Raw genomic sequence first — 56,593 nt, 5'->3', positions numbered from 1 at the left:
ACAACTTCTGTGCACTTTATCAGGTACCGAATCTGCCTTTATTTACGCAAGCGCGTACACTATGGCGGCACACCTGGTAGAGCACACATGTTACTATGCAGGAAGACCCAGGTTCAAGCACATGGTCCCCACCTGGAGAAGGGAAGTCTCATGAGAGATGGAACACTACTTCAGGTGTGTCTCCTTCTTTCCTTGTCTCTTTCCCTCTCTAGCTTTCTCTCTGTCCACCCTTATCAAAAAAGAATGGCAGGGCAGGAGAGATACATAATGGTTATGCACGGAGAGTCTCAGTACTGAGACTCCACAATCCCAAGTTCATGCCTCTGCATCACCATAAGCCATTCTGAGAAATCTTTAGTAAAAAAAAAAAAAAAAAAACATGGTAGCTAGGAATGGCAGAGTCATGCAGGCACCAAGCCCCAGTGGTAATTCTGGTGGCAAAAAATTATAATTGAGGGAGGCAGGTGGTGGCACACCTGGTTGAGCGTACATGTTACGCTGTGCAAAGACCTGGGTTCAAGCTACCAATCCCCACCTACAGGAGTGAAAGCTTCACGAGTGGTGAAGCAAGGCTGTAGTTGTCTCTCTCCCCCATTTCTCTCAATTTTTGGCTGTTTTCTATCCAATAAATAAAGATAATTTTTTTAAAAAATTTAAAAAACAATTATACTAATAGCAAAAGAAATCAAGAAAAAAGAAACCACACCCATAGCTATATTCATAAAATTTTCAGCCATAATTATCTAAAAATGTGTCAGGATACAGCTACTGCAAGAATTACTAGTCATCATTTAATTAGAAATTTATAGTCTTTCATGAGTCATACTTAAAACATTTCCTTTCTAAAGTCAAGTAAACTTGAAGTCAGACATTACCTGATGAAGTTCCTCAGTCATTGTTGCTATTTTTTTTTGTTGTTGTTGTTGTTTTCGTTATCTTTGAATGTCATCATCTTTGAGATGAGGGCAGTACCAGAGTGGGCACAGATTTACTGCAGAGATGACCACAGTCCATTCTCCTTCCATCTGTAGCATGTACATGGTAAAGGATTCCAAGCGGGAGCCCTAAGTGGCACTGACGTAGAAGCTCCTGTCGTAATAGTGTACCTGCTTTGCCACATTAGAGGACACTTTGGCGCAGGGCTGTTTTTCCCTCTCTCTCTCTGAAAAAGTTGATCCAAGTGGTGAGGTGTTGGTGGGAGGCAGGAAAGGAGAAAGGAAGTGAGCAAGGGAGAAGCTGTGTCATCCCTCCGTAAATTTCTACTGCTTGAATACGATGTGTCTTTCGTGAGTAGTTCCCATTGCAGAATCTTCACTGTGCCATGCTTTTTTTTTTTTCTTTTTTAGTTTCTATTTCTAAAAAGGAAACACTGACAAAACCGTAGGACAAGAGAGGGGTACAACTCCACACAGTTCCCACCACCAGAACTCTGTCTCCCCTCCCATCCCCTGATAGCTTTCCTATTCTTTATCCTTCTGGGAGCATGGACCCAGGGTCATTGTGGGATGCAGAAGGTGGAAGGTCTGGCTTCTGTAATTGCTTCCCTGCTGAACATGGGCGTTGACAGGTCGATCCATACTCCCAGCCTGCCTCTCTCTTTCCCTACCGGGAAAGGGCTCTGGGGAAGTGGGGCTCCAGGACACACTGGTGGGGTCGTCTGTCCAGGGAAGTCTGGTCGGCGTCATGCTAGCATCTGGAACCTGATGGTTGAAAAGAGAGTTAACATACAAAGCCAAAAAAAATTATTGAACAATCATGAACTTGGAGGCTGGAATAGTGCAGATGAAGAGTTGGGGGGTGGTCTCCTTTTGTAGATAGCTAGCAAGCATATTTTAGTTATATTCAAAGGGCCTATGGCTATAGTAGTTTTGTTTTTTGTTTTTTGGGTTTTTTTTTTTTTTGCCTGAGCCTGAAATCTGATATGCAGATGGATCCTAATTATTGTCTGGGGAGATGATGTCATGGCTGGGAAAAGGACCAGAAAGCTGGATCAGGGAAGAGAGTAGCTCCCAAATATGGGAAAGGTGTATAAATATTGTTGATTATAAACCCCATTGATTTGATGTGATCTGGGGCCCTGTGCCATGCTTTATACCGTGATTTGCCACTGCCACTGCCACCGCTGCCTCCTCCCCCTCCCAAACTACTGGACTTCAGTTTAGAAAATCTCTGATCGGGACCGGGTGGTGGCCCACCTAGTTGAGAGCACACGTTACAATGCACAGGGACCCAGGTTCAAGCCCCAGGCCCCCACGTACCAGGAGCAAGCTTTTCGAATGGTGAAGCAGCGTTACAGGTGTCTCTCTGTCTCTCTACCACCCCTCCCCTCTCGATTTCTGTCTCTGTCCAATAAATAAATAAAGATAATTTTTTTGCCTCCCAGGTTATTGTTGGGGCTCAGTGCCTGCACCATGAATCCACTGCTCCTAGAGGCCATTTTCCCCTCCTTTTGTTACCCTTATTGTAGCCTTGTTGTGGTTATTATTGTTGATGTTCATTGTTGGATAGGACAGAGAGTATGGAGAAAAAGGGGGAGAGAAAGATAGACACCTGCTGGCCTGCTTCACCGCCTGTGAAGCGACTCCCCTGCAGGTGGGGAGCCAGGGGCTCGAACCGGGGTCCTTATGCCGGTCCTTGCACTTTGCACCATGTGCACATAACCCACTGCGATACCCCCCAACCCCCAAAGATAATTTTAAAAAAGAAAATCTCTGATCATTCACACATAGTTTTGTTTTACCTTCCTGATTTATGTTTAGTGACATTGTCATATAAAGGAGCTGAGTCGTCGCTCGTTGTCATGCTGACTAGGTTCTGAGGAGCTCTGGGATATTTCTTTACTTAGAGGAGTTTTTGATTCCTCTGTGTCGAAATAGCTTATGGTAAGGGGCACTTTCCCCCATCTTAATGGCTGTCTTAGAGGTTAGGTACTGCAAGTAAATGCAACAGTGTTACCAATCTATAGGCTTCACAGAATTGTTCATCTGCCTTACAAGAATCATAGTAGCCTAGAGATAGCTCCCCAGGGAGGGTGCGCGTCTTGCTGTACAAACACTCCAGCTTGAGCACTAGCTCACATGGGAGAAGCATGGCACCAGGGCAAGCTCCACTGCTGTGGTGTCTCTTCCTCTCTGCTTTATTTTTGTTTTTCTGTCTGTCTGAATGAAAAAGTTATCTGAGGACCAGTGAAAATCATACTTAAGCAGTGCCCTGGCTCTGCAAAGATAAAAATAAGCAAACAAAAAAAAATCTGGGGGCCAGGCAGTCGTCCATCTACTTAAGCTCATATGTCATCATGCAGAGACCTGGGTTCAAGGCCCTGCTCCCTGTCTGCGGGCTTCATAAGCAGTGAAGCAGGTCTACAGGTGTCTCTCTCTCTCTCCCTCCCTCCCTCCCTGTCTTCCGCTTCTCTCTCAATTTCTCTGTCCTGTCAAATAAAATGGGGGGGCACTGGAAATAGTGGATTCAAAGTGCTGGCACCAAGCCCCAGCGATAACCCTGGTGGAAAAAAAGAAAAAGAGAAAGTCGTAGTCAATATAGGTAGCATTTTAGCTTTTGTGTGCCAGACACATCACGTATTTTAAAGAATAGGTAAACTAAACATTTGTAACATTCAAATACGGCAAATGTACCTAAGAGCCATCTTGTCAGTATGTTCAGTAAAGTCACCGTTGATTTAGTTTGCGTGGTCTGATAAGGCCTGAGTAAATGTTTCCATATAACTCTGAGGCTCAGTGGTCGGTGTAACTCTTACTCCTGCCCAGACTTTGAAGTCACTTTTCACTTCCATTGCATTTACCTATGGCTATGATTTCATCACACCCCATATGGCTTTGGAAATTGTTTTAATGTCGTGGACGAAATGCACATTGGAAAATAAAATTTGCCATTTGATTTAACTAGAAGTGCTAGAGTTCTTTTCCAGGATGAGATTTATAAACTTTTTTAGGGTGGTCGTTCAGAGCACCAGACTTCCATTCCTCCCACCCCATCCACACACACTACACAGGCAAGGCAGAGGAAGTAACTCTCATTTCTCCTTTCTTACTCCTCATGATTTATCAGGCTTTTCCATTAAAATGAATGCACACACCCCTTTGGCTTTTTCTTGCTATACTTTTGGAATTTCGTGTGACAGTTTTTGATTCTGTGTAGAAGTTATCTTGATATTTGAACCGTATCTTAAACCAAATCCCAGTTAAGGAAAAACCGCATGTGTACTCTTGCCTCTAGGAACCACTTAGAAAGTGTGCCTGAGTGGGTGTGTGAGAGCCGGAAACTGGAAGTGCTGGACATCGCCCATAACCACATCTGCGAACTGCCTGCTCGGTGAGTACCAGGCCGGGGTCTCTGGTTGTTATTTTTAACTTTCAACCCTGCAAAGCGCATTTAATATCTCTCACACCTCATGTGGTATAGTCAGGGTAGAACTTGGTTCGCACAGCAAGGAATGTTGTGGGGCTTGACTCTCAGCCAGTCTTCTCAAGGCCATGCGGGGGTGCCTGGTGGAGCTTTTCAGATAAGCCAAAGAAATGTCCAGAAATTCTGCATATAGCACAGTTGGTTCATCATTGTCCTCTTCATTCTGTCAGAATTGACTGCTTTGGTACATTGACTTGACATGTCTGTCTGCCTTCCTCACAAATAACTTTTGGTTTTCATAGAGAACAACTTTGAAAAGAAAAAAAAAAAACACTATTAGATTATTAAACCTAGAGAGCAGAATATTTTCTAGTGATCTTGCTGTGAAATTGAGAGCAGAATTCCCACTTTTTTTTCCTCTTCTCTCCCATGACATAGACTGTTATGCTTAGTACATGAATTGTACTTTAATGAGACATTGTATGACATGGTCATGTGATGTCTGATGTGATGGCTACAGACACCTGCACGTTGATTTAACCGCACCACAATGTTCTTGGAGGGTTAATGACTAGTTTGGCAGCTGAGGACGTAGTAGTAACGGAGCTGCGGGCACCTGCAGCAGAAGCTGGGGCTCAACATAGGGGAGCCTCCAGGGGTTTGCAGGATGGGTGGAGAGGCCAGAGGGTAGCTCAGCCAGCTGAGCACACACATTACCATGATCAAGGACTGGGTTCAAGCTCCTGCTCCCCCGCCTTATTTCCCTCCTCCCCTCTCAGTTTCTCTCTGTCTTATCAAATAAAAATAGAAAGGAAAAAAAAAAGAGAAAGAGAAAAAATGGCCACCAAGCAGTGGATTCACTGTGCAGGCACCAAGCCCCAGTGATAAACCTGGTGGCAATTAAAAAAAATAATAATAATAAAGAAAGATGGTGGGGGGCCCAGTGGGACAAGTGGGGGGGTAATGGTGTGCGGGTACTGTTTGTCACAGCAGCAGCTTTGTAAATCAGCATTTCCCCGACAAAATTATCTAAGAAAAAAGAAAAGTTGAAAGCTCTCAAAGGGTTAGAGTGAGAGAGGTGAGGAAATGGGTGAGACTGGGAAAGACATAGAGAGAGTTGAGTCTGGAGAAAAGATAACTGGATGCTCAAGAGCATAGCGTTTCCTTCCCTGGGCTGATTTGTATCTTAATAACAATAGCAACAAAAAGGACGGTATTTGCTTTGATTTTTTTTAAAAAAAAATTACACACACACACATTAACCAGCGCACTGCTCAGCTCTGGCTTATAGTGCTTCAATGGATTGTACCTGGGACTTTAGAGCCTTAAATTAAACATTTTAATGTTATGGGAAAAAGATATAATACAGCCATCCCACACTGGCCTGAAGAGCTGCCAGGCAGAGGACTAAAAGGCTCCATATTTCTGCCTGCCTGGTCTGGTGTCCACTAGCTGTACGTGACTAGGGAGCATTTGAAATATGACTACAAATGGAATTTTATAAGCTCTGGCTTATACTGGTGCAGGGGATACAGCCTGGGGGCCTCAGGCATGAGAGTCTGTTTGCCCCAGAAGTGAAGTCTAAATCATGGATGCTTTTACATTTACATTTAAGTAGTCACTGTGGCTAGTAGCTCCCATGACCTACTTAAAGCTTTCTCTGCCATTCTCAGAGAAACTCGGAGAAACAGAGGAACTCGGCTATGTCTAACTAGCATTCAAAAATACCAGTGCACGTGTGGTCGGGATCTGTCACAGTTTGGGAGCACATTTTCATATTAGGAACACAGTCTTTAAAGGGATCTGTTTGCTGGCATACTTGTTGTTGGCAAGCCTGGCCCATGTGTTGGACTCGAGCTGCCCTGTGTGGTCACCAGCAGCCAAGGGAGTGCTGAGCACTTCAGATGGGACTCGTCAAGGTTGACAAGTGTTGAAATGTACAGCACCCAGCTGCAAAGCCGCTCCATAATATGTCTGCATTACACGTTAAAGCAGTATATCCACTATATCAGGTCAAATATGATGCACTCCAAGAAAGCCTATTTGTTTTCACACCTTTTGTGTGACTAGAAACTCTGCAATCATACATCTCACTGGTAGCTATAACTCCTTTGAGCAGCCCTGTCAGAATCGAGCTCTCAGAAATAAAAGCCTGAATTAGGTTTTCAGTCCTTGGAAGCTCAGCCCATTTGACTTTGTTCCTCAGCCTTGCATTATACCTCGAATGTCAATCCACTTAAAACCCCTTCTGCTATTGAGTGTATGTTGACTGAGCATTTGGGTTACCCAGTCAACCCTCACCACTATCAAGAGAAGGACTGTGCTGTTATGTCCTGGGGCAGCCTTGTGAGAAAGACCCTTTTAGAAGACAGCATCAGGAATGAAAATAGACTATTGCCAAAGGGACTTTTTTTGTGGGATTGTGTTTTTGTTGTTGTTGTTACTGTTTTTCTTTTTTGCCATTGTATTTCTTTACATTTTTCTCTTCCTTTTTCACACCCAGTAGCCCCAGTCCAACAAATAAATACACTGCAGCCTAAGGCTTCTGTTTCACTGTATGCTGTAATGGACCTTCCATAGATAATAAGCAAGCAATTAAATTAGTGCCAAATAACTAATATTTTATTCAGCTTCTCTTAAGTTATTTAATTTTGCATTTGCTCTGCAGTAAATACAGATAGAAACAAATGCTTATTCAGACTAAGTCCCAGTTGCCCCATTGTCAAGGAATATAAACAGTGTTTATCTGTGTGTTTTAAAAACACGTGGGACAAAAACAATATGCATTGTCTTCTTGTTTATAATGATATCTGATAGCAAACTTTGTGTATCTCTTTCTGATCTAATATCCAAAACAATGACTCATTAGAAGTTGATTTAATAGTCAGGCTTGTTTATCTAAGGAACATGTCTAGAGGGGTTGACAACATAAATTACTATTTAGAACTAGAAATACATGAAAAGGAAAAGAAGGTACTTGAATATTTAGACAGTATCCAAAGAAATCCCACTCAATCTAGTAATTATTATCTTTTAATATGGTATAGTCATCAGATCTGCTGTTTTATTTGAAAGAATTAAGATAAAGATTTATCACTTTCAGTTACCTACTTAAGGGTCTGGGTGTAATTAAGAGATGACCCGCTCTGCCATCTAAGAATCTGAAAATGGACCCAGGCCAAGTCAGACAGTAAAGTTGGTGTAACAAGTTCTGAATGTCTGGGTTGAAGTGGTGGCTTCCCTGTGTTGAGGGTGACTGCTGGTGGTCTAGAACCATTTCTCTTGTCTCAGTGCTCCCTAGCCCGCCTGTAGAGCCTGCCAGCACTGAGAGGCTGCCAGTGTCCGTGAGCAAGGAATCTAGCTTGACTGGAACAAACAGTGACATGAACAGGTTTAGACTCCAATGGGCAGAGTCAGGATGTGGGAACCAGGAGGTGGGAGAGGAAACCTGCCAGGAGTGTGGTGGTTCTCAGGCTGGAAGCCCTCCTGGTGCAGATCGCTACTTCACTTCACACGGCCCGGGACTCTGTGTAAACCAAGGCCCTCTCGTGCTCTGCACTTGTTGAAATCTGACGTAGGCATAAGTGGATTTGCATTAGATTAGTAAGTGGTCATCATCGTTGTGGTTCTGATAGCGAGCAAACACAACCTGATGGCTGTGTGAGGCAAAGAAAAAAACAGGTGCATTCTCCTCCTTAGGAGAGAGCCTCCAACTCCAGCCTAGGGATAAACGAAGTCATATGACCTTAAGGGAGGAAAGGGAGAAATAATTAAGACTGAAATACCAATGAAGAAAAAGTATCCAGGTGCCAGGCAGGGATACCACACCTGGTTTAGCTCACACACGTTACAGTGCGCAAGATCCTAGGTTCAAGCCCCTGCAGAGGGAAAGCTTCACAAGTGGTGAAACAGGGCTGCAGGTGTCTCTCTCTCTCTCTGTCTCTCTCTGTCTCTCTCTCTCCATCTCTGTCTCCCCCTTCTCTCTCAATTTCTCTCTGTCTCTATCCGATAATAAGTAAAGAAAAATGTTTTCAAAATTTAAGAAAAAGGAAAAAGTATCCAGTCAGCTGGCATTTGTAAAGGTTTAATTGGGTAGGAAAGTTCTATGTGGAGAATTGATGCTGAAGGGGGAAGTCACACCCTCCTCGCTCCAGAGCAGTCCAAGAAAGACGCAAGCTCACAGCCTTTCCCAACCTGCCAAGAACCTAACTCTCTTTAGCGCCTACTTCTATGAAAACTTGTTATTCTCTAAAGCTTCCTTATTAAACATTATTTTTCATTGTTTCTTTCTTTTTTCTTGAATTCTGGACACTTTTTAAAATTTTTTTAATTATTATTTTTCTATATTTATTTATTTCCTTTTGTTGCTCTTGTTATTTTATTGTTGTAGTTATTATTGTTGTGGTTATTGATGTCATTGTTGTTGTATAGGACAGAGAGAAATGGAGAGAGGAGGGGAAGAGGGAAAGCTCTGCAAGCGACCCCCTGCAGGTGGGGAGCCGGGAGCTCGAACCAGGATCCTTATGCTGGTCCTTGCGCTTCGTGCCACCTGCTCTTAACCCGACGCACTACCACCCAACTCCTGTACTTTTTAAATTTTTTATTCATGATTACAAGACCAAGATTATAGGTGTAGTTTCACTCCATACCCACCACCAAACTTTGTGCTCCTCACACCCCCCACCAAGATAAACGCTATAGTTCTCAGCCAAATCCTAGAGATAGTAGGGTGGTTACTAGCCTCCACCCCGCCCTTGGACTATCATGTGTTTCAGTTCTCTAGATTCCACATAGGAGCGAAACCACCCAGCAGCTGTCTTTCACTTCCTTACTTGCTTCACTAAGAGTAGTCACCTCCAGTGGAAGTATGAACACTATTGAAGTGTAAACACATCCAACTTTGAGAGTGTGTTGAAAAAGCGTGCACTCTGACGAAATTTATATTTTCTGCAGGAGAGAATTTTAAGCATTCTCCAACTCCTGTCCATTTTTCCATCTTTACCCCAAACTGGCTCTAAGTAAGTTGCCCTTTGTTTCCTTGTCCCCTTTTATGCAGCTTATTTTGTAACAGTAGCCTGCGGAAACTTCTGGCAGGACACAACCAGCTGACAAGGCTCCCCGAGCGGCTAGAAAGAACCTCTGTGGAGGTCTTGGACGTGCAGCACAACCAGCTCCTGGAGCTTCCCCCCAACCTCCTGATGAAGGCAGACAGGTAAGGCAGCTTGTTTACCTCAGTCCCCTGACCCCCTGACGTGCAAAAGGTGCCCCCCCTCCTTCACCACCATCACTGCCCTCTGGGAGAAGCGGCCTGACCTTGCACACAGACTGACGGTGTGGAGATACAGGTATAAACGCAGCAGGAGGTGTGCACCTGCTCTGAACCTCCGCCCGCTGTTCTAGGCTTCCATGTCTTGTGAGTGGCCAGGCTAGCTTGTCTGAGAGTTCACCTAGTTCCCTTGTATGTGTCTCCAAATCATTTTATTTAGGAAAACCACGGTCTACTGGACAGTGGTTGTTGACACATAGGCCAATTTTCTTTTTTTAACCAATTCTTATCTTTGCTGTAGTTTTTTTTTTTTTCCTTTTATTGAAAGAGGTTTTCTTTTGACTGAACAAAATACTTGGTTTCATTTAAGTCTATAGAAGAGATTTGTTTTTACATGGAGGGAGTGGGGTAGTTAAAACATTCAGTGAAGTCTATTTTCTGTGATTTCTTCAAAGAAATCTTTGAGTAACACGTCGGAACATCATGTTTGTTCCAGAGCCCCTGTGCTTTATACCAAGAACTGCAGGGCCCAGTGGCCTGGATCACTGGCTTCTGTGATGTTTATCTTTAGAGAGCAGGCATAGCTTAGAGATGAGACGCAGGATTACAGCATACTTCACTTTCTAAGAAGGTGCGAAGGTTAGTTCTGTGCTGAGATGAAAATAATGAATCTCTTATCCTTTCAGAAATTTAACATTTTAGCACATGATGATATTTGTGGGTGAAAAAACAGTCTAGGGGCACCAGAGCAATTAGAGGCCTAATCAACAGGCTCTCATGCCTGAGGCTCTATAGCCCCAGGTTCAATTCCTGACATCACCATAAGCCAGAGCCAAACAGTGTTCTAGTCAAAAATGATACTTTTTAGAACAGGCTGGGAACTCTAGCTCCCTTGCCCAGCGTCAGACTGTGTGTCCCGAGTTCCGTGCTTGTCCCTGTTGGGACTCCGCCACATGCTGCACCGCCATTGCCTGCTTACTCATCTGTCCCCGCTCACGGATAATGAGTTTGTGCATCCAGAGACTGTGTCCTAATTACAGCTTTAGCCCCAGCGGCTTCCAGTGTGTCTGGAACGAGCCCGGCATTCAGCAAACACGTGCTTAATGACTGACGGAAGATATGAGACATTTTAAATACCACCTTGACTCTCAGGTTTAATGGTAGTGTTTCTTCTCCTTTTTTGGTTTTCTGTTTTCCTCTCCCTCTCCTTTTCCTTTGTAACAATCCATTTTATTAAGACATAGTGCATGGGTCCATATTGGGATGGGAAGCATTCCTACTACTGCTTCCTTTTTTTCCTTTTCCTTTTGTTTATCCTGCTCACTTTTAAAAGCACTCGTGCTCTGTACTTAATCCAAGTTATGACAGACTCCTACTGGGAGTTAGGAAGGACGGAGCTGTGAGAAGATGGGATTCTTTTATTGTGACCGACTGGTGTTCCCCCCGTTCCAGGGGAAGGGGCTCAATTTCAAGGTCATTTCAAGAGTAACCTTGCTGTCCCAGTAGAGTGCACACCTTAGCATGTGTAAGGACCTGGGTTTGCGTTCAGGGTCACCACGTGGGAGCACCGTGAAAGGGGAAGCTTCATGAGAAGTAGAGCGGTGCTGTGATTTCTCTCCTCCCTACCCCCCTCCCTCTGTCCTCATGTTTGGGGAGCGAGAGAAAGTCCCCATGGCGCTCTGGAAGCACACAGGTATGAAACCCGAGGGCCCGAGATGAGGAAGAGTCTTCCTCTTGCTTCTGTATCACAGCCCTGTGCGCAGGCAGCCCCACACCTGTGCTTCTGCTGCCCTTTTGCTCTGTGACTGGTTCCTCTGCCTGTCAAGGATTCTGGCTTATCTTAGAACTGTGTGTTTTCCTTCACAAAGCTAAGCAGGCAAACTTTGGACAGTTTTATAATGAGGATGCCTTGTTCTCCTGAAGAATCTAAAAAAAAAAAAAGTAGAAGAAGAAATAGGGAGAGAGAAAGAGACATCTGCAGCACTGCTTCACTGCTCATAAACCTTCCCCCCTGCAGAAGGGGACTGGGGACTAGAACCCAGGTCTCTGTGCATGGTAAAGTATGTGTTCAATCAGGTGTACCACAAACTGATCCAATAAAAAATGTTTTAAATATATATATTTTAAAAGACTATAAATACATATCATTGTCATACTCAAAAAAAAAAAAAAGAAAAGAAACAAGCAGATGGAGTTTAGGCCTTTTTTTTGGGTGGGGGGATCACCAGGGGGTGTCACCAGCTGGCTCAGTGCCTTCAGGGAGGAGCCCACTGATCTTAGTAGTTTGGGTCTTACCCTTCCCCCGTCAACTTTTCTTTGCTAGAGAAAGGGAGGGAGAGAGAGAAGCAGAGACATCAGTAGCTCTGTTCATGAAGCTTCCCCCCTGCATATGGGGACCCAGGGCTTCAACCTGGTGTGCCAGCACTCGACCCCTGAGCAGATCCATTTGTGAGTCTGGTCACATCTGTTAAGTTCGTGGCTAGAAGCATAGATGGCTAGGAGTGCAGCTCTCCTGTAGGTGCTAATCACTTCAGAGGATTTGGCTGTAAAAGCAGAGTTCCATACAGGCTTCATTCCCTAGAGGCAACCAGTCAACATTCACTGAGTCTCCTTGCGCTGCCTGGTACGAGGGCACAAGGGCACATCTGCAAACATGCCCCAGAGGGTGCTCAGAGGCTAATTGAGGAAGCTTTTCATATTGAGATGAGGATTTGCATGGGAAAGTATAACTCAGATTGTTTCACAAGTGATACTGTGGCCTCCTAGCTCTGGGATCACTGCTCAACTGTTAAGCATTGCTTGTGTACTTTGTGCAGTTCCCAGATGGAATGAGCTGGAATGTTTCTAGTAACGCAACAGGGGAAATGCAGAACTTGAATCACTGAAAGAAGATAATGAGATCACAGATCACAGAACCCACAAATGAGCGGTGCGCATTTTGGCCAAACTCCCCTAGCTGGAATATGCATTGTGAGGAGCAGCTCCAGGGGTACTATTGCCAGTTTCATGTTTGGTCCTAAAGCTGAGGAAAAGACCCCAGTATTAGACTTTCTGAAATGCAAGTGGTTTGCCCTCTGTTCTAAGTAGAAGTTGTATGCAGAAGCATCAGGAAAACTGTAGGAATCGTCGGACACAGAGCAGATGACTAAAACAAAGGCTCTTTCTTGCTAGTCTTCCTTGAACTCTGGATTTTACCTGCTAAGGCCAGTGTCATGGTGTTACTGTGTGACATTGTCATATATAGCTCCAAATGGCCTATACCAGCCTGCTCTAGTTAGGAAGGTAGTTAGTGAGCCAACAGGAGAAGGGAATCTGCTGTAAAAGAGTGTAGAGTTGCAGCTTTCCCTTCTCCTGGAAACTTCCTACCATTTTGTCAAAATTCTGATCAGCTATTTTAGTCTAAATTTACTCTTCATATTCATCTTCTGAGTTTTGTTTATTTTGACTTTCCCTTGAAAGCTCAGAAGCTATAGACAGAAGTGACACATGATGGGCCTTAAGTTGCTGAGTGGGTGACTGTGACTTTGTATCTGGTGATCAAGGATTTGACTCTCTGGGGGTGGGTGTGCTGACAGGTTCTACCCTGGATCTTACCAGCCCAGAGCGGCCATCTTAGCTCTTCTTCACAGAGATGAGGATTTTCCTTGGTGGAAACGCCCCCTAGAGACTTTCAGATACTCAGTTTTCCTCAGCAGATGGGCAGGGGTGGGGGATAGATGTTCCCAGGGTCACGGGAGGGGATGAATGAGGTCCTCCCATCCTTCTGCTCTTCCTGAATCCTCAGTGGAGTCTGGCTCCCCTACTGCCTGGCAGTTGGACCCTCACAGGGTGTCCAGCACACTGCTCCTGCCAAGGTTCAGTCTAGCTAACCAGCCACACTGACATTCCAAGAGTTCTAGCTCTGCTGTGGGGCCCTAGGGCCTGTTGGTACCCCTGTTTGGAATGGTACTAGGTGTCTTCGGGGTGACACAGAGAGGGGGTGGGTGTACATGCAAACGGAGTACACGATCATTATTCAGTATCTCGAGAGCGTTAGTCACATTGTAGACCATACGTGCTAGTGACTCAGACAGGCCCGGGTAAACACCGAGGGGCCAACAGGAACGGAAGACTGGGAAGAGCGTGATCGGTTGACCATGCCAACCAGTGCCTTTTGGCAAAGACAGCTATTTCTGGCATTTTGAAGTGCTAAGTTACTTATACTGTTGTTATTTATTTATTATTTAAGAGAAGAGAACTATCTTATGAACTGCTGGCATTCCAAAAGCTTTAGTTAAATAGAGCAGCATCCAGACTCCTGGCCCTCTTCTCACTGGCTCACCTTGGTCAGTCATCAGTTTTCTCAAGTCTGCATTTTGAAGGCTGACCCACACCTACTTAGGGAGCAGATGCTGAGAACCATATACCTTCCCTGTTCTCTCTCACACACTCATTTTTTCTTACGGCACTAGAATTTCACGTATGTGTGATTTCACTGCACTCAGATTTACTTTTTCAGTTCTTATTATAGACAGACAGACTGACAAGACAGGACAAAAGAGAGAGGCACCACAACACTACCATCTGTTGCGTTCTCCTGGTGCTACAGTGCTTCTGTGTGGAAGCAGGGTTTGAACCCAGGACATAGTACAATGGAAGCATCACCCTAACCTGGAAGTGGCATCCTGGCCCTGACTTCTGTACCTTCTAGTAAGTGGAGCAGGATGCTGAGAAGGACACAGTGTCACTTCTGTGTCTCCATGCCAGCACAGCATTTCCTTATTCTGTTGATCATAAAACAGCAAACACCTAAACTGAGAGACCGTCTACAAAGTCATTGTTTAATAGTCTTTGAAAGGCCAGCGTCATTTGAGACAAAGAGGACTCTAAGGAGGCAGAAGTGAGATGCATTGTGGGAGCTCAGTAGGCATCTGTGGAGAGATTGATGAAATGGCACGGGGTGGTGTGGAGACTGGCAAGTATCAGTGAGGGCGGCAGGTACTGCTGAAATGTTTTTGTTGCAGTGACACAGACTCTGCTGCATCTGTGCAGGGCAGGAAAGTGAGTTTTGTGTCCGTGGGTGGCGTCATGCAAAATCTGAGAAGCCCCTGCTGCAAAGATTGTCCTTTCAACCTTATGAACATGAAACTGTCAAGAAGACTATGTTGTAAAGACAAGCCAAGTGATTTCCAGTGTTTTGTTAGATACTTCTGGGAACTTTGGGGACCAGAAATCAGGGGAATTGGCTAAAAATAAAAAAGTTGGGGTGGGCTGAGAGTCATAACCTTTTCAGCGTGTAAGTAGAATGCAAGTTCTGGGACTGGATCCAGAACTCCGGAGCAGAGACCCGGCCAACCTGCACACGGGCACTTCTGCCATGCTTGCAGATCCTGGGCTTGGTCAGTCTCTAGGAGTGCTGGTGGTGATTAGATAGCAGATAAACAGAAGTGATTTAAAAAAGAAGAAAGAAAAAGAGGATGAGCCAGAGCAGTTGGACAGAATGTGCTGGGAACACAGCGGTTGCTGGAGGAGCAGAGCATGGGCTTATCTCGATGCTGTTGGCAGTGGCTTGGCAAACAAGTGCTCTGGGAAGGAGAGAGAGAGATAGAGACAGAGACAGACAGAGAGAGAGAGAGAATGTGTGAATGTGTGTGTGTGTGTGGTGTGTGTGTGTTTGTGCGTGTGCGTGTGGCTGTGCGCTTTCTGCTGGGCAGAGGTCTGGAGTACGAGCTCTGTTTTCAGCTCTTTTAAGACATGAGCTGGAAACTGTGTGCACATGTGCTCTTCATACTGCCCAGCTGGTAGGGGGGACTGTCTGGCATCCAGGTTTCGTGAAGAGAGGGGCCCAAGAAAATGTCCTTCCCAACAAAGTTTCCTGTTCACTATCTTTTCCTGCTTTGTTGGGGAGTAAATGGTTTATAATACAGTTGTCACAAAAATGACCTTTCATCTCCTCATAATAGATGTCTACAAGACACTCTCCCCCAGTCGGGGTCCTTTTCTGCCAGCATACACCAGAAACCCAGAGCCCCTCCTTCCCCAGAGTCCTTGGCTTTGGAGAAAACACACCCAGCTCAAGACATCATTACTACTATTATTTAACATCTGGAGTCTGTAGAGATTTATGAGGGGGCAGTGGACGCTTAGATTGATGGGATATGAGTTTCTGACTCTGCATTGCCAAGGAACTGAACTGTCTCAGTTTCAGTTTCTGTCTTCTGTGAAGCAGCAGGAGAATGAGGTATAAGGAAACTGGTAGACTGTGGTCTCACTAGAGCACCACACAAACGGGAACATGGCAGTGACTGGTCCCCAGCAGAAGGCTGCATAGCCAGGAGAATTTAAATACCACTTAACACAGTTGTTAGGAAAGTCTGCAGTGGAGAAGTTTGAGGACGCTTCCATGCCACATTGAGTGAAAACTAAGCAATTTAGCAATTGAGCTTTGGGGGGGAGTTTTGACAGCAGGAGTGGGGCTCTACACACTGTTTGTTGAATACAACCATCGCCCATTCTGGAGAAATGTTGCAGATTCAAGTAGCTGCTCATCCTCGTGGAATGACACCACTCAAGCACTAAACCCAGTTAGTGTGTCTCCTGCTGGAACATTGCCGGGTTGAGGTGAGGAGTGAGTATTTGATTTTTGTTCTTGAGTTTAATTTCCTTGAGACCATTGCAGACAAAAATCCTTTGAGTCCAGCTGATTGCTCTCTGACTGGTAACTAACAAGATGATTCAATCAAGCTTTATTTATTTCAAATGGGATCATTTGGAACCAGCCCATATTGGCTCAGTCTAGTTTCATTTCCTGAAGGGGTAGATTGTGGACTTTTCGCCGGTTAATACCTCACAGAGCACACAGAACTCCTGCAGTGCAGGCAACCCTCAGTGAGCTGAGGGACACTGTTCATGGAAATCACTTTCTCCCCTTTGGAAAGTGGAAAGGATTTCTGAAGTCCCCGTAGACACTTTCTAGATGAGCATTCACATGCTGGGCTTTCCCCCTCTCAAAACAACAGTTCCTCTTTTTCTGACCTCAGAATATGCAAACATTCTTGAATTAATGTCTCCTCAAATTTCTTGTCGTGTGTCTGTAGCTACACATTTCCTAAGGAATTGTATTTTAATGAGATTGCCCGTTTCCCAGCCCATCCGTACTTCACGGTGTCTCAAAGCAATGCATTTTAAAATTCCCTAAATTCTACACTGAAGAAACGCCACCTAGCAAGGTTTTTTTCAAGTTGGGTAATATATAATAAACGGGACCTAAAGAAACAGACTTGTAAAAAATAGATACCTGTGGTGCTGAAATCGGGTTTCCTTCCTTGTTCGAAGCCATTTCAGAAACTGCATGAATGACCTTTATTTTCATTGCTGTGTCACATACAACTGTAATTTCCCATGACTATTTATGGTCTGTACAGCCCTTTTCTAACTTCCTTCCCCCCCCCCCCAAATGTCAACGGAATACGTGTTTCTTTAATGGAAAATGTTCTATTTTGAGGAAGCTGCTTTTCCTTAGATAGTAGTGGAGTTGGAGGGGATGATTTATGGAGGTGCAGGGTTGGGGAGCATTAAAAGTATGGGTTGAGAGCTTGGAGTGATAGTCCCAGTGAAAACTTCTGAATAGAAGTCGTCTTTTTATCCAAGTTTAAAATTGCCTGTACCTGGCATTCTCTAGTTTTCCTTTTAAAGGAAGGTCATATTACCTTTTTCCTAATTTGTGCCAGGTTAGTCTTCAACTGAATGCTGAAAGTTTCAAACCGAGGTGATTTTGAACCGAGAAAATGGCAGTTCCTTCACAGGGTATGGCGGTGGGGGGCGGCGGGGGCGGCGAGGGGCCTTTGCCCGTGGGAACCATAGCAGGTGTGTCTGAGCAAACACCCTCCTTCTGGGGCTGGAGTGCCGTCTCTGACTCAACAGAACCTGCTCTGTCTTTCCCTCCCCACTTGCAGATGGATCACTGGGAACCTGATCACAGTGAGGATTCTCTTCTCCAGATTCCCATTTGGCATTAATCTGTGTTTCACAGTAGTTGTGGGAGAGTTATAGCTGTTTTGACAATGTTAATCTTCATTGTAAAAACACTTTATTTTATCCATTGTTCACTGTTACTTGAGTGGGTGGTAGCACATAGTGTGTTTGCTTATATTATTAAAGTATAATATGAATGCTGAATTATAATGTACAGATAGAGGGCCAAGCCTAGCATTGGCTGAGTTTTCTCAAAGTGCAACCCCTCCTGTCTCCGGCCCCCTTCCCCTTACTTCTAATGACATAGATTTCCTCTGTTTAATTTTTGAACTTTGTATTTGTGGGGTCACATGGTATATACTCTGGTGGTATCTAACTTCTTTCCCTTAGTGTCTGTGAGATCCATCCAATGAAAACAAGTAGTCAGAGGTCTTCCTTTTCACTTCTATGTAACCTGCCGTTATCTTAATACAGAGCATATTATCTCCTATAACCAAGACTCTGTCAGGAAAATGTGCCCTGGACACCATGCTAGAGAGGACTGAGTCACCACGTGGTTTTGTTGCGCCTAATGTGTTATTACTGTAAACACATTTTAATTACTTTCCCTCCTCTTTATGCTTCCACAAATGTTGGTTTTAATCCCTTTGTATTTAACTGTTCTGGACATCACAGATCTGGGGTGGGTTTCCGTATACCAGGTGCCAGTCAGAATATTACTGCTTTGTTGGAGATTTAAAACAAGAGCTTTGGCTCATCGGCAAGAGCTTGTTGCATTTTGTCATTGTAGCCTAAGATTCCTGAATGCGTCTGCAAACAAACTGGAAACCCTTCCTCCAGCCACGCTTTCCGAAGAGACAAACAGCATCCTACAGGAGTTGTATCTGACCAATAACAACCTGACAGATAAGTGTGTGCCCCTGCTAACGGGACATCCCCACCTGAAGATCCTCCACATGGCCTATAACCGACTTCAGAGCTTCCCAGCAAGGTAAAGTGAGACCCCTGCTTTTCTGAACATGAAGCCACAGACGGCAAGGTGGAAGCTAGTGTCTATGTCCAGATAATGCGAATGTTCCTCCTGGATTCTTGTTCACGGCTGTCTTTTCTAGGAACAGCTAGTATTCCCCTATAGACATATGTATTGGCTTTTCTCTTCATATCCAAATGTTCAGTCACTAGGATTTTCCAGTGATTTTTGAAAGAAGATATATTATCTATCAAGTATGTGTTTTTCCCTCTTGGGAACCAGTCAAATTAACTTGAAAAAAAATGCATTAACCTAATATGATGTGTGGGAGTTAAAAGGTAAACTCGGACCTGAAGGTTCTTACCTCTCTACCAGATGTTGTGCTTGTGTTTCCAGGATAAAAGCTGCAGTGACCTTTGCAGCTAGAGACACTGTGTAACATTACAAATAGCTTATGGTCCTCAGAAGCTTCCATTTTTAACTGGGTTTAAGTTTGTGACTTGGGGGAATAGTAGTGTTTGCTCTAGCTGTGAGTGAGTCTGCTCACCAGCCCTGCTATGAAGGGTTCACTCCACTACCATGTCACTGGCGTTGTTCACCTACAAATCAGGACTTGACACACACTCACAAGGAGTCAACACTAACCCCGCTGGTACTCTTGCTAGCGCAGTTCAAAACCAGGTCAAGGCACAGTGCTTGAACCATCAAGGTGAGGAGACAGCCACAGCCTCCTTAAGGGGGAAGGCCCGAAAACACACTGACTTCAAGTGCTGCTGGGGGTGTTTTTATATTATTGTGTTACACCCTTCTCTGTGTTTTCCCTCACTCAATGTTAATAGTCTTTTTCCTCATTTGCTGCTTCTCTCTACTATAATTTTACTGTGGGATGACATTTTGTTTGGGGGGAGAAAATGTGGTAATCACATAACAGCCGTGTACCTGGAATTGTCCTATTTAGTAGTTTTGAATGTGCAGGCCCTTCCCCACTCAGATTCTGAAGGGTCTCTCCCAGTGACCCAAGGCAGATCGTCACCTTAAATGCAGAGAATTGTTTGACATCTTGCTATAACTCTCACCTCCCCAAGGATTATAATGTGGCCATAGCTTCTCTAGAAGAGCTTCTTAAGTGTGAGGGCTGTTTCATTTCCCTTGCCACCTTCAGTTTCAGGCCTCACATGGAGTCTGCAGGGGGCAGACACGGCAGATGGCTGCTGACTTAGAGACCCTGCTCCAGTGACCCCATCACACAGTGGCTGCCTTTCTCAGCTGAAGAGTGGCAACTTCTTTAGTTTTTCCTTTTCTTGAGCTTTGTTTCTTCCTTTTCAGTCATTCTTTAGATCTGTTACCTATGAATTCCCTCACAGTCCTGAAAATGATCACTGAGGCAAGTAATGAGAGCTCACAAATTCTGACACTCACAGGTGGATTCCTTCAGAGCCCCTGTGTAGAATGTGTCAGGCATTTACAATATTGAAGCTCTTACCTGTACATTTACTTCCAGGGTGAACAAGTTACATAGCGTTTCTATCTGAGAAATGACAGAAAGAAAAGAAATAAAGGGTTTCTTACCAAAAAATTTTTGAAGATGTGATGTGACAAATGAAACTGTAGCCTGTAGAGGAGATACCAGTGCCTGTGTGAAAGTCTAAGAGGCACTCACTGGGGTTCCTGTGCTCCCGGAGCCCAGCACCATCTAAGAGAAAAGGGTCAGTGGCATCTAATCACTGGGCTGAATTGTAGAGATGTCCGCCTTTGTAGAAAATGCTGGAAACTCTAGCTCTGCAGCATTCCTTTGCTTGTGAAACTGACCATTAATAATCACAAAGATCAATAGATATTAGATCGAAAAGGAACATTTTAAACCAGTGGTAAGTGACATGGGAGCATGTGATGAAGGCTAAGTCAGGGAGATGCCTTGCTTATAGCTGTCTAGCAGGACCGGAGAGGAATTTCCCTGGGGCTCTGTTTGCCTCAGAGCCTCCTCAGGTCAGGAGATGATCCAGATGACCTTGCAGCATCCTCCTGACCTCAGTACCACCCGCTCTCTTGAGCACTGGTGGAAGAATTTAAGGAGGAGAGTCTCAGGAGAAGCCTGTCTTCCTAAGAGCTGTGACACTACTCTCCTCTCCACCTCCTTGAGTTTTTAATAATACAAAGAAATAACAACTCCATCTTCCAGGATTAGTGCTGACGTCACCCATTTCAGTAGGAATTGCACTGCAGTTCACTACAGTGTGCAGCAAAGTGATTGCTGGGGTAAATTAATTCACACAGATTGAAAAGGAAGAGGAAGAGGCCACACGTTTTTCTTGCCGATTTATAGAGTTGAGCAGTTTTTCATGTAGGAAACTGATATTCACTCAAAAACAATATGGATGATCTTGTTGAAATGACTATTACATATCAATCTTGAAATAATTGTTAAGTCATAGTAAATTCCCCTCAAATATGATTTTATTTTTAGTTGCCTTTTAATCATTGTACGGCCCTCTCCTCCACAGATTTTACATCTCTCTTTCTCTCATCTTAGCAAAATGGCCAAGCTGGAGGAGCTTGAAGAGGTGGATATCAGTGGAAATAAGCTGAAAGCCATCCCAACCACCATCGTGAACTGCAGGCGCATGCACACAGTGATCGCTCACTCCAACTGCATCGAAGTCTTCCCTGAAGTGATGCAGCTCCCAGAAATCAAGGTATGTGCACCAGCGCCACGCCTTCCCAGCTTCCGGTCAGTGGAGACCTGCGTTCTCTCTGGTGAATCAGCTCAGGCTGTTTGCCCCTTTGTTTTGGGTCCCCTCAAAATGAAGACTCTCAGTGCTTGCCCTGCCCTTCCTAGGCCCTGGACTATGCCATTGAGTCAGCAGAGGGAGGTCAGGAGTCGGGCGGTAGCACAGCAGATTAAGCGCAGGTGGCGCAAAGTGAAAGGGCCGGCTTAAGGATCCCAGTTCGAGCCCCCGGCTCCTCACCTGCAGGGGAGTCGCTTCACAGGTGGTGAAACAGGTCTGCAGGTGTCTATCTTTCTCTCCCCCTCTCTGTTTTCCCTCCTCTCTCCACTTCTCTCTGTCCTATCCAACAACGATGGCATCAGTAATAACTACAACAACAAGGGCGACAAAAGGGAAAATTTTTTTTAAAATTAGTAAAACCATTGGACCAAGAGTTGGGAAAACTGTATTCTGTCCCAGTTAGACATGAGGATGTCACGTGGCCACCAGGCTCTGGCATCTGTACAGCAGCCCTTGTCCTACTTATTTCCAGGATGGTTAAGAGGCTCTGAGCCTGGATCAGGAGTGACAGGAGTTAATAACGCACTGCTGCACCTCCTTTCTGCCCCAGCCCCTAATTAATAAGCATCCATCAGCACAGCACCCATCCTAATTCCCTCCATGGCCACAGCGTCACTGCTGTCACCAAACATTCATTTCAGCCTAATGAAACTGGCCAAGCAGAGACTGCCCCCGTCTGATAGGTGAGAAACTGAGGTGCAAGCTTGAAGTGATTTGTGTCAACAAATATAGCCACGACCCATGCAGAAAAAATGGACAACAGCCCCTTTTTCCTGCAGGGTGGGTGAGCCGGCGGCTGGAAGCCAGAACTTAGATGGAAAGCTACCCAGCACCTTTTCATTCATGTGGATGTTTTTGGTTTTGTTTGTGTGCAAAAGTAAGGAGTTCTTCACATACAGTGTAGTTTTTCATTTGTTTCTTAGCCTTTCTGATGATCAGAGTTTTGTTTGTTTTCTAAAATATTTTTAATATTTATCTTTCCCTTTTGTTGCCCTTGTTTTTTTTATTGTTGTAGTTATTATTGTTGTTGTTACTGATGTCATTGTTGTTGGATAGGACAGAGAGAAATGGAGAGAGGAAGGGAAGACAGAGAGGGGGAGAGAAAGACACCTGCAGACCTGCTTCACCGCCTGTGAAGCAACTCCCCTACAGGTGAGGAGCCAGGGGCTCGAACCGGGATCCTCAGGCTGGTCCTTGCACTTTGCGCCACAGGAACTTAACCTACTGCGCTACCACCTGACTCCTCTATCTGTTTGTTTTTTAAAACTTTATTTATGTTCTTAGAGAAACAAGTGAGACCAAAGAACTACTTAGCTCTGGTGCGTGGTGGTTCCAGGAGTTGAACTTACAGTCTTAGGGGCTGCAGGCATGCAAGTCCTGTGCAGGTCTAACAGGCTGAGACCTCTCCCCAGCCTTGATGACAGGTTTTATGCTTAATGAAACACAACTAAGAATTTATAAACTTGGAATCGATTCTTTCTTTATCTGTAAATATTATATTTATTTTTAATGAGAGAGCTGTATAGAGAAAAAGATAGAGAGAGAGAGAGAGGCCAGAGCACTGCTCTACTCTGGCTTATGGTGCTGGGATTGAACCTGGGACCTCAGAGCCTCAGGCATTTATAATCTTTATGCTGTTTCCCCAGCCCTGAATCTATTCTGTCAATCAAAGAGAACTGAGTCATTCTACTTACCCATTCTTCACTTTTCAGATACTTTGGGATATAACCTTTACATATCAGACTTAGACTTCTTGGAGACATTTGAAGATGCTTTAAATAGCTTGCATAGATTTTCCCCGCAGCAGTTTTTAGCATTTATATGATTAAGGTGTGTACAAACCATTTTATAAGTGTGCATTTAAATGTGTGCACTTTCATAGTGAGTGACTGACTGACAGATGGATGAGATAGGAGAAAAGCCCACCCCCCCCCCTACCGCCGTGGCATATGCACTGCCAGAAATTGAGCTGGGACGTCGACCCTGTCTTTCTGCCACCCCACCTCCCAGCTGTGTATTCAGGGAACAGTTTCCTTTGAGTAACTATCATCTCACACATCACCATGGCATTGCAAAGCATTTAGTATAAACTTGAAGAAATACTTCTCTTTCCATTTAGTACCTTGCACAGTGGCTTGGAAGGCAGACAGACTTAAGAGCTGGGTCCCAGCTAAAAGTTTCTAAATTGCTCCATTTCTTCATTCACCAGGAGGGAAAGAATCATGGTTCCTTCACGGCACTGCTGTGAAAAGGAAATGAAATGATACATGTCAAACCTTTGACATAGTTAGAACTCCAGAAAAGTTGACTATAATTAAAGTGCGTCCTTGATGGGGTTCAGCTGGGGTGGCAATTGGCCCGAGCAGCTGTTTTGGCTGGTGATCAGCAGAAGCCAGGAGATGTTTGTGAGTCACGTACTGCCTCTGCCTTGCCTCCAGCACAGAAGCAGTGCTGTCAGCTAAACTTGCCTGGGGCTCTGGGGCTGCGCCATGGCTTCTTTATTTTTTGTCATCACCGGGGCTTCACAGCGTCAGCCAGCTTTTCCAGATCGAAAGACCAGAGCACTGAAGCTTCGCCCAGTGCCACATACTCCCCGTGTGGTATACCAAGGGTTTGAACCTGGGTCTCGGGCATAGGCAAAATAGGCACCCTTCCAAGTGAGCTGTATTACCGGCCCTTGAGAATACTTTTAATTGCCACTTACATACATATAAACGATCTAAAGGAAAATTTCTGGCGAACGTGGTTACTGTGTCCCAAATGATAAATATGTCTGGAAAAAGTGTTCATTGCAAGCTGAACCCTAAAGCAATTTTTAATCTAAAAGAAGTAATTTTAATCTAAAATACAGGCTCCAGCCTGTATTAAAATTTTATTGAGATAATAGCTGAATACCATATTCATATTACCTCTTGAAGATAAAGTACAAATAAAATGTCGTAAATTATTTCCTGAAAAGTATTAAGATCTTTGCAATTATTGAAACTTAGCAGATACCATAAGGGGATAGAATCACAAGGTAGTTAACTAACCAGGTTCTTAAAGTAGTCTCATCTTTTAGGACATTAAAAAAAAAGTGGCTAGTCACTTTTTTCAGTAATGCTTTAAAACCATTTTCTGTGAGTATGTCTCTCTGTGTGTAAATACTTTTTAACTTGCAAAATCACAAATTTAACTATGTGACCCTAAAGCAAAGGTTCTATTCTGTAAATCCTCTAATCTTGCATAGAATTTACATCTGACTCTTTTTTTCTTTTTTCTAACTTAAGCACATCTTGACACTTGTTAATCATCAGGCGTTAGTTTCTGTACTCTGGCAGGAAGGTCATAAAACTTATTGGGGGGGGGGCAGGTGGTAGCACAGCGGGTTAAGCGCACGTGACGCAAAGCACAAGGACCGGCGTTAAGGATCCCGGTTCGAGCCCCCGGCTCCCCACCTGCAAGGGAGTCGATTCACAGGTGGTGAAGCAAGTCTGCAGGTGTCTCCTTTCTGTTCCCCTCTCTGTCTTCCCCTCCTCTCTCCATTTCTCTCTGTCCTATCCAACAACAACGACATCAACATCAACAATAATAACCAAAACAAGGCTACGACAGCAAGGGCAACAAAAGAGGAAAACAATGGCCTCCAGGAGCAGTAGATTCATGGTTCAGGCACCGAGCCCCAGCGATAACCTTGGAGGCAAAAAAAAAAAGTTATTAGGGGGTGCTGGGCAGTGGCACACCTGGTTGAGCACACACTCTTAACAGGCAAGGACCCAGGCTTGAGTCCCCTTTCTCCACCTGTAGGGAGAAGCTTCTCCAGCAGCTAGGCAGGTCTGCAGGTGTCTAACTTTCTCTCTCCCCCTCTCTGTTACCCTGTCCCCTCTCAGTTTCTCTCTGTTCTATCAAACAAATAGAAAAAAAAATTAAAAGAGGAAAAATGGCTGCTGGGAGCTGTGGTTAGTAGTGCCGGCACCAGGCCCCAGAGATAATCTTGGTGGCAATTATAAGAGAAAAAGTTTTAGTTGGAGAAAAGTACCTTTTTCAGTTATTTTGTTTTGGTTTGTTGAGCTTGAATGGGCCTAAAGTCATGGTATTCTGTTCCTTAGTGTTATAGCCTTCACCTCCGATCGCGACTTTCAAGTTAATCTTCTTAACCGCCATACCAGTCCTGGTTCCTGGGGCCATTTTGTTACAGTCCTGAGACAGGGAGACTTCTCTCTGAATACAGATCAGGTCAGTCAGCATGAGACGAAAACAGGACCAGAGTCATCACATCCGCCAGCATGGAGGGCCCAGGCCAGAGTCCACTCCTCAGCCTGTGAGCCCAAGAAGTAGAGGGGACTGTGGGTATCCTGTTCACCCCTATCCGCACCTCCTACCCCAGAAGTGTTGTGACTCATCCTCATAGCTGTTGTCACAGTCTTTTTTTTTCCTAGAGTTCTGCTCAGTTCTGGCTTATAGTGGTGCTGGGGAATGAACCTGGAACTTCCTAAACCCAAGTTTTGAATTGAGTGATTTACTCTGATTACTTCAGAATTATGATTTAAGCAGATAAAATTAATGTTTGACATTTGCTGTGGTGACAGAAACCTGTTATTCAAACACTGTGCCGGCAACTTCTTTGTCCAGTTGTCTGTGTTCCTGTGACACCTTGATTCTGATGACTGGATGAATAACATTCTTTTAAAAATGTTTTACGTCTCCTTAGAAGATTGTTTTTGTGCTTATGCTATGCAGTAGTAACTTCTTGGATTGAGTCAACTCATCTCTTAGGGGTGTGTGTGTGTGTTATTTTCCCTGGGAAATGGAGTCTGAAATATTTTTAATACACTACACTCTTGAGAACAATAACCAGGAAGTAGAGTGTCCCCTGGAATCAAGCCCTGTTAGTTGTTGTTCTTAAAGACAGACGGGAGGTCCTGGAGGTGGCTCCCAGTAGAATGCGTGCCTTGAATATGTGAGGCCCTAAGTTCAATCCCTGCCATCACACAGAGGCCAAGAAAGACAACCAAATGTGAAAAGTATAGAACATTGAGTGTTGCCTTGATCTTTTATGTCTGACTGACTGGCTGTCTGCCTCATAAAAATAAAGTGAGATGAGAAAGAAGCAACTCAGTCATAGAGAGATACAAAGACTGGGGAAGTGTCTTCAACAAGATGAGTGAAAGATGGGGTTCATTCTGTGGGGTGTCAGATGACGGACGTGTTGGCAGAGCTAAGACCAGTGGGTGTCATTTGGGTGGAGTAGACTTTGTGCATCCAGGCGTCTGCTGCATTCATGCCCTCGAAGCAGTCATCAGGTGCCCTGAGAATCTGAGCACGTCATCATCATTAGGACACTTACTAACACTGGGGCAGTCTGGTGGTCACTTTTCTTTGGGACAGGGCTCCATTTATATAAGGACTGAGGATAAAAGAAGGAGCATAAATAGAAAATGGCCACTACGGCTCACAAGTAACAGACCTGCTCAGGAACATAGGACAGCATAGCCTCTGTCCTTCAGATCGGTGGTAGGAGCCAGTGCAGACAGTTAGTTTGATTTTTTTAACTCTGATTGAAGAAATTATTTCTGCATGCCCATTGCACTAAAATACTGCCTTCATCTTATGGAATGGCGTGTGTGTGTGTGTGTGTGTGGTGTGTGTGTGTGTACGTGCAGGTGAAGGACTGGATCTCAGTGGCTCACTCCTGTGACCAGCTGCCCTTTATAGAGATCCCTGGGGAGGGAGTACTGTGGCCAGGAGTCCTCAAACAAGTAGGCTGATGTGGTCACCACCACCTTTCTTTTTAACTCTAGGCTCTTTACTCTAGACTGAGTGTAAGCTACGTGTGTATCTTCGTTCCCATCCTTGCAGCTTTGATTGCTGAAGGGCTTCATTTGCATTTACTCACCACAAAAACTGTCCTCCAAGCGCCAGGCAAACCACTTGCTTGTTCATCCTTCCCTTGAGCACCTTCTCTGTGCAGTGTGCTATGCCCAGGAGGTAGCAGAGGAAGCAGCCCTGCTCTAGGAGGGAGTGCACCAGTGGAGGGAAGCATATGCAGATACTGTGATGAGGGGCAGATCACTGACACCAGGGGACTGTAGGGGAGGGTGCTGAGGGCCAGGTAAAAGGAAGGAAAGCTTGAAGAGTGTCAGCCACGGAGAAGAGCCTGTGCAGAAGCACAGACACACTGGAGCATCTCGCGCTCAGCAGCCAGTGTGGACTTTGACATAAGGGACTGGAGCATTTGAGGAAGCAAGTAGCGAAAGTGACAGATTGAAGAGCAGCCACAGCCGGCATGAAGGCCACAACTGGGCTATGATGGCATGAAAGCCACAGCTGGGCTATGACGGCATGAAGGCCACAGCTGGCCTGTGACGGCATGAAGGCCACAGCTGGCCTGTGACGGCATGAAGGCCACAGCTGGCCTGTGACTTTGGGGTGGGAGGCAGATCAGAGGGAAGGGAGACGGAAAGTTTGAGTGCAGTCTGCTCCTGCTGGGGCAGTGTGTTGCAAGTGGGAACCAGGGGGACATAGAAACCTGGAAAGGCAGTGGCTGTGGTGAGTTAGGGACTCAGGGCCCCGTGGCCTGTATGCAGCTAGTACTCAAGCCTCAGCTCTGAGATCTTTATGAAGACATACTCCAAGTGACTTCTTCTGTGATTTTATTAACTAAAAGAATGACATCTTGACATCTGCAGAATTCTGAGGCTTGGCTCTCAGGTGTAATATGTTAAAGCTGTTACCTCTGTCAGGACTATCGTAGGACATCTTCAGTTTTTCAGCAAGTCATTTGTTTCCGACAACTCTTGACACTCTAGGTTACCCACCCCTGTCATCCATAGACATGGGCTTTCGTCACTACCCAGTAAGTTGTACTGAGACCACTGTTGTCTTAATCTGTGCTCATCACAGTGACCGTGATGACAGAAATACCCACGGAATAATATAAACTCTTTAGCAAACTCTTCCTAACAAGGGTAACAGAGTAGCAGCCATACTCGGCTTTGCTACCTGTGGCAACATGGTCTGGTGGCTGGTCAGACTGATCCTCCTGCAAAGAGCAGGAGCGTGGAGCCCCGTAAACATCTCTTGTCTCCATTTGTTCTTTCAGTGTGTGGACCTCAGCTGTAATGAGCTCAGTGAAGTCACTCTGCCAGAGAACCTGCCTTCCAAGCTGCAAGAACTGGACCTGACGGGAAACCCCCGCCTCACTCTGGACCACAAAACCCTGGAGCTACTGAAGTAAGTATTTGAGTATTGGGAATCCCCAGAGCCTGAACCCCAGCCCCATTCCCTGGTCTCAGGACTCAGGATTTTGTGAAAATATCAAACAGAATATGAGGCATAATTGCATACATACTTACTAGCTCTTTCTACACACATTAGTGACTTGAGAGTCCACAGTTCACCCAAAGGAAGGGCACGTGGTATTGCTAAGAGTTGGATCCTCGTGTCTATTCAGAGAGTTTTTGAGAATTCAGATAGAAAGAAATCAAGAATAATGAAAACAAAGAGGAGAAAGAAATATAAAAGATGCAGAGGACAGCAGGCAAGCAGGGTGTAAGATACATGGAATACATTATACTCCTCATAAACATTATACAGTCATTAAAGTAGAGGCCTAGAATGGTATCAGAAGCTCAGAAGCTCTCAGTGGTGGTGCGCTGGGAACTGAGAAGAAAGCTGACAAAGACATTCATGCAGCCTGACTTCACTTTTTGCACACTAACTCTGTGTGCATTGAGTGTGTGTACACGTGCACACATCAGAAACGCTCGAGAGGATGTCAAGTGATGCTGAAATGGGTCCTCTCTGGCTAACAGAATTCTGAGCGATCTTTATCCTCAGGCTCAGGATTTTTTATGAGTGCTTTTGGATTTCCAGGGTATCTTACAATAACAGTCTTGGACAGTGACACACACACACACACACACATACACAGACACACACACACACACACACAATTCACTGAAGCATCAGTATCAACAGGCCCTCAGTCCTTTCTGAGAGTTTAATGCAAACCAAAATTTGAAAAGCACTTAGAGTGATTGCTGGACAGAACTAGCCAGTTAGTGGCATTTGTTGACAATTTCTGTCCTTAATGGGGACGCTGATTTCATTGTGTCCATGAGGTGGCTGGTGTAAGTCAGGCACAGCCGCAAGGGACCCAGGCTCTCCCCGCTGTTGTGGTGATGCCAGGGCCCAGTCCTCTGCCCACCCAGAGTGCAGCTTCTCTCCAAGGTGAGGGGTGGCCTGCATGCTCACTGAGATTGGTTTTGATATTTAAGTATATAAATATGTGTTTATATGTAAATAGTTTCTATACATTAAATTTTAAATGTCTATTCCAGAAACTACCAAAAATAAATCTAAAAGGCAGGTGGCAAAGATGAAACATTGCCAGAAATAAAGACTAGGAGTAGTGATATTCTGAAAAGAAAACGCTGCTGTAGGTCAAGCAGAAGGAATTTGATGTTGACATTTAGCACATGAAGTGCAGGTTGTCACGGGAAAAGTCACGTTCATCCTTGTCCGTCCGGCAAGGAGATGGTAGATGAAATAATTGAGTGCCGGAGGGCTGTAAATTAGTGTGACTTTTCCTAAAAACTCTTGACTCTGTCGTTTTCAAAAATACTCATCTACTAAGATCAAGGTTTTTGATGGCTCCGTATATTCTGGAAGATAATCAGAAATACAGTGTCCATTTAAACACAGAAGTAGTCCTCAAGGTGTCCCTAGTCACATTTGGGATGAGTACAGAATGACTGGGGAAGCTGTTCATGTTGTAATACAGAAAAAGAAGTGAAGGGGCATATCCAGCACAGCAATTCCTAGCAGGCATCTGTCTGTGAGACGCTCGGCCGTGAGTGAGTGTGTGTCACTGCAGTGACTGCTCTGGGTGCTCTCAGATCTCCTGTGTTTTTTTAATCAGTAACCTGCAATGGTATCCCAATGCTCTTCAGTGCTGATGTGACTTCCTGGCTGTTATCTAGAAGGCAGGTCATACAAGTGTCCATCTCTGTTGCTTCTGAGCTGCGACGGAGGTGAGGGCCCCCCAGCTGAGGTCCTCACTCAGCCTGCACTGAAGTCAATGTGCGGGTCACTTGGACTGCTGCTCTGCCTGCCTCACTGCACCCTGGGATGCCAGGACAGATAGACAGCGACTTCTTCAGTAGAGGCTGTGGGGACTGGCGGGTTTCTGATTTTAATAATCAGCCTAGGAAATTGTCAGGTTCCTCAGGGGAATGAGCCAGCCCAGCTCCCACATCATTGCCTGGTCTGTTGGCTACCAGAGCTTAGACAGAGAGCGGGGAATGTCGGGCCAGCAGCAGCAGGGGTGAGATCGCTGAGGGGTCTTCCCAGTGTACCGTGGCAGCGGACGATACAACAAACCTCAGGGTACCATGGTGGAAGACGGAACACTTTATTGTCACACTTACAAGTTTATAAAGGGGCAGCTGTGCAAGGGAAGTGGCCAAGCTGGCCAATGAGGCCAATATCTCTTTATAAGGGAAGAGAGAACAAGGCAATGAGGGGGTGTGGAGGGTGATGCAGGAACGGGGAAATAGAAATTTAAAGAAGGCGAAGCCCTCCAGAGGGAGGAGGGTGGGGTGATGTGGCGAAGCTGATAGGAAGGTTGGAATTCCCCTGAGTATTCTGGCCACACCTCGCTCGATCACAAGGCTGGCATGCCAAAGGGAGTCTGATAGACAAGCTTCCGGGGGGGTCAACCATCCGTGTTCAAACATGCATCAGACCCACAGGAAATGGCATGTTTTTTTAAAGGCTTGGTTCTAAAAGCAAGAGGAAGAAAGCAGTATGGCTGCTTTTAGAATTGAGCCTCAGTTCTTCTCCATAACTGTGACAACTAGCAGAGATGAGGGAGGGTGCGTTGCTGATATCTTAACACAGAGAAAATGTGGTACCAGGCACAGAGCGAATAGTGATGGACCCTCTTGCTCTGATGCCCCCTTAAGTGGGTAGGATTGGAAACTGAACCTGAGGACACCTAGTCAGTCCCTTGCTGTAAAGTGAAGCATTAATTTAATTTCAGACTTTCTCTTGGTATCATCTATGACTTAAATGTTTTTCAGCCTCTTAGGACAAAGGAATAGGGGTATTTCCTGGGAGTTGAGATTAAAGTTTTCCTTAACAAGTATTTTTTAATTCCAGGAAATCACTAGCTTTTTGTAGAATCAAGTAAATCCTACTAGATATTTCCTTCTTAGAGGTGAATGGTTCTTAGGAAGGGTATTCAATATTACTTAGCAATGGAGTTAGTGAGTGCAGTCAAATATGCATTCTCTTGAGTTCATGGCAAAAATGTTTGTGTTAAGAAATGATACAGAGTCGGGCGGTAGCGCAGCAGGTTAAAGCACACATGGTGCAAAGCGCAAGGACCAGCGTAAGGATCCCGGTTCAAGCCCCCAGCTCCCCAACTGTAGGGGAGTCACTTCACAAGCAGTGAAGCAGGTCTGCAGGTGTCTGTCTTTCTCTCCCCCTCTCTATCTTCCCCTCCTCTCTCCATTTCTCTCTGTCCTATCCAACAATGACGACAACAATAAAACAGCAAGGGCAACAAAAGGGAATAAATAAATAAATAAAAAATTTTTTAAAAGAGAAATGATGCATACTTCCCCCTCCCCTCTTTTCTGTAAGTAATGGGAGAGGGGACAATTTAAGTCAATTTACAGATAAGTGGGAGTCTACCATGTGATAGCCGACCTTTTTAAAACCCAGCTTCACATGTGTGTGACTTCCTATTGGGGAGGTTCTGAGATCTTCCAAATAGACTGCGTTTAATAAGCTCATTTGGGAGTGTATCTTTTATCTGTTTTCTCTTCTGTCTTAAGTTCCCTTGACTACTTATGTAGGAGCTTGAAATAAGAATTGGTTTCTCAACTTAAATTTACATAGTATGGAATTTATTTAAAGTCCCCATTTTCTGTATAACTGAACGTGTTAGCCTTAGCATACAGGGTGTGCACATGAGGAAAGAAGTAGAAGCCCTGAGGGCTGACAAGTCCTCCATTATATTGTGACATATCAGAAGGGTTGACTTGGGCAGACTCTAGATCAAGGATGAGTGTGGTGAATGGCCTCATGTCAATTAAACACAGTAAGATTGTGGCTCGGGTTTCATCCTTTCAAATCAAGAACATACCCAACTTAGTACTTCAGCTTCTTAGAGCTGTGGGGAGAGCTGCCCTTTCTACCCGGCCTCATGCTGAGCGAGTGGCAGTATCTGAGTGCCCCCAGGAACGCTCAGACTCTGGGCTGTGAGGAGTGACTAGTTCCTGTTGCTGATCGATCCCTTCAGGCCCACTGAACACGAGTGGAAGTGCAGAGCACCTCGCTGGTGCGCCGAGATCCCAGGTCCAAGCAGTAGTTCTCACGTTCGGTTCTAATGCCTTCTATCCCCCTCATCTCTCTCATTAGTAACATCCGCTGTTTCAAGATCGATCAGCCTTCAACAGGAGATGCGTCGGGGGCCCCAGCTGTGTGGAGCCATGGCTACACTGAAGCTTCTGGGGTGAAGAACAAGTGAGTGGCTAAAACTCTGTGCTAGCACCCACTTCCCTCTGGTCCCACTTATTTGATCATGTGTCCACCAAGTGAGGCCACCTCAGGATTTACATCTGAGCATTAAGCGAAGGCCCTGCCTGCCACCTCATAGGCCCCCCCCCCAAGCTGTTGCTAGGATGCAGTGTAGCTGACACATTCTGTCTATGTGAGGCCCCAGAGTTTGGAGAAGCCTCAGTATTGAATTGCATCCCTGCTCTGTAGAAAAGGCCCTTTATCTTTTCTCAGAAGCCTGTTTACCCAGCAGAAGCAGGGTAGAACTAAAGGAGAAGTAGCCTGGATCCTCCATATTTGTGGTCACTTACGTCTCTAGCCAGCCATTGGTTCTCTGGAGCTCTTCACAGTCTAAATGAGCTTGGCAGGGACCTGGCATCCATGCCCCATAATGCCAACTGCTTGTCTTATCACCAGAATTTAGCTGTCTTTCTTTCTCTCCCCCCGCCCCAGTCTCACCAAGCTCCCCTGTCTTGACTGCAAATGTTGAGTTTAGTAAGGGTTACATTCATGCTTGTGTTTTCTGAAGAGATGCTAACCGTTACTACTAGAAAAGTATTTTATAAATTCAAGCTGCCATCATTCAATTAACCAAGGCACTAGAACCCAAAGTCTTGAGGACAGAGGAAGAACAGTAAGTGGAGGTGGATTCCATAATAGTTATAAATATTCAGCCCGGGGCACACATCAGAGTCAGTAAGGTGAGGAACTTTAACTAGACTCATGAAATCAGAATAGCTTTAAAGTTCACCCTTGCATGAATAGATCGAGGTTTATTCACTCATTAGCTAAAGGATCAAGTTATTTAGATGGTTTCTGGCTTTTGGTAAATACAACTAAAAATGCTCTAAAATCATAGACACATTCCTAATGTGAACACATGGCTTTATTTTTCCTTGTTGGGTTATACGCTATGTGAAATTTTTATAAGAACTTCCCAACGGGTTCTTGTATACTGCACGCTAATTTTCTGGAGGTGAGGGGGGCACCGGCCGGGTGAGTGGCATCCTGGAATTGTCAGAAGTTTAACAGTGTCTGTGACCTCCACCCAAGTTAGTGCCCACAGCACCCCCGACTCCCTCAGACAGGACAGAACTATCTCCTGGGGACAAAGTCACCTTGTTGAGAACCACCACACCCCTAAAGTAGTTTTAAATTAGACACATCAGCATGTCATTTCCGGTTATGTCGAACCAGATTTCCATCTGGTACTGTTTCTTTCTACCTCAAGTACTGCTTTTTACAGTTCTTACAGGGCCAGTTTGGGTTGGCAAATTCCTTATTTGTTTATCTGAAAATGTCCCTATTCTACCTTAACTTTTGAAAGCGATGTCACTAATTTAGAAACTCCAATTGGCAATATTTTCCTGTGAGAGCATTCCAGGTGTCGCTCCACTGACTCTGCCCTTTTTCAGATAAGAATTCGGTTGCCACTGGTCACTTTGTCCCTCCGTGGGTGACGCTGTCCCCACACACTCCTGCCTTCCATTCCCACTCTCAGTAGTGGGACTCTGATGCGCTTCCCAGAAGTGTTGGCCACCTTTCTTGGGCTTACAGTTCACTGAGCAGCTTGCTTATAGTTTATGGATTTCAATCAGTCTGAAATATCCTCAGCCATTCATTCTTCCACAGTTTCTTCCAGCCTCTTTTCCCTTTTGAAGACTTTCAGTCAGTCCCGGTACATTGGACTGCTTGAACCGCTCCCGTCACTCACCAACATCCTGGCCCATTGCTTTTCCCAACAGCCCCCTTTTCCCCACGTGTTTCGCCCGGGGAGTTTCTGGAACACAATCATACTGTTTGGGAATGACTGGCATCCAGTGTTGAGATTCAGAATGAGAGACTGCAAACTTCCCGAACCCACTCCCCAGCCCCCACCTGGTAACTCTTCTTCCCCCAGTATCTGCCTTGTTAGCCTTCAGTCCACAACTCTTGACCTTGGGGGAAGCGCAAGTTCCATTTTTGCCTAATGTGAAAGTTCTTTAACCTTTTTGTGGGACCCTGGAGATGACTCAGTGGTGGAGGAGATAACCTGCAGGCTTGAGCTCCCACACGGGAGCCCCATAGGCAGCACTGAAGGGGCCTCCACGGGGGGGGGGGGGGGGGGGGTAGAACTGTGCTTTATTGTCTCTCACTGCCCCCCCCCCAGAAAAAAAACCTAGAATGAAAGTTGGGCTGGAGGGGCTGGGCAGTGGTGTACCTGACTGAGTGCACATGTTACCAGCACAAGGGCCAGAGCTCAAGCCCCTGCCCCCACTCAGGGGAGAAGCCTCCCAAGTGGTAAAGCAAGGCCGCAGGTGTCTCTCTCTGACTCTTTCTCGGTCCCCCCTCCCCTTGTCAACTTCTCTCTGTTCTGTCAAGTCAAATAAATAAAAAACATGGGCTTGAAAGCAGGTCGGCAGTATTACTGAAGTGCGAGGCCCTGGGTTTATTTCTGGGCCCCACGTGAGAAAGTCTCGTGAGTGCGCATGGGCATGCAGATTCACAGTATACTGTGTCTCCTGGTGCTTACTCACTGTCCTGTCCCCACCTGAGAACCCCAGGGAGAGAGGCCCGATGGGACAGGAAGCACAAGGGGAAGGGGCTTGACCTGCAGGTGCTCTTGCTTCGCAGGCTGTGCGTCGCAGCCCTGTCAGTCAACAACTTCTGTGATAGCCGGGAGGCCCTGTACGGGGTGTTTGACGGCGACCGAAACGTGGAGGTGCCCTACCTGCTCCAGTGCACCATGAGTGACATCTTGGCGGAAGAGCTGCAGAAAACAAAAAATGAAGAGGAGTACATGGTCAACACGTTCATCGTGATGCAGAGGTGAGCCCAGTGGCCCAGCCTAAAGCCACTCTCTGCTCTGGGTCCCCATCTCTCGTCTCCAGCAGGGGGGCTCAGGATGCACCCTGGCTGCGCCTGGGGTGCAGGGCGCCCTCTGTAGGGCGCCAGGGCAGTGAGGGAAGCTAGCTTCTTAGAGCCAGAGGCCTGTCGCGATTCCAGATTGCCACCCATTTATTTGCAGCACCCCAAAACACATGCACCTCCACCTCCTCCTGAGGTTTTCTGGCTGTGAACTTGTCTTGGAAATGGGTTGCTTCTGTCTCAGTGGTTCACCCTTATGAGACACGATCACAGATTGCCTGAGGGAGAGCAAACCTTTGTGAACTAGAGGAAGTTGGGCTCCATGGACCTGGGAGAAATTGGGGTGGGGGGGGGGGTTGTTGCAAGTCCTGGGGCAGTCCCTCACCCCAAGAACTGCTTTCTCCCGTCACACTGATGGTAATATTATTCTGTCAGTATTTACTGAAAATACCTGCCCAGGGCGGCAGTGGAGCAGGTGTGGGCCAGGCTGTGACGGGCACACCCCCCAGGAGCTCATCTCGCTCTGCTCTGTCTGTCAGTGGCCTGTAGGGGAAGTGTCTCTGTGGCTGTAGGAGAAGGGATATGTTTCCGTCACCCTCAGCTGTGAGGTTCCTCCTGGAGGTCAGGAGAGGCAGGTCTGTCTGGGTCCCTCTGTGGGCACACACCGCCAGATCTCTGAGGGGAGCCCTCACATGGGAATCCTCCAGAGCCATAAATCTGACCCAGCCCAGTAGGCAGTGTTGCTATTTTTATTTTGTGACAAACCGGAAACTGAGGCACAGAGAAATGAAGGCAGTCACTCTAAGAGCAGCGGAGCAGGTGCAGCCAGAATCTGAGCCCGGGCAGTGAGGCTCCAGAGAATGTTCTCACAGCTGGGCACTTCCTCCTGCTGCTCAGCTTTTATCCCCATCCTGTCCTAGGGAGCATGAAAGCAAGTGCTTCACACACACACACCCCACACGCACACACACCCCACACGCACACACCTCCCAAGCACCCAGGGGGTCTGTGGTTACTGAATCAAGCACCACATGGAAATGACAAGCCTCAGGCTCTGAAACTAGGTGGGCGTTGCTGAGTGCCTCTGGAAGGAGATAAGCAGAGCAGTCTCGACAGGTCCTGCACCCAGACCTGGGGCTGGATGTCTAGCAGTCGGAGTTCAGAGTGCAGGTAGCAGCCAGGGTGCTGTGTGGGGTTGAGGGGCTGTGAGGTGGGCCGTCTTCTGGTCCAGGAGGAGCTGTGTGCTTTGGGTGTGAAGACCCTAGAGTAGACAGCCCTGCCCTTTTGCTGGCGTGACCTCCAGCCTAACCCAGCCAGCTGGCCAGCACCGACAGTACCCAGGGCCTGCCCGGAGAGATGGCAGCATCCTTACCTCCCTTCTCGTCCACTGCTCAGGACACAGCGACTACAGCCACCTGGCGCCTCACACTTGCTGGAGTCGGAAGCTCTTGGGGCGTTAAGTCCATGTAGAATCAGGGTCATGAGTTACAGGGAATATCACCCTTGCTCGGGAGCCTCCTGCAAGTGATCTAGAAGAGACCGTGCTGGCCCAGAGGCTGGGCCCTGAGAGCTCTTCCAGCAGGTGTGCTCAGGAGGGCTGAGGCACCGGTGTCCACACCCACCATTGTCCAGTGTCCCCTTGACTTTCCCCTCCTGGGAGCCGAGGAGATTCAAGGGAGCAGGTGGGGCTCATGCAGGTGGCGGGGGCCCGGGAGTCACAGGCCAGCCACTACAAGAGCGGCTTCACTAGCCCCCGGCTTCAGCGTTTAGTGGCACTCACGCCCAATTGTAGGCAGACGGGTATCCAACTCCCAGGAGTTCCTCTGGGAGCTTCTGCCGGTGCCTCAGTTTCCCTGTGCAGTCAGCAGGCTGGACATGTGACGGTGTGTGTGTGTGTTCCCCTCTCTCTGGTCCCAGGAAACTGGGAACAGCCGGGCAGAAGCTTGGAGGTGCTGCCGTCCTCTGTCACATCAAGCATGACCCTGTGGACCCGGGAGGCTCCTTCACATTGACCTCCGCCAACGTGGGCAAGTGCCAGACAGTTCTGTGTCGGAATGGGAAGCCGCTGCAGCTGTCCAAGTCATATGTCATGAACTGTGAGGAAGAGCTGAAGAGGATTAAACAGCACAAAGCCATTGTCACCGAGGTGAGGGGGGAAACCAGCCACCACTATCTCCCTTCAGGGAAACTTCTGGAAACTGAGACCTTCAGTGTCAAAACTAAAATTCCAGTGGACTAGGCATTAGCTCAGCTGGTTGAGAACAATTCCTCACAGATAAGGCCCTGGGGCTCCAATCCTGGCAGCACTCGCTGGACTCCATAGATGGTGGGGGGTTGCTGAGGGGTCTCTCTCTCTCTCTCAGGTCTCCTTTCCCCTCCCTGCCAGTTCTTTTTCTGTCTCATCCCTCCAAAGTGACAGGGAGAGAGAAGGGTCAGCGAGATAGCACAATGGTTAGACAAAAGACTTCCCCACCTGAGTCCCTGAGGTGTCCCAGGTTCAATACCCGGCTCCACCATGAGGCAGGGCTGCAGTGCTCTCTGGTCAGAAATTAACAGGATGTTGGCCCCTGGGAGACTGGTCAGCATGTGGTGCAGGTGGAGAGGCCCTGGGATCCTTCCTCAGGGCCAGCTTTGTCTCCCCTGATGTTTAAACCTTCTCAAGTTTAAAGCAGTGTGAGGGGTCACCCAGCATAGGTGCACCTTAGCATATTCAGGGCTATGGGTTCAAGGCCCAGCATCAGCCAGAGGGGTGCCATGGATAGCTGGCTGGTGCTGCGGTGCTGTGGTGTCTCTCTTCCATTCCCTTCCCTTCTTTTCTCTCTCTCCCTCTAAGTGATAGCCAGGCATGGGCCATCCCTGGCAGTATTTGCTACACCAGGGCCTGCGCTCATGCCCTGGCTGGCCACACTCACAGGGTCTCTGCTATCTTCACTTTAGCCTCTCTGCCTCTTGGGATCAGTGTTCTTTGAGGGGGCAACAAGGCTTGGGGTCTTGCCCTGCCCATCCTAGAAGGTGTGTGTGTGTGTGTGTGTGTGTGTGTGTGTGTGTGTTTTTGGGGGGTGAGGGGCAGCAGGCACGGGGTTGACTCAGCTCCGGGGGAGGACGGCAGTGCCACCCTCACCCCGCTGGGGCAGGAGGCCGGAGCAACTCGCTGTGGCCACGCTCACATGTCTGGGGCCTCCCCGCCCCCCCAGGACGGCAAGGTGAACGGGGTGACGGAGTCCACTCGCATCCTGGGCTACACCTTCCTGCACCCCAGCGTGGTACCGCGGCCGCACGTGCAGACGGTGCCCCTGACGCCCCAGGACGAGTTCTTCATCCTGGGCAACAAGGGCCTGTGGGACAGCCTGTCGCCGGAGGAGGCCGTGGCAGCCGTTCGCCCTGTGCCCGATGCCCTGGCCGCCGCCAAGAAGCTGTGCACCCTGGCACAGAGCTACGGCTGCCACGACAGCGTGAGCGCCGTGGTGGTGCAGCTCAGCGTCACTGAGGACAGCTTCTGCTGCTGCGAGCTGGGCGCGGGCGGGCAGGTGCCGCCCAGCCCCGGGCTCTTCCCGCCCGCCGGCAGCATGGCCATCAAGGACCGCGCCCCCGACGGGCTGGGTGTGCCGTCCTCCAGCAGCGGCCTGGCCTCCGAGATCAGCAGTGAGCTGTCCACGTCGGAGATGAGCAGCGAGGTGGGCTCCACGGCCTCGGACGAGCCGCCCCCCGGCGCCCCCGGCGAGAACAGCCCGGCCTACCCCAGCGAGCCCCGCTGCGCACTGCACCCCGCCGGCCCGGCCCACCCCTTCCAGCGCCAGCTGTCCAGCGCCACCTTCTCCAGCGCCTTCTCCGACAACGGCCTGGACAGCGACGACGAGGAGCCCATCGAGGGCGTCTTCAGCAACGGCAGCCGTGTGGAGGTGGAGGTGGACATCCACTGCGGCCGCGCCAGGGACCGCGACAAGCCGCCGCTGCCGCCGCAGGTGCCAGCCGAGGCCCCCGACGAGGGCATCGGTGCCAGCGCCGCCGAGGACGAGCCCGCGCCGCCCCGCGCCGACCCCACGGGCACCATCGGCCGCCGGCGCCCCAACGGCTCCGTAGCCCCCCAGGAGAGGAGCCACAACGTGATCGAGGTGGCGGCCGAGGCGCCCCTGCGGAAGCCGGGGGGCTACTTCGCGGCGCCCGCGCAGCCCGACCCCGAGGACCAGTTCATCATCCCGCCCGAGCTGGAGGAGGAGGTGAAGGAGCTCATGAAGCAGCAGCAGCAGCAGCCGCGGCCTGGGCCCCCCGAGCCCCCCGACTACTGTGACACGCCGCTCTGACCCGGACTGCCCCCTCACTTTATTTTATTTTTTTAATAATGACCACTTCCCTCCTAGTGATGCTTCACCAGCCCGACTGAACTTTGTTAACTCCTCTCCCCCTAACATATCAGATGTGTAAAGACAAAGAACAGAAGGTTTAATATATTACAGAGAAATGGTTAACGATAACGCAATATTTTTTAAAGTGGCTTTTTCGTCGTCTGGAAGGCAGGGCAGGCGTGCCACCACTGGATGGTTTGATCAGACTGGAGTTCTGGACTTCAGGGGTGGGGAGGCTTTTTTTTGTCTTGAAAATGATAGACATTTGTAGAATATGGAGACTAACTCCTAGGAGTTGCTTTACTCTGCCCGAGGACTTAACAGTCACGGGATCCACTAATTTTCTCTGAGAGAACAGTTGATTGAGAAATCTCTAGTGTACATAGCTCAGTGCTGTATAGTGATGCTTCTGATGTTTTCTAGTTTGGGCTCAAGAACACAGCTGAAACCAGGCTCTTCTCACCTGTCTGCCTCAGAACCCCCACTCCACCCCTTCCCCCTCACCCTCCCCCCCACACACACACCTTCATGAAATGAGGCTGTGGTATCTCTGTCCCCAAGGTGGTCTCGAACTCCAGGAGGAGGCCTGCAGGCAAGGGCCCCTGCCGTGGCCTCTCCAGCCTCCCGGCTTTCAGACACCTTTGATTTGTGTTCCTTCCCGCGGCCGTAGTGGCTTGACTGTGCGGAGTTGAGTTAGACCCTTCTAGGCCGAGAGTTCTATGAGAACAGAACACACAGATGAACCTGTCATGATTTCTGTTATAATAAACATAAACTTTACAAGTTCTGGACCCACCCGCTTCTGTCTCAGCTGCCAGGTGTGGCCTGCAGAGGTCACATTGCTAGTGTTCGGGAGCAACAGGTCAGAATGTCGGGGTCGTCAAAGAGATCTGACTCTGGATTTTTTTTTTTTAAGGGAAGGGGAAGGGAAAAAAGCTCCCCAAGACTAACCTGCGTCGAATGAGGTGGTGAAGTCAGTCTTGAGGCCCAAAACATCAGTAGCTCATCTTAGATTCTATTTCTTGTTATCAGGGAGCACAGATGTTAGAAGGGAACGGGGGGTTGGGGGAGCGTGATTCAGCATTAAAGGATGGGACACAGGTCTAGCAAGTCTGAGGCCCCGGGCGGCACCTCACAGCCATAAGCCAGTGTGAATGGTGCTCTGGTCTCGCACTCACAAAAGACAAACCTGTTTTTAAGGGGAGAGAGCGAGTGCAAAGAGGAGATCCCTGGAAAACTCTCCAGAAGCCACGCTCATCCCCAGTTCTCCTGTGGCCTCCGTCTCCCAAAGGCCTGTGGGCCTTTCAGTTGATGACGAGGGAAGGCTTCTGTGCTCTACCGCCCACAGAGGTCGGGTGGGCGCCCTGGGCCACTGCAGACCCAGTGTTCCCCTCTGACTGGCCCCTTCCCAGTCCCTGTGCCACCCACTCTTGGAACCTACCAATAACCTTGTACAGCACATGTCAAAGACAGACTCTCTCTCTCGCTTTGGCTTCCCAGGTAGACCCGTCTGCCCTGTAGTGGTAGCAGGCTAGTTCAATCAAAGGGCAGTTAGGACTTTGAGGTGGACCCTGACGTGCTGTGTGTCCCTCATAAATGCCCAGAGCAGTGCACTGTCCTTGTCCTGGTCACACCGTCCACACCCCTCCCCTGCCCACGGACCTTTGCCCACCCCACTCTCCAGAATCCTCCAGGGGCTGAGCAGAAAGCAGGAGAGTGAGCTCACCATGTCCAGGCTGCCACACCTAGGCAGAGCTCTGTGGGAGACAGGAAACAACCTTCTGGAACCCTGTACCCAGCTCCACTACGGCATAAGCACTGAGCCTGCCTGGGTCCACCTCCACACAGGCATGCTGGTTTCCGTTCCTACACCCCACGGGCAGCCTTAGCCCAGCCTGATGGGTCACCCCCAGTCTGTCCAAAGTGACCACGCTGCCCTGAACACCTGAGCAGCCAGGTGAGTGTTCTGGGGTGGCCCCCAGCGATTTCCCAAGCCAGAGTGGCCTCAGGCACACAGTCTCTCTGGTGAGGTGAACCCCCCTTCCTCACTTGGATGGCTACTCAGGAGAGGGGATCGAGGCTGGACATGGGGACACAAAGCAAGACCTGACGGGTGCTGTGAGGTGAGCAGGTGAGAGGGGGCCAGGGAAGAAGGGACTGTGGCCCTCAGGAAGCCTTAGTGGCCCACCCTGTGCGCCTGATGTCCCTCTATTGCTTTTATCACGGCGCCACTTGCTGGTGAGGTTAGAAATTGGGTGGAAATGGGTTTCATGGGTGGTTTTTAGTACTTGAATTGTTTTTGCAAAAAAATACAAGATCTCAACAATACAGTTTCACACCAGCACAGGGTGTGTATGAATCACCACACCCTCCATCACAGCTGTCTGCACACACACACCACCACTGCCCTCACCCCCCCCCCCACCCCGTAACTGCCGTGGTTTTCACAAAGTCTGAGAGACAGTTTGGTTACTTTTTTTTTTTTTTTGCAAGTTTATTTGTTTATATTCCCTAGTGTGGAGGAGATAGCATAGTGGTTATGCAAAGAGCCTCTCATGCCTGAGGCTCCAAAACCCCAGGTTCACTTCCCTATACCACCATAAGCCAGAGCTAGGCAGTGCTCTGGTAAAATAATAACTCCAGTGGTTGTCTTTCACCTCTTCATACTTATTTCATTTCTCATAACCACTTCCAGTTCCATCCATTTTGTTCAAAATGATACAAAAATTCTCTCTCCAAGCAAGTATTCCACTGGCTGATCATGTCTTCTGAGGCCCATAGCTGTGTTTGAGCATCTGGGTTCAAGTCCCCAGCACCACACAGGGATTTATCAGAAGACTGATTTCATAGCTTGATTGTCCACTCCTCTGCCATTGGGCATCTAGGCCGCCTCCGTGTTTGAGCTGTGTTGACCAGTGCAGTTATGAGCACAGGAGTTTGTGTGTGTCCTTTTGAATTAGTATCTTCAGAACGTCCTTTGGGCCTGTGCTTCGGCCTGGGATTTCACACTGGTGATTTTAACTTCAGCCTCCCTCCATTCTTCCAGAAAAAGCAAAAGCTTACTATTTTCCCAGACACGGGGCAGAAATCAGCCCCAGTTCCAGGAGGCTGGCAGGAAGCCACTTTCAGCTGGCTCTTGGGGGGGGGGGGCATGGAGGTCAGCTTTGGCATGTGGGTCCAGGGCTGGCCACTGGCTTTCTGATGGGCAGAAGCAGCTGGCAGTGTGAACAGAGTCCTGGCATTGGCTGGAGGGGGAAGTTGGTCTCCAGCTCCTACCTGGGCCCCTTTGGCTTTGATTAGAGTGACTCCTTAATCCTCACTAGGCTGTGGGCCTACCCCCACCCCTTCAAGGCTTCCCACCTGTTCTCCACAACTTCCAGAATGGGCCTCAGAAGACACATAAGGGACTCACTGCAAGCAGTGTCCAGTGAGCACTACCCATTCCATCCTCTTAAATCCCAAGTGCTCCCCGGAAGGTCATTTCTTGGTTTGGTCTGGTTGACAACAGGCCTTTCCTGCACGGTGCTCCCGCTGCCTGCAGACCTTTGTTTCCAGATGCTGACTGAGAGACACAGACAGCACAGCACCACTCCACAGCTTGTGAAGCCTCCTTCCCCTTTGCCTACTACTGCTCCCATATGGTAGCTAGGAGCTTGAACCCAAGTCCTGGGTGAGCTATCTCCCCACCCCCATCCCCACCGCCCCAAACAGGCATTTTGAGCTGCCTGACACAACAAGAAAGGGGTTGCAGCAGCTGCCCTGTGATGCAGCCCAGAATGCCAGAATGTTTTCAGTAATTCACTTACATAGAAGTATTAAGTAATTTAAGGACAAGGCACATCCGAGCATAGGCGCCGCCATCATTGCAAACAGGGAACCCGGGTGTTCAGAGCGGAAACCACCGGGAATGCAGCAAGAGTGAGTTTCCCGACCAGCCACGCCTAGAGCAACCTCTGTTGGATTTGTCACAGGAGGGAGTGACAGTAGAAAAATGGGGGGGGGGTTCTCATTCTTGCCATTGAATTCCACTTTACTTTTTTTTTTTCTTCTGACTTCTTCTTAAATTTTTATGAGGGAGAAGCACCAACATGTTGCTCGGCTCGGGGAGATGGGGTGTGAGGAAGCCAACCTGTGAGGAAGCATGCAAGTCCTGTGCTCTACCACTGTGCGCTCAGACCCGGCTGAGTCTCAGTTTGCCTTCAGCTCCTTGTCGCTGCAGGCGGATCTACGTAGACGTCCTGGCTTCCCCTCTCCCTCCATTCGGCAGACGCCAGGCGGTCTCCCTGCCCTCCCCAAACTCCGTGCCCAGCACGTGGCAGTGGCCTTTACAGCCTCAGCCCATTCCTTCTGCTCTGAGTCAGGAAGAGAATGTTCCAGCCTGCTGCCGAGCAGACAGCAGAGTGCCAGGAGAGCGTCCCCCCGTCTGTGACCAGAATCGATCCCATTAATGTTCCTCTCACTTTCTGACACCTCAGAAGTCGAGCCAGCCCGGCACTGAAATTCCAGGGGCCTGCTAGTCTCAGGCCTCAGCCCTGTAAACCCAGGCTGGGCCCGAACCCCTAACCTTCTCTTGGGAAGATAGTTACAATGGCGTCTTCCACAGGTTTCCCAAGTGCCACATCCCCAGGTGTCAGCTTGCTGTGGAAGCATTTGTGGACAGTTTGCTTGCTGGGTTTTCTTGCTGTTTGTTGTTTGTTTGGGTTTTTTATTTTCCCACCAGGGTTATTGCTGGGGTTCAGGGCCAGCGCTATGAATCCAGTGTTTCTGGTGGCTATCTTTTCCTTTTTCTCTCCGTTTTATTTGATACGACAGTGAAGTTGAAAGGAGAGGAGAAGATAAAGAGAAAGACTCCTAGAAAACTCCTTCAGCACTTTCAAAGCTTCCCCTTTACAGGTGAGGGACAGGGATTCGAACCTGGATCCTTGAGCATGGTAATGTGTCTTTAAAGCAACTGCTTCTTCATGAGCATTTTGCAGTCCTTAAACCAGTTTCCCACTTAAAGGAATTAACCCCAGCTTGGACTGAGTGGGGTGTATTGCACCACAGTAAAGGGCTCTGGGGGGGAGGTGGGGGAGGAAGAGGCTGAAGAGAGCCTGGGGGTTGCAGAGCACAGTGCTGTAAAAGGACCTAGATTGTGGGTGAGAATGTTTTGCAGAGACTTTCACAGGGAGATGAGAAATTATACCATTAACCCCACTCCCCAAAAAATGAGAAAAGAAGAGGGGGCGGGCGGTAGTGCAGCAGGTTAAACACACATGGCACAAAGTGCAAGGACTGGCGTGAGGAACCCGGTTCAAGACCCCGGCTCCCCACCTGCAGGGGAGTCGCTTCACAGGCACTGAATCAGGTCTGCAGATGTCTTTCTCTCCCCCTCTGTCTTCCCCTCTTCTCTACATTTCTCTCTGTCCTATCCAACAACAATGACAGCAATAACAACAATCATAAACAACAAGGGCAACAAAAGGGGGGGATGTCCTCCAGGAGCAGTGGATTCATAGTAGCAGCACCAAGCCTCAGCTTGGAGGCGCAAAAAAAAAAAAAATTCATCTCGTGTGCTGAGAATAAATCAAGCGTGTGCAAAATAAAACATTTTGTTGTACAGCCTGGAATAATTTTTTAAAATATTTATTTATTATTTATTCCCTTTTGTTGCCCTTGTTGTTGTAGTTATGATTGGTGTTCTTGTTGTTGGATAGGACAGAGAGAAATGGAGAGAGGATGGGGAAGACAGAGAGAGAGAGAGAAAGACAGACACCTCACGCCAGCCAGTCCTTGTGCTTTGCGCCACGTGCGCTTAACCCGCTACGCTACCGCCCAACTCCCCAGCCTGGAATAATTTTTAAGAACTGTTCAAATAATCTTTCCTAGAGCATTTCCACAGGGGAGGAGGAAGGAGATCCTTGGCCCACCCCAAGCCCACCCCAAGCACAGCCAGCACCGCATAGAAACCACCACCCTCACTAGTCAAATCCCTAAGGGTTTTCTTTCTAGAAACCTCAGATGTGTGTTACTGTGTCTGCACGTCCTCACGCTGGTGTGTACGCACACATTTTTCTGACTCAGTCCTCCCCTATTCAGTTCAGATTCCCTCATTCTTGGATTACACAGGTGACCCGGATTCTGAGGGGTGAGCTGGGGACAGGAAGGGCAGGGCACAGCCATCAGCTTGGCCCCACGGTGCTTCCTTGAGCCTCAGCACCATCACCACGGGGCCCCACAGACAGTTGAGATCAAGCCCAATAAGGAGCATAGGGCGCAGAGAGAGCAGGCCAGATGCATTCACACGTAGAGAGCAGACAAGATGTTCTGTGGGGTCTGGAAGGGAGGAGGAGGGGTAAGGGAAGGAGAGAGAGAAAGGAATGCACATGCCCTTTGTCTCAGCTGCAGTGGTGAGCTGAGTGTCAGCCAACAGAGGCTGAGGTGAGGATGGCAGTCAGGGACCCCCAGCATGCCACCCCTCTCCACTGGCACCTGATGCATCACTCTGACCGTTTACAGGGAAGCTGTCAGTCCTCTGCTCTGCGGCCTCACGGCTCACCTGTCCCGGTTTGAGCCCCCGGCTCCCCACCTGCAGGGGGGTCTCTTCACATGTGGTGAAGCAGGTCTGCCTATGTCTATCTTTCTCTCCCCCTCTCCGTCTCCCCTCCTCTCTCCATTTCTCTCTGTCCTATCCAACAACAACATCAATGGCAACAATAACAATAATAATGACAACAAGGGCAACAAAATGGGGAAGAAAAATGGCCTCCAGGAACAGTGAATTCATAGTGCAGACACCGAGTCCCAGCAATAACCCTGGAGGCAAAAAAAAAGAGTATTTTTTTTCTGTTTTATTCCATAGGACAGAGAAAGAGGGGAGGGGAGAGAGAGAAGGAGAAAGACCTACAGAACTGCTGCCCCCACAGCAGGAGAGGAGTAGGGGCTTGAAACCAGATCCTTGCACGGATGATTGCAATTAATACTATGTGCACTTAACCGGGTGCACCACCGCCTGGCCCCCCATCAAGAATATTTTAATGGGTTTGGGAGACAGCATAATGTTTCTGCATTACTCATACATGAGGCTCTAAAGTCCCAGGTTCAGTCCCCAGCACCTCCATAAGCCAGAGCTGAGCAGGGCTCTGGGAAAACAAGCCCTGGTTATAGAAGAAGTTAAGTTAGCGTCCAGAAAGATGATTCCAGACCCCATCCTTAAGGTACACAAGTGTGAGGACATGGGGTGGGGTGCCCTCTTCTTCACCCCTGCTTCTGAACCAGAGGTGAAATCAGAAGCTGACCACCCAGCGTGGTTTGTGTCACTGGGTCTGTGGGCCTCTAGTTCCTAAATCCCACAAGGGCCTGAGTCAATCTCCCCCAACACCCCTGGATGGCGGTATGTGCCCCTTACTCTAGAGCCGAGAACGCCCCCTGGTGGGGACAGATAGAACCACCGAGACAGGCTCAGAAAGGCTGCTGAGGCAGCACTGCGCATGCCCAGTTCATCTTTCTAGAGCACTGGGAAGTCGGTGGAAGTCGGACGTCAAGACGTCGCCCGCTAGCAGAACCCGATAGACTCAGGGAGAGAGGCGGCATGGAAGCTCGGGGCCCAGAAGAGATTGTGAGACCCAGCAGCAGACTCATGTGCTCAGGACCTCAGCCGTTAGAGTTCAACACTTCACCCGCTGCTCCACCTCCTGGGCTGTCAGACAGACAGTTCTTGTACCTGGTTTTTTAGGACGGTGATTCATATCTCGATGATCTTTTTTAAGTTCATCTATATGTGTGTATATATATTTGAGAAGCATGCTAGGGAAGCTGCCTGGAGTTAGCGCGTGAGTGTGCGTGTGTGTGTGTGTGTGTGTGTGTGTGTGTGTGTGTGTGTGTGATGTAGCCGGGTGTGTGGACATGTGCGTGCCTGCGCCTGTGCCTGCGGGGGTCAGGGCGCGTGTTGCTTGTGCAGCACCTGCCGCCTTCTGCAGAGCCATCGTGCTGTCTTCTCAGCCCACACACGCATCTGCTAGGACAAGCATGTGTCTTTCACTTCACCTCTCTCACAGGGAGCTTAGACTGGGGTCCCTGCAAAAAAGGGGGAGGTGGTGAATCTTTTATTATTATTATTAAGATAGAGGGAGAGAGCAACAAACAGAAGGAGAGGCGGTGCAGCACTGCTCCACCGTTCACGAACCTCCTCCCACGTGGGCACTGCACGTGGTGGCTGGGGCTTGAGCCGGGTGCTCACACGCCATGCCTGCAGCCACCTCCCGGCTGAGCCACCTCCCGGCCCCCCAACGTAGCGAGTCTTATACTTGTATGTACCTGTGACATGACCCCCTACATGTTTTAACATGGTGATCAATGCTAAATCAATCAATATATATGATTATATATACAGCATATACACATATACGAGCACACACATACACAGAGAAAGACAAGAAATCAAAAATTGTGGCCATGAAAAGAAGCCTGAAGCGCCTCACACTTTGCCATATGGCCACTAGGGGGCAGAAGACACTTGAAAAATCCAGCTCAGCCTCTTTTTTTTTTTTTTTTTTCCCTCACTGCAAAGTGCTCGAGCACATTTGTCAGCAAGAAGTTCTAGTATTCTGAGGTTTCTAACATTTTCTACAGAAAGCACAGAGCTCTGAACGCGGTACTGCCGTTACATGGGCTGCAGCGAGTCTGCACGAAGCCTTCACAGTTCTGTTCAGCCAAGGGGACGCACAAGCCCTGTGTGTGATAGGCAAGGTCCTGCAAGTGTCTTTCATCTGTGTCGGTCAAGCACCAGAGCCCACAGTGCCAGGCAGTCGGAGGAGGAACCGCATTCTCAATGTCGACAGGAGAAGACAGAAAACTATGCACAGCGACAGGAAGGAACCACCGAAGTAGACTTCCAGACATACAGAAGCTGCTAGCCACCCCAGAGCAAAGCCCTCTTTAACCATATAAAAACATCAAGTCTGCCCTTAGCAGGCCCTTCTAGAATGAAATCAGAGGGAAAAAAAATAGTAGAAAAAATGGAATGAGTAGGAGGCAGACAAGTTCTGACCTTCCCTAATCAGTCTTCTTTCTGCATTCTGCCTTCTCCCCCCAGCCCTCTCTTCCCCTCTCTTTTTAATCTGTTACTAATAGTGGGCTACAAGATTGCAAGGTTCCAGGTAGAGCTAGGGCCCCAGCACACCCACATTCGATCTGTGCATTTCCTGCCTCACAGGCAGGGGGCGCTAGTGAGGAAACTGTCCCTGGAGATGGAGCAGGAGAGCACGGACCACGTGCTCCATTCCTTTGCTCCATTACGGTGCTCCCAACAGATGTGCTCTGAGTATCTCTGGCTGGGTCTCCCATCCATCACCACTCCCAGGCTAGGCAGTGGCAGTCAGAAGGAACTCAGAATGTGTCAGAGAGATCTCTGTACACAGCAGAGACAGAGAGACCACAGCACTGAAGCTTCCGTCAATGTGGCAGAGTGGGCTCCAACCCAGGTTGAGCCCATGACAAAGCAGTGCACTGCCCACGTGAGCTGTCTCCCAGCTCTGCACCCCCCAGCTTTTTATCCAGTCCTCTCAACTCTCATGGTCATAGCGCTGGCTGGGACACCTGACTTTGGTAGCAGATGTGGCAACTTACACACGCCACGTATGGCGGTGAAACCATACCCTTGAAAATGTGTAATTTCGTAAAACACGAAGTCACTAATAAAATTTCAAAAACGTTACAAATGGTAATCCTGTACAGGCAAAGCTAGTTTTCCCTGTGTGGTTCAATGCCCGCTGAGTTGGTTACTGTAATATCCAGTGATGTCTTGAAATGAATAAATAGAAAGAGGAAAGAAGAAGGGAGGCAGGAAAGAAAAAAAAATGGACGGGGTGAGGCCTGGGCAGGGATGCACCTGATTACGTGCACACATTACCATGTGCGAGGACCCAGGTTCGAGTCCCTGCTCCCCACCTGCAGGGGAGAAGCTTCATGAATGGTGAAGTAGATCTGCTGGTGTCTCCCTTTCTCTCTCCCCCTCTGTCTTTCCTCCTCCCTTCTTAATTTCTCACTGTCTGTTACAGTGTGCAAGGACCCAGGTTCAAGCCCCTGGTCCCCAACTTCACAAGTGGTGAAGCAGGGCTGCAGATGTCTCTGTCTCTTTCCCTCACTATGCCCCCCTCCCTCTTAATTTCTCTGTTTCTATCCAGTAATAAATCTTTTTAATTAAACTTTAAAAAAGAATTAAAAATAAATAATGGGGGAGGAAAAACTGGTCACCAGGAGCAATGGATAGTTTATAGTGCCAGCACTGAGCCCTGGTAACAACCCTGGTAGCAAAAAAAGATATATATGTATATGTATGTATGTATGTGTGTGTGTGAGAGAGAGAGAGAGAGGGAGAGAGAAATGGAAGAAGGAAGGAAAGAAAGAAAGAAGGAAGGAAGGAAGGCATAGAGAGAGAAGAAGAAAGGATGAATGGGATGGATGGAAATGGATGGGTAGACAGGTGGATGGGTGGACAGAAAGATGAACAGTTAGGATGGAAGGTGGATGCTGGCTGGCTGGCTGGCTGGCTGGCTGTGATGGACTCACAGGCAGGCGGCTGGAAGGATGGGTGGGTGACTGAGTCTCATCTGTACCATAGCAGGTCTCGCTCTAGCACCACAGCTGAGTTCAGCTCAGAGAGAAGGCTGTTGCTGATGTCATTCTCTTCCCTTCTAGGAAAAGTTCAAGTGTCACAGCTTTTTTATACTCATCTCCTTAAGAGCTGTCTAGAGACAGACACGGGGCTCTGGGCTGCAGCGCCCACCTCTGCACATCACAGAAGAGCCAAGCGAGTGAGAAGAAGCTACAGAAGGGGGCGCTGGATTTAGTGCCTTTACTTCACACCAGGTAACCAACTGATCCCCGCCACACACACACACACACACACACACACACACACAGTGTATACTGCACCCCCTCCTGTGTAGTGATTGGCCAGGCTACTGAGGACCATAGATAATAGCAGGTACTGAAAATAAAATTGCAGACCACAGAAAGGGATAAAAGAAGGGGAAGAGCAGGGTCATTGCCACTGATGGTGGGAGGAGACAGGTTACTTTTGGGGTGGCCGCCAAGGCTAAATTGCAGTGTGTGAAGAAGCCACCTGCCCCGTGCTCTTCCTGCCATCCCCAGCTTGGGGTGTGTGTGTGTGTGTGTGTGTGTGTGTGTGTGTGTGTGTGTGTGTGCGCGCGCAGGCTTATTTTAGGAGCGCCAAAGGTGTCTTTCTAATTTTATTCCTCTCTGATTCTTTTTATAGGACTGAGTTTGATGCCAAAAACAGTATTATAAAAGTGTGTCTTCCTTTTGGTAGTTGAAGTCAGCCCCAAGTTTCAGTCTCCTGGATCACCTTGGGAAAGTGTCTACAACTTCTCAAAGCCGCATCCCTGCCCAGCTCCTGCCCTGGCCACTGCCAGTGCCTTTCACCCTGTTCCTCTGATGCTGCTGAGAGGCTCCAGGCTCCCGTTCTGGGTGTTGGCTTCATAGAAAATTTGTGTCAACAAGAAGGGAAAGTTCCATCCTACATAGATCTTTTCAAAGCCTGTTCACTCATTGAGGAAGAAGAAGAGGAAGAGAGAGAGGTAGGGGGAGGGGGAGGGAGAAAAGGAGAGGAGGAGGAGAGAGGGAGGGAGAGGAGAGAGACAGAGACAGAGAGAGAAGCAGAGAGCATGACTCCAGCATGTGCTGTGCTGGGGACCAGACTCAGGACCTTCCAGTTGTAGGTCCCCAGCTCTTGACTGTTACATGGCTCCACCGTCCATGGATCTCCTCCCCTGGTGCCAATCATGGTGCTCCCAAGTGGTGGTTTGAACCCAGGGCCTTGTGCATGTGAAGAAGCCCATTCCACTGGGTGAGTTATCCAGAAAGCAGCCATGTGCCTTCCCTCTCTCTCCCTCTCTCTCTCTTCTTTCTTTTCTTTCTTTCTTTCTTTCTTTCTTTTTTTTTTTTTTTTTTTTTTTTGCTGCCAGTATTCTCACACATGCAGTATTCCACCACAGGTCAAGTTGTTGAGTTTTCACTATTTATGATTTCAAGTAGAGAGAGAGAAACCAAGAAGGAAAGAGACTCAAGGAGAGAGAGAAAGAGAGAGAGAGAGATCACAGCACTCTCTACCGCTCTTGAAGCTTCTCCTGTACCCTACTGGTGAGTTATCTCCTAGACCCTCCTAAGTCTTCCTCCTTCTTCCTCCTCTTCCTCCTCCCCCTTTTTCTCTTGCCAACAGGGTTTCTCTGGGGCTTCATTTCTGCCCAATTTCATTGTTCCTACTGAAAATTTTTCCTCTTTTTCCAGACAGAAGGTGGGGGGGGGGGAGGAGAGAGCCCATAGTACTGCTTCACCACTGGTAGAGCTTCCTCTTTACATGGTGTTCCCATGTGGTGGCCGGGGGCTCGAACCCAGGCTCTTGCACCTGGTAAGTGTATACTCTGCTGGGTGAGCCAAGTCCTGGGCCCTCCCAGGCCTTCACCTTAAATCCTGTGTGAGGCGGCACCTCTCAAGCTGAGGGCAGTGTCCTGAGAGGGCAGAATCTAACTCAAAGGGGCTGGCGAGGACCTGAGAATCTGCATTTCCAGCAAGGCCCTGCCCATGGTGTCTGTGCTGGTCCGTGTGTGAGTGACAGGTGTGAACACCCTACACTGTCCTTTCTTTCTTTCTTTCTTTCTTTCTTTCTTTCTTTCTTTCTTTTCTTCCTTCCTTCCTTCCTTCCTTCCTTCCTTTCTTTCTTTCTTTTTGGCGGGGGTAGGGATTAATGGTTTACAGTAAATAGCAAACAGTTGTTGATATAAGTTTAAAATTTCAAAGTTTTCTGCAAAACACTGACTCCCAGCCCAGGTCCTCTTCCACCATCTTGCACCAGGATCTCACAGCCCCCCACTTCCCAGAGCCCTTTACTTTGGGGCAATATAGCAACTCCAGTCTGAGTTCTGCTGTATTTCCCTTCCTGCTCTTGTTTTTCAGCTTCTGCCCATGACTGGGATCATTCCACATTCATCCTTCACTTTCTGGCTTATCTCACTTAACACAATTCCTTCAAGCTCCATCCAAGATGAGATTCTATCCTGAATTCTGGGCTCTTTCTCCCCCCCAAGTCTTGCTCCCAAGTTCCCAAATTCTTTTTTTTTTATTTTCCCTTCTGTTGCCCTTGTTGTCTTTTATTGTTGTTGTTATTGATGTCATCGTTCTTGGATAGGACAGAGAGAAAATGGAGAGAGGAGGGGAACACAGAGAGGGAGAGAAAGACAGACACCTGCAGACCTGCTTCACCGCCTATGAAGCAACTCCCCTGCAGGTGGGGAGCAACCGGGATCCTTATGCGGGTCCTTGCAGTTCCCAAATTCTTTCCCACACCTCCCACAGAGAGAGGGAAACCCAGGCGCATCTGAGTGAAACCTGGCATAACCTGACAGCAGTAGGGAGATCACATCAAACAAGCCCTGCACCCTCTAATTCATCTCCAAGTTACACCTCAAAGACAAGACCCACAATTAAGCTCCAGTTTTTCTCTGACTTCATCTGTTGTTGTTTTCTGCTCTGTGTAGAGAAACCCATCTACTCCAGGGGGAAGGGCAGGGGGACTCAAAAAAGGCTTTTGGAGGCAGCTAGAAATGCTGGCTGGGTTCTTGGAGCACAGAGGCTTGTCCTGTGTGTTTGTTGATAGTAAACACGGAGAGAATCTCTCTGGCCTCTAGAATCATGGTTTGTTTGCGTAGAAAGCAGCAGAAGCTTATGATAATTACCCCAATCTGGTCAGTGCTTGAATAAAAAGTCAGTTTGAGAAGGAGGTCTTGTCTACAATGGCAACCTGGACTCCAGACTCCCCTTGGGCAAGTCAAGGAGAAGCTGATGAAGTCATTTTGCTGCGTGCACAGAATGAGAATCCCCTTCCCTCCTGCTTTCTAACAGAGACGAAGGCCATCATCCTTAACACGTGTGAGCTCAAGGCTGCACGGGGCCGGGCGCTGTGTACGCATTACACACACGTTCAACCTGACAGATGTGGGTCATTGTCCCCGAAAACCTGGGGCCCAGCAAAGTAGTAAAGTGAGCTCCTCTAGTTTTCCCAGAAAATGTCTAAGCTCCTTTTTTCCCCCCAGATCATTTCATCAGATGAGATAATGGTTTACACTGCAGTTACCTACACAAGGGCGCAGTTTCTCATCTCCCCACGTTAATTGTCTACAAAACACCCTCCCCCCGCAACACTTTCTTTCTTTATTTTTTTTCTGACATGCTTGATTTTCTTTTTTTTTCTTTTTTTAAAAATTCATTTATTTATTTAAGAAAGGAGACATTAATAAAGTCATAGGATGGGGGGTTACAACTCCACACAATTCTCGCCACCCAAGCTCCATATCCCATCCCCCTCCCCAATAGCTTTCCCATTCTCTATCCCTCTGGGAGCATGGACCCAGGGTCATTGTGGGATGCAGAAGGTGGAAGGTCTGGCTTCTGTAATTGCTTCCTCGCTGAACATGGGTGTTGACTGGTCGATCCATACTCCCAGTCTGCCTCTCTCTTTCCCTAGTAGGGTGAATCTCTGGGGAAGCAGAGCTCCAGGACGTATTGATGGGGTCTTCAGTCCAGGGAAGCCTGGCTGGCATCCTGATGGCATCTGGAACCTGGTGGCTGAAAAGAGAGTTAACATAGAAAGCCAAACAAATTGTTGAAGAATCATGGACCCAAAGGTTGGAATAGTGGAGATGAAGTGTTGGGGGGTACTCACTGCAAACTCTAGTGTACTACTGCTTTCAGGTATATATTTGCCCTAGTTTATGGATACCTGTGAACATATGATCTCTATCTCCTGGAACCTGGTCTATATCTAGGTTTTGGGACTTTGTTAGGAAGTGATCCACCTGGGATGGAATTAGAGAATACTATGAAAGGAAAGGTCTCACCCGAGTAATGAAGCTGAAGGGTTGTCATTCCACACCTGAGGTCTCTGGACACAGTCTGAAGTGAAGCATGCTGGGGTGGCACTCGTTGCATTGATTAGGTTGCAATCAGCGGATGCAATATTATTTGATAAGAATTGGGAGAAGCATACGGGAAAGTGGGCCCTGCCCTAGGGTCCCAGGACTGGGGGAAGTTTAGGCTCCATAGTGGAAATGTGAGGTTCCTGCTGTCTTAGGGTTCGAGAAGACAGTGGATAGTTACTGTTATCATCACATTATTTGGTAATTGGGTTAACTTTAAAAAGTCCCTTTGTTAGACATACAGTCAATTTTTCCCCTCTCATATTAATTAAATAGTGATTTATATGACTGCAATTTAATAGGTATATACATAATGCCATTCCCATCATCAAAAGATTGTGTCCCATCCCACCCACCCACCCCCACCCCTCGCCAGCCCAGGAAGCCGCATGTCCATCCTCCCCCACACCACAGGGTTTTTACTTTGGTGCCCTACTTTCAATTTAGTCAGATCCTGCCTTTAGTTTCCCTTTCTGATCTTCTTTCTCAACTTCTGTTGATGAGTGGGAGCATCCCATGCTCATCTTTATCTTTCTGACTTAGCTCACTTAACATAATTCCTTCTAGCTCTGACCAAAATGGGTCAGAGAAGGTGGGTTCATTGTTCTTAGTAGCTGTATAGTATTCCATTGTGTATATATACCACAGCTTTCTCAGCCACTCATCTGTTGTTGGGCACCTGGGATGCTTCCAGGTTTTAGCTATTATGAATTGTGCTGCTATGAACATAGGAATACACACATCTTTTTGGTTGGGTGTTATGGAGTCCTTGGGGTAGATCCCCAGGAGAGGAATTACTGGGTCATATGGAAGGTCCATGTCTAGCCTTGTGAGAGTTCTCCAGACTGCTCTCCAGAGAGGCTGAACCAATTTACATTCCCACCAGCAGTGCAGAAGGGTTCCTCTGTCCCCACAGCCTCTCCAGCATTTGTTGCTGCTGTCCTTTTGGATGTATGCCATTCTCACAGGGCTGAGGTGGTATCTCAGTGTTGTCTTTATTTGCATTTCTCTGACAATCAGTGACCTAGAGCAGTTTTTTCATATGTTTGTTAGCCTTTTGGATCTCCTCTGGAGTGAATGTTCTGTTCATATCCTCTGCCCATTTTTTGGATGGGGGTCATTTGCTTTTTTTGGTGCTAAGTTTGCTGAGCTCTTTGTACATTTTTGGTGATTAGTCTCTTGTCTGATGTATGGCATGTAAAGATCTTCTCCCATTCTGTGAGGGGTCTCTTTGTTTGTGTGATAGTTTCTTTAGCTGTGCAGAAGCTTTTCAATTTGATGTAGTCCCATTGGATTGTTTCTGCTTTAGTCTTCCGTGCAATTGGGTTTGTTTCATCAAAGATGTCCTTGAGGTTTAGGTGGGAAAGTGTTTTACCAATGTTTTCCTCTAAGTATTTGATTGTTTCTGGTCTAACATCAAGGTCTTTAATCCATTTGGAGTTGATTTTTGTTTCTGGTGAGATAAAGTGGTTCAGTTTCATTCTTCTGCATGTTACAACCCAGTTTTCCCAGCACCATTTATTGAAGAGAGCCTCCTTCTTCCATTT

At 47.8% G+C, this 56,593-nt stretch overlaps 1 protein-coding gene across 1 annotated transcript; it reads left to right on the top strand.

The window, feature by feature from the left end:
* The first annotated feature begins 4,189 nt into the window (after positions 1 to 4,189).
* Positions 4,190 to 40,859, top strand: LOC103114476 (PH domain leucine-rich repeat-containing protein phosphatase 1). The gene is made up of 9 exons (XM_060183844.1): positions 4,190 to 4,329; positions 9,419 to 9,574; positions 18,372 to 18,572; positions 21,082 to 21,244; positions 28,419 to 28,549; positions 32,747 to 32,851; positions 35,498 to 35,692; positions 37,649 to 37,877; positions 38,926 to 40,859. Exons 1-9 carry the CDS (start codon positions 4,214 to 4,216, stop codon positions 40,030 to 40,032), a joined length of 2,403 nt encoding a protein of 800 aa, XP_060039827.1. The 5' UTR covers positions 4,190 to 4,213; the 3' UTR covers positions 40,033 to 40,859.
* Positions 40,860 to 56,593: the final 15,734 nt, after the last annotated feature.

Source organism: Erinaceus europaeus, unplaced genomic scaffold, assembly GCF_950295315.1.
Source record: "Erinaceus europaeus unplaced genomic scaffold, mEriEur2.1 scaffold_835, whole genome shotgun sequence".
Lineage (NCBI taxonomy): Eukaryota > Metazoa > Chordata > Mammalia > Eulipotyphla > Erinaceidae > Erinaceus > Erinaceus europaeus.
Note: the sequence above shows the minus strand (reverse complement) of the source record. Positions and strands in the feature narration are given on the sequence as shown.

Bases quoted from the DNA above. Each gene is read 5' to 3' on its own strand.
- LOC103114476 (XM_060183844.1), top strand. From the start codon at position 4,214: ATGTGTACTCTTGCCTCTAGGAACCACTTAGAAAGTGTGCCTGAGTGG. The intron at 21,245-28,418 runs GTATGTGCACCA...TTGTTCTTTCAG, and splicing joins TGCAGCTCCCAGAAATCAAG to TGTGTGGACCTCAGCTGTAA. The intron at 28,550-32,746 runs GTAAGTATTTGA...CTCTCTCATTAG, and splicing joins AAAACCCTGGAGCTACTGAA to TAACATCCGCTGTTTCAAGA.